General features: G+C 33.8%; 3 protein-coding genes and 1 long non-coding RNA gene across 5 annotated transcripts; 3 read left to right on the forward strand and 1 right to left on the reverse strand.

Moving 5' to 3' along the window:
• The first annotated feature begins 2,847 nt into the window (after positions 1-2,847).
• Positions 2,848-5,001, forward strand: LOC124436672 (streptavidin-V2-like). Its single transcript, XM_046986642.1, has 2 exons — positions 2,848-2,967; positions 4,389-5,001. The coding sequence occupies exons 1-2, from the start codon at positions 2,931-2,933 to the stop codon at positions 4,820-4,822; spliced, it is 471 nt and encodes a 156-aa protein (XP_046842598.1). The 5' UTR covers positions 2,848-2,930; the 3' UTR covers positions 4,823-5,001.
• A 6,287-nt stretch (positions 5,002-11,288) lies between these two features.
• On the reverse strand, positions 11,289-12,258 carry LOC124436724. The gene is made up of 2 exons (XR_006945457.1): positions 11,923-12,258; positions 11,289-11,463 (listed from the first exon to the last, which is right to left on the reverse strand). It is a non-coding gene; the product is annotated as an uncharacterized LOC124436724 (long non-coding RNA).
• A 299-nt stretch (positions 12,259-12,557) lies between these two features.
• LOC124437299 lies at positions 12,558-21,962 on the forward strand. The gene is made up of 4 exons (XM_046987286.1): positions 12,558-12,719; positions 13,439-13,490; positions 17,617-17,923; positions 18,818-21,962. The coding sequence occupies exons 3-4, from the start codon at positions 17,678-17,680 to the stop codon at positions 21,419-21,421; spliced, it is 2,850 nt and encodes a 949-aa protein (XP_046843242.1). The 5' UTR covers positions 12,558-12,719; positions 13,439-13,490; positions 17,617-17,677; the 3' UTR covers positions 21,422-21,962.
• A 20,637-nt stretch (positions 21,963-42,599) lies between these two features.
• LOC124437000 lies at positions 42,600-52,619 on the forward strand. 2 transcript variants are annotated; one of them, XM_046987005.1, is made up of 5 exons: positions 42,600-42,762; positions 43,631-43,758; positions 44,727-44,778; positions 48,274-48,583; positions 49,477-52,619. In XM_046987005.1, exons 4-5 carry the CDS (start codon positions 48,338-48,340, stop codon positions 52,078-52,080), a joined length of 2,850 nt encoding a protein of 949 aa, XP_046842961.1. In that variant the 5' UTR covers positions 42,600-42,762; positions 43,631-43,758; positions 44,727-44,778; positions 48,274-48,337; the 3' UTR covers positions 52,081-52,619. The 2 variants fall into 2 exon arrangements, with proteins under 2 accessions (XP_046842961.1, XP_046842960.1); XM_046987004.1 differs by lacking the exon at positions 43,631-43,758.
• Positions 52,620-59,457: the final 6,838 nt, after the last annotated feature.

A 59,457-nucleotide genomic window follows, 5' to 3' on the forward strand; every position in this document is an offset into this window, starting at 1 on the left:
TATAATTAACAAATGTGCAGTTTAACAGTATACCAAACGAAAATACATGAACTCACTTCTTTGCCGGGTCCTCACGATCTACATTAATTTCAATACAGGTTAGCCGATATAATAAAGTAATACAATGATGAAGCTTTCGCCCAGGTTAGCATGTGGTAACTGTCAGCTGCACTATAGACTCAAATCCCTTTTATCCCAATGAATATTGCGCGTCAAATTACGCGTCAGTTAAAACATGCATAAATTAAGCTCCAGTGCTAAATAATTATATCCGTGCAGTTTGTCAGCAATCCACTGAATAGTGATACACTTGATATCAAGCTGAGTCGTATCGTCATAATTGGCGGGTTTTTTAACGGGTATTTTGGCATTACTGTTTCCAATGGCATCTGATGAAAGAACTTGTGTCTTTTCCAATCAATGGCAGGAAAGCGATGCTATTTTGCTTATCGAAGGTAAAGTTCTTCACGTTCATCGCTCAATGTTATGTATGCAGTCATGTGTATAAAAGCCATGTTTAAGAGCAACTTTCAAGAGGCACGCGAGGAAAAGATTGAACTGAAAGACGATAAATACAGCGGTATGATTGAGTTTTTAAAGCTTTTGTATCCACCGAACATGTTGGAAGAAAGCAATGTTGTGCTTAACTCAATAAGTATTGTTCAAGTTATCACATTAGCAGATAAATACAATGCACTAAACGTGATGAAACCATGTCTGAAAGAGGTTAAAAAAATCGAGCCTATGGTGTCAATGCGTCCGTTGTCGTTTGCTGTGAGAAATAATTTACTATATGATGAAATTGCTGACCTGATTACCAAGCATGTCTTAGTGCATAACCTAGAAAACTTCTCACAAGATTTGGATGGGGATGTTTTTGCCAAGACATTGATAACCAAATGCACATATTTGTAAAATGTGGTTGACCAAACCAAGATGTTTGTGAAGGAATGGGTTGAATGCATATTGCAAGAAAGAAAGAGAATAAGTGATACAAACCTTAAGTCATGTGAGAGGCATAGACAGCATGGTGGCTATGATGATTTTACCACTGTTGTTAGCCGAAGATGTGCTACATGTACTTCGACACACCAGGCAAATGTTTCAACCATCCTTAAGAATCATTCATTTCAATATAAAGATAAGTGCATCAAATGGGTAAAATTTTACAAAGAACTGAAAGATATTGTATGTACTGACAGTGCAGTGGGCACATGAATATAAGGTGAATAGAGTTATAAGTACAATGAAATACCATATTTTCTCTATTTACCTCACATGTCAAATGGCTTTAAACTCTAAAAAGCCAACAATTTCATGAGCAGGAATTTTAAAGCTTCTCTTTCTAGAGTGTTTAGCCTTGACCTCTCAATCAAGCCTTTTTATATTTAGTCTCCCTCCAACCCATATCAAGCCCTCTCTTTATCAAGCTCTCCTTTACTAAATTAAATTCTAAATTATTTATTTTTACTGTATTATATTTTCATTTTTTGGCTAAATGAGCATCTTATTGCTTACGTTGAGTAAATTACCTTACATTTGATAAAAGTATTTGAAAACTTAACACAGCATAAAAAAGCCCACACATCTCCATGAAAGAAGTGCCCCTCTTTGATAAACTCTCTCTTGAATGATATGAAAATAATAGACCCGTTTTGGTGCTTAATATAGAGATTATGATATTTATATGTTACTTTGTCTATTTCTTTTACATTGGAGAGAAAAAAAAGGAAATATGTTTTTGTCAATTTTCTCGAAATAATTGATGAAGTACATTCTGTATCAGAATTTTATGTCAGAATTGTTTGGTTTAATTGGAACAATTGTCAATGGTTCCTTTTTACAAAATTCTAGTTTTTAAAATTGAACTTGAGTAAATTACCTGAAACAGGTTGGTTTTTATGTGTGCTACAGATGATGACAATGCCTTATTGGTCATGATTTTTAGATTTCAAGTTATTGTTTTCAGGTTGAGATTATTTTCATTGGTTGTGAAACTGTTGTGTTTATGTTGTTTCTAACTTGTTCATGGTCCATTTTATTTGACATGTAAAATAGTTTCATGTAAATTTTAAAAGCAGGAATTGCATATGTTGAGCTATCCGAAATAAATTACGAGATTAGGGGCAAAAGTGAGATATAAAGTAAATGATTCGAGCCCGGAAGTATAGCTGCATACAGCACAAAAACACGAAGTAAACAGCTCTTCTCAGGACTGTATTAACTTGGACAAAAAAATTTGCAAACTTATGTATGATATTTAGTAATTGGAGGGTGTTTCATTCATATATTTAGTTGTGCTCGACTGATTTCTTTTGAAAGCAATTTACTGAAGGAATTAAGCAATTTACGTTCAATAAAATTCAGGGGTTTTTACATGATCCCGGCTAACCGAGATTGAGTGAGGCGTGATATGATTTTGTGGTATTGAAAGTAGTCAAAATTCCAAGCGTAATAAAAATTACAACTTTTATTACGCGCCACAAGTCATTCCTGTTGTAATTCCCAAATTAGGCCAAATTGGTTGTTGTAATTTGAAATGTTTTGTGCAGTCATCAATCCAGAATATTGTGAAATTGCCATAGAAGATTTATTTGATGATGAGTATTAAATCGTTTCCATTTCCCAAGATAATTTATAGCTTGCAAGTTTTTAAGTATGCAAAAATTTTCGCTTGATTTCTGCCATTTAAAGCCGGCAATTTCGCAACCATGTGCGCAATAAGCAGCAAAGGATTTGGTTCTGTGTTTTCAAATTTCAAGACAATAAGTGTTGATTTTGTGAAACCGGACGCAGTTTGCATAATGCAATATGAAACCTTCTTGACGTCATTGCCTTCATGATTAGACATAAGACAGTCCACGGTTCTAATTTGCTGCAAGTGTTTGTTGTTGACTTCGAAGCTTCTTCAAAGTCTTGTTAAATTCAGTATGGCAAAGTCTGTGAAAGCTGGAATCAATATGGCTGGTACGTTGAATAATAGCGTCTTTCGATTCTGTAAATTTGGTTTAGAAGAAGCATAATACGCTTCTCTGCCTCTCTATAAATATATAATTGTCCTACTATTTTTTATGTGGGTAACTTGGCTGCTTGTGGTCTCGTCCGTGATATTTCGAAGTTATTTTCTTAGTGTAAGGGAATTTGAAAAGTATGTTAAACAGTACGATTATCTATGACAAAATACTGTTTAAATGTTTGTCTTGCATCCTGAATACTGCAAGTATTTGTTTGCCTTCCGTAGTTAAATTCATTTAATCAATATGGCTTGCTTCATCGTCTTCAAAGCAGCAATCTGCAACCACCGTATGACGTGGATTTCTCGTTTTTACAAAGCTTAATTATTCTAATATCTTGTTTGAACGGCGCGCTTCAGCGAGTCAGTTAGCAGTAGACGACAATACTAAAGTACTTTGACATTGTGTTCCAAAAAGCCTTGACCCGACGAGACTTAATTAGTATTATTTATATAAATTAATAGTAGCTACTCGATTTGTACAGAACACACATCGCTCTTTGAAGTTTATTTTTGCAGTGTCCAATATGGACGTGGTGAAATAGTTAAATGCAATAATTTTGTTGTAAAGTCATGCTTAAAACTTTAAGCGTATGGGATATGCGATACATCATCTATAAAGTGACATGTAGGACCATTGAATGAGCGTATAGATCGAACGCTGCCTGATAATCAAATCAGACAAAAAGTGTAAAAGTTAATGAAAACTTTAAGTTTTCTTCAGTAATACTTTCAGTTGGTGAAACACAAATACTTTTGTTCGAGACACAAATGCAAATGCGAACACATTTTCTCAAAAAACACTTATACTTGTTTATATTATACATATATCGACTTATGATAATTTATGATTCACCTTGAACTATATGCAAATGTTCGCAACGTTTCTCTTGTTCTCACTTCGTAATGTTGCTCTCGTGCCGTTATAAGTGTCTCCAGAACCAGAATGTTATGTATATTTATTTAGTTTACTGCTGGTATTTCCAAATTCTTCTGATATTGTTTTTAATTATTAAACACGTGATTTCTCTAATCGAATTAATGATTTCTTTGTTGACATCGGAAGCACACCGACCTTGCAAAGCTTGATACTCCTCACATTAAGATTTTATTGCTAAGCTTGTGGAAACTCTGCAGATGCTGCAGATCATTGAACAGCAGTTGTGAAGTCAAGTAAAAGTGTATACTAAACAACTAGTGATAACTGGGTATTGAGAAAGGCAAATTGTGGGAATTTTTCGGTTTGTCTTTCATGTGGCGAAAAAGGCATTCTGAAACAACCGCCTCGTTATTATATTTGATTCTTATTTTGTCACTAGCAAAAACAAAAGTCAAACGCCATTTTAACTTTCGTTTTCATTTTACCATCACAAAGGTTTTATGAAAAAGTGGTTCACGCCTTCCACTGTATGGTATAATCAATTGGGATCAAAACTGACCCTCTTGAGTGTTGATGAAGATAAGGGAAGCTTCATTGGAAAATATTATTCAGCCGTTGGTAATGCAGAGAACGAGTATGATCTTTCTGGTCGTTATGATACGGATGGGAGAACACTAGGATGGGTTGTATCGTACAAAAATTCCTGTCACAACGCTCATTCTACGTGTGCCTGGTCCGGACAAATTGAATTCGCGGAAGACACGATGGAAAATCCGATTATACTAACAACATGGCTTTTGACGCGTCAGACAACTCCCGATAAAGACTGGGACTCAACCGAGGTTGGCTTTGATAATTTTTCTACTTTTCAGCCAAGCGAAGACGACATCCGTCTGGCAAAACTGCGGAAGCAGAGGAGTCATCCGTGATTCTGCATAGTGATTCTGCATAGGGTCAGTGCGTGAAAATTCAACAAGCAGCGAGGTTAGCTATGTTGGTGAAATTCACTTTAGACTTAGGAGTTATCTTATGATTTAAGCTACTCTCGAATTATGTACAAACATTGAAATTTTCATGAAAATGGATGAATAAATTGATATTTAAAACAGAAGACGTAAAATTTAATTCAACGCGAAAAGGCATAGGTTCTAGTAAAGATTTCCTAAACTTATCTCTCATTTATTTGCTATATTGCAAATTTATGTATACTTCCTGTGACCTTGCTCTTTCATTTTTGTCCATCTCATACCATTTCACAACTGCTGCACAGCTGAAGGGTTTCTCGTTTTTCGGCCAATCTTGCATGCTTCCATCTCTTCAGAGAAGCCTCTCGCAGTCTCTCTTCATTTCAGTCGATGCTTAGTACAATCACACATAAGCTTTTTTCTCGCCAACTGCACCAGAGCCCTATATTTATAAGAGTTGAGACACGTATTGATCGACGAATTTCGAAATATGACAATGGTGATTGGGTAAATATGGTCAGATGGGTATCTAGCCGAAATTTTTGTTCCAATGATGAATAAGAAAATATAACAGAAAACTTGCCTTTCCCCATTTAATGCTGTACATTGGCTGGCTTTTGGAGCAAAATTGGATGACACTAGACAAATTTACTTCTGGTGCCCCAACTCTTTCGTATTTAGGTCTCTGAATTGCACACTCTTCATTGTTTTACAGCTTTCCATCTTTTTCCAACGTACATTACGCACGGTAGTGTTGTTAGTAATAATATAATGATAATTTAATCATATTTCAACAAATCAACTTGTATCAACATGTAATAATACTGCTAGCATAATCAAAGACCTGCGTTTATATTTTCCACTAGTAATTTTGATTAAGATCTACAAACCAATAAAACTATTTTATGGACCTAAAAGGTAAGGCTATTAAAAAACTATAACGAAGATAACGCTACAATGACCAATAGATAGCTAATTGAAAGCTTTGGTCCATAAAATGCAAATATTTGTCCTCCGAAGGTGTCACTGCAATAAAGACAAGAGTTTGCTCCAATTTTCTCGTGAAATCATTTACATTTTATGCAGTGTTTCTTTCTAACGACAAACAAAGTATGCTTAATGTCATTCATTGCCATGCATCTTGTCAATCATGGTAATTACGCACGTATCTATTTTTAATTGTTCGCAATTGTTCGGAGTTTTTAATTTAGCTACAATTCAAATAACTAAAATATTTTCGTCGCCATACATAGCGAAAACTGCATTCGACTATATCATTGCCTGCATTTGACTACATTCGACTCCATATTCTCCAATGAACTGCTAACTTTTCTAATGTCTTAAGTAGTGTCACGACTTTTCAATGTTACCTTTACACTTTTCGACATTTTGTAATTCTCATGCCCAGAGAAACTAGGAAAAAAACTATGTGCTTTTGTAAAAGCTTTCGCAATGAGTGTGTAGTGTGTATGTTAATTAAGAATATTTTAGTTAGATAAATTTAGACCTACCTTGTTCAACGTTGTGATCAATTATTCCAGGAGGTATATTGCATTTGTCATGTGGTAAATCACGTGGCTACTTAAAAAACTAACATTTATAACACACTAAACCAACATTTACTAAACGCTTTAACAGCTAAAAGAATTTGTATTTGGAAATTTCACACTCACTTTTCACCATTTTATTCACAGTTTGAATGACAAACTTTTGAGATAATGTTCGAAATGGCGATTGTTTTCGAAATGTGAACTTCTATCAAATGACAACTTTTTCAAATGTCGTCTCCTATGAAATAAGAGCAATTCCAAAAGAATGAGCGAATTTTTGATTACATATGATTACATTCGACTACTAGCTACATTCGATTACATTGACTTCATTGATTACATTCGGTTGTGAAATAACTAGTTTTAAAAATTTTATTTCATATGAAATGATGACGTTAATAAATGTCGCAAAATGTTTGTTTGGATAAACTGAGAAAAATTGCGGAGTAAAAGAGTGAGATACAGCAATGTAATATGGTGTGAGGCAATGATAAAATGAATAAATTGCACAGAATGCCATTGTTCGACATGTAGATTGAACAGCAAATCATTTCCTTTATAGCTCCTGGCTTAACCTGCTTTGTCTGATATCCAATGCACGATATCTTTGGTTCGTCTCGTTGTCAGTGTTGTTATGGGTTATAGTTTTAGGTTTGAGAGCAAGGTTAAAGGTTAGGAGAGAGTTTAAAGCCTCATTTCCACCTCTCGCACGAATCTACTCGCAGCTCGCTGCGAGAACTCGCAAACTCGCAACAATTTGTTTTTATGACCTTGCAGATAGTTCACATTTTTCAACTATTTTTTTCTCGCAGCTATTTCAAATAAAATTTCACCATTGAAAGAAAGGCTACTGATCACGTGGCATTGTCTTTTAGCATTATGTTATTTTCCCATTTTTTTCAAAAAACAAACAACAAAATGTCGGACAGACAAGAACGAAACGACAGATGGAGCGATAAACAGATCCAACTTTTAATCGAAACAGTAAGAAAATTTCACGCTTTGTACTTGGTAAAAAGCCGTGGATACAGAGACAAAACACAAAAAGAAAATGCATGGCAATGTGTGGCAAACGAAGTTGAACTACCCCAGGTCAGTCCAAAAACACTAAAAAATGCTATAGAATTGCTAAAGAACAGTATAATTTTTAATTATTTTTCTATTTTGTCTTCAAAGTTTCATTATGACTTTAAGCCTTGTGCATTCTTCACAGAGGCTCTCCATGAGCCCAATAAAATTTTTCCATTTCTAAAATAAGGGGATAAAAATAATAATTCTCTTGCAAATGAAATCTCGTCTCAAATTTGTCTAAGAAGTCAAGAATATTTCACATCAGTTTGAGTTCATCAAAATTGATTCTTTAAAATTTTTGAAATATGGTATTCTTGAAAAAAATTAAGGAATCTAATCATACCTGTCCTCACTGTCCACAAAACAATGGGGTAAATACTGTCTAGAACATGCTGGTTGTTTTGCCTCCGACTTTATCAGGAAATTATGAAGTGCAACTACAGCCATGGTAATCCTCTCAACTTTCATAGGTTTGGCAAAAATTTCCCTTCTCAATATTCGAAATCTTGAGGAAGCAATGCCAAATGCATTTTCAACAAATCTTCTGGCCCTGGAAAGGCGATAGTTGAAAATTTGGTCATGTTGTGAAAGAAATTTGCCAGGGAAGGGACGCATCAGATTTTTCATCAATGGAAATGCTTCATCACCAACAAAGACAAAGGGAAAAGTACTCATTCTATTACTTATGCAGCATGGTTCAGGAAGTTGAAGAGAATTTGACAGCAACCCAATACCTAATTTAGAATTCTGAAACACACCTCCATCACTATGACGACCATTATCGCCAATGTCAAGTAATATGAATGAATAGTCTGCTGCATCAATAGCCATGAGAACAATGCTATGCCAGTGTTTATAATTATAGCACAAACTCCCTGATCCTGCTGGTGCTTGTATTTTTATGTGCTTGCCATCAATGGCCCCACAACAATTAGGGAAGTTCCAGATTCTTTTTAATTCATCAGCTATTTTTAACCACTCATACGGTGGACTGGGAGCTTTTAAAAATCCTTTTGACAAAAGAGCATTCCAAATTGCCAAACAGGTATTCGAAATAATTCTATGTGCAGTTGTCACTCCTATTCTACAACTGAAAGACAAACTTCGTGTACTCCTGATGCTAAATAGCGAAGTGTCAACGCTAATCGTTCTTCTGAACTAATGACATCACGACTTTTATCGCTCTTTTGAATAAAGGAGCTTACAAGGCCATGTAAATAATCGAATTGATCAGGTGACATCCTAAAATAGTGGAAATAACCTTCGTGGTCTCCATCTCGTAATTCCTTCAATAAAGTGAAAAATTTGCTATGTTGAGATCTCTTTTGGAATATCGGCCTGATCCAAAAACGTTTGCGGTATTTTTCACGCTGTCTTCTTCGACTTCGCTAATAGAGTAAAAGAATTATTTGCTTTCTAGTCAAAGGACTCATTCTTCACTCCTTAAGCGTCCGCCATTTTTTTCTTAGCTCGCTGAAAAACAGTTATCAAACAACAAGTACTCGAAACAGACACGAACAATTGCGAGTTCTCGCAGCGAGCTGCGAGTTGATTCGTGCGATAGGTGGAAATGAGGCTTAAGGGCGTTTTGTTTGCCCTGAGGTTCTTGGCTAAAGAAGGAGTCCCTTCTGGGAGTCATAGAAAAAATGAAGCAAAAGACTTAGTTTTTTAGGGCAAATTTTTCATACTAAGTGTCGCTTTCTATTCCCGATTGTTCAGCAAGAGAAATGCTTTTTGCACACTTTTTTACAGCAGTATCGACCTCATAGCCGCTAACTTCATCATCCTGATGATTACACACTTGTTTAATGCAATTTGAACTCTCGACACACCAAGCCTAACAACAACCGACCCTTAAAAGTTTAGAACCTGACACCTCTATCTGAATATCCTGCATCTATTCACTAGACCAGTTAGAGCGTTGAAGACAACGTGAAAATATATTTTATTTAAGACAGCGTGTTTTTGAATATACCAAGAAAAAAAAATATTGTTTGAAGGTACTATAATAATGAAGAAACTAAACTTTCATAGCATTAATTTATAAAACATTGACATTTTCATTAGAACGTTAGACATAAATCAGAAAGCATCTAGTTGCCAGAAATAATCATTATCGTCAGTTTTGTCACACACAAAAATACATAAATACATTCTGCCTATGAGATCTGTTTTTATGCATGACATCAAAGCAAATGTATCTGTAGGATAGAGATCTATCATCATGCAGTAAAATATGATGTTAAGGCAGATAAATATTTTTTGAAAGGAATTAGGAGCGAGGCTAGCTGAATGAAAATAGGATCTCCACGTCAATTTCATTAGTTCGGTTGGTTGGTTTTGTATACGCTGTTGGACCATAATATATTAGGTGCTGTACGGTTTCTTTGTCGTTTAGATGTTATGCTGCACAGGGTAGAAATGCTGTATAGATTTCTTAAATCATACCAAATTAAAAATCAACAAGAGTTAAATGCGTCAATACATCATTTTTTCCTCTTGGATGGTTTGTTTCGTTGATGTCATCGATATTTAGTTAATTTTATCGCTGTGTACATCGCTATATCAAAATTCACCTCTAAATTTTCTCTGGAATAAATTAGCTCATATAAGATGCCACTTTATTAAGTCATAACGTTGGGACTCCATGCGATAACTTCAGCAAAGCTTTCAATGATTAGAAGCAGATTTTTTCGAGAATTGCTTCAAAATTGTTTAGTATTTTCGTTGGCGTTGTTTAGCTGTCATCAACCATGTTTCTTATAAATATTGGTAATTGTTTAGTCTTTCTGTTGGATGGTTTTTATCAAGAGCACAGAATAGATATCGTAACAGAAGGTTCACTCGTGTCGGAACTTTTACTGCTTGGCAATTAACATTTGTAGTGATGACTAATTAAATACAAATTGTCTAAATTCACGATTTTTTACTTCCAACCAAATACGTCAAAAATCAGCCAAAATTATTACATATCGATAAGCATATAACAAATTAAAAAAAGAAGAGCCAACTAAGAATTTTAACGAAAATATGTGAATTCGATCAATTTATAAACGAATAAAGTTCACTTAAATATCAAAATCGGAAAAACAGTCTTTGTACATTGAATCGCATACTCGGACAAGTCTTTATAGATAGTCATGAAGCTTTTGACTATAAAAAACTAACAATTCTTTATCTTAAGGAGTACAAGCACTTGAGTTGAGATGCGTCATTCTTGTATTGTCATAGCATAAATTTTCAGAGAGCTAAAGTTTTGATTCCGTGAAGTTTTGTTTTCGGATTGCTTTTCAGAGTCAGTATCTTTACGAAGACTTAATAACTTGTTCGGTTAATTTGTGTAAGTGAAATTTCGAGAGGTATATTTTTCATAGTATGTAAATATTATAATTAGGATATCAAATTAAATTGTAGCTTTACAAAACGTCAGTGTTCAAGCACTAAAAATTTTTTTTTTTATTTTAAAGCTGTAGAACTTTATAATACTCATATTACTTGACACATGTATTCATAAAACTGACGTACTTGTGAAAAAATGCTTTAAACATTTTAAAAATTTATGTTCCATCAGTGTAGTTTTACAAATTGCTGTCGTAGAGACAATGAGCATACTCTCGATAATAATGTTCAACATAAATAAACAAGAATTATCTAGTCATATGATCTCCTTCGCAATTTATTCAGAGAAGTGTGTGGCTATAGTTCATGTCATAAATTCTTTAAGTCAGATGTATTTTTTTGTAATCGAAAGATGTCACTGACCAGAGTATGTTGATTTTGGAAGAGAAGAAAGCAAATGACATTAAAGCTAAGGGATCAATTCACACTGTATTTAATTTTTTAAAAAAATGTTTTCCTAAACAATTTCTACTTCAATTAATGTTGAATTCACTCAACAGTTATTATAGATTGTCATTGCGTCTGTTCCTTGGTGATGTGTATCTTGTTTGATCATAAGGAAGCTGCTAAATGGTTCTGAAATTGCTGAAATGATTTGTAAAGGTGTTTACAAAACTTTGAAACATCTGTCCTATTCTGTCCACTGAAAATGTTGAATTTACTGCAAGAATATTGACCGTTGTTTGTTAAGGGGAAAACAGTGGCGTAGCTAGCCTTCAAGTTTCAGCCGTGCTATGCAAAACGAGTGACCTCAATATCATTTTAATTTCTTAAGACATCTATTGCTTTTGTAGTGAATGTAAACAGAGAAAAATTACCATAGCAGGACTAAGTAAGAGCACTGGCTACGCCAATGATAACAAATGCAAAGTAAAAGTATTCCTAGAGTTTCATACTGATTAGAAAATTCTGTTAAATGAATAAAAAGCCTGATTATGACGATTAGTTTGTTTGGAAAGATTTTGACCTCTTAATTATGCTGCAATGAAATGCTGTCATATTTTTGGACGTTTAGAAGCAGGTCAATAAAATAGCAATGCTTACCAATCACATGCATGCTGTGAAGATCCTGATGAAAAAACAACAACAGAATTTGAGAAACCTCCAAGGAAAACACTTCGGTTACAAGTCGTCTATATAGCGTGTTGCCAAACCAGCACCGAGTCACTATTTCATATTTTAATATATTCAACAAAGTTCCCGTTTAATTTTCTATAAAAGTGTTAACAACCAAATCGATGAGTGCTTTTTAGTGCGCATTTATTGTTGATGACGTTCATGTTATTCCGTCAGTAAAATATCCGACGTCACAGCAACTAGCTTCGTATATTGAATCGCTGAGAAATAGGGTCAACCTAAGTTCACCTGCGCGTCAAACGTCGATGACATCAATGGCATTTTGTAATTTGAACATTTTATTTGAGCGTTTACAGTTTTTATATCTCACACTAACGCAGATTCCTCCATCAACACTAACAAGAGAATTGGATCCACCGAATCCATATGAATTTACAAACGCTGTCAAAAAAATCCGTACGTGTGTTGACAGTGGCATCCAGGAAAAATAAAAAGGATGACGTCAATTGTAGAAAATGTTTAACAGCAGCTTCTAATATAAAAATCAAAAATCAAAAGAAGCATGGCATGGCTCAACGAAATTTACTTAATCGTTGATTGCTTGTTTGGGTTTGTCACTTTTCAATCATTGATAGGTCTCAGATATAAGAACATGATTCTCATGTCTTACAGTTTGACTGTAGGCTATGTAAATTAGTAAAATTATGTCAAGCTGAAAGTTTTTGAGTTCTTACTTGTCGCGCTGTTAACCAAATATCAGCAAGGTAATTAATCTGAGTTTCAAAGATAATACATGATAGTGTTTCTATTTGTATTTCATGAAAGCCAACATCAGTAGTTTATGCAAGAACTTGGTACGTGAGTCACACGATGCGTAGGTATTCGCGTACATGTAAGAATCTTTGTACCTACTCAGTAGGTAAATATTACTATATCCTTTGCGGAAACTGTCATAGTGCTCTATTCGCGTGATTTCGGCCTTTTGCAAGTCAAGGTGTTCCTGTTACGTGATCCCAAATTTATCAAGCGCTTGTTAAATATACGTATATAAATATAATTAGGTTGTGCAAAAAATCTTATGGAAAAAACACAGAATTTCAAACGTCATAAAAAACACAAAATATAAAAAAGCAAAAAACAAGATGAAAATCATGCACAAATTCGCTTGAACATTTGTATAATATATATGAATCAAATACAGCAATTAACATGAAAGACGATCATTTAAAAGCTTAACATATGTTCTTTTGGTTAACACTTTAAAAAGTCTACGAAGAAAGTATTTAACGGACATTCGTCATTCATGGGCTTCACGCTGATACGTGGTTCTTGTAAAAGGAAGAAAAATTTTTTTTGGAGGCGTGTTCTTATAACGTCAATTTTTCGCAGCACTGAAAATTTTTTTGGCAATCAATTGCTGTTGATTGGCGTCATATACAACATTATAAAAACTACTGTCGTTGAAGAAAATTTATCATTACAGCGTCAATGACAAGGGACTTTTCCTATTGAAAACGGAGATCATTGAATAAACGGTAAGAGATATTTTTATGAAAATAGCCGTTGTAATTGTCTGCATTTTCTTATGTTTTACAGACAATAAATATTATTCAACATAGATCAACATATTTTTTCCTTTCATTTTTCGGGGAGGAGTTAGGGAGGTGTGAGAGACATTATTTCCCGTTGCTGATCACATAAAGATTTTATAAACGACAACAATATAATTTCTTACGTACACCACAAAAGAGCAAATGTGAAATTTATAATAAAATCCGCTTCCCACAGTCGAACTATACGTGCCACAGTTAAGAATAACATAAGAAGTTGAGCATGTTTGAAGACATTTTCACTTTAGTGTACCGTGTACAAACGTCGTTTCTTATTTCTATTTTCCTATCAATACTATGCCGAGGACTTAAGTGATATGCATAACTGTTTTTTAGAGGTTTAAGTTTTCTTTCCTACAATCAAGTGACATAGCCCACAGTTTGGTCGTACCATGTCTATATTTCATTCTTCTCTCATAAAACAATAAATCACTATAAAAATGAATCTGAAATAAACGCCGCGCTATCAAAATTTTTGGAGGCTCTCGCCATGACTGGTATAGACCCATTTCCTGTATACGACAGTAACTAATTCCACAAATAATCAAGACGTAAGGCAATACTCACACGAACAGACCAAGACACTGAAGTTCTTGTTACATGGCTTTTATCAATGCAGTGTTCATCTCTTCATTTTTCTCGACAATTATTTGCTACTTAATATTTGGCGTTTATAACTATAGTGCCTTGAAATCTTGAAATGTTGCGGTTGTGACATTTGTTTCTGAAAAATTTTCTTCGTAGCCAAATTTGGCTTTATAGCCCTATATCGCGTTATTCTTTTGAAATTTTCATGTTTTCATTAGCTGGAAACATTTATTTTTTAAGAAGCAATCGATAATACAACTGACAAAATTAGAAGTCCACATGTTTTGGTCTTGCGATGTAAACTTCACTGGTTTATCACTGTTTGTTTCGGTAGAAATTTATAATTTTTGCAGGACAGAACTTACGGACTTGCTGCGCTATTGATAATTAGACAAGTCGGCAATCATAAGATTATGTTAAAGAGACCAAACAAACAACTTTTTATAAGAGAAAGGTCACGTAGACTTCAGAAAGACGCTTGTGAATGCAATGATAAAACTTGCGACTATCCAGAGCTTTACACTGTTCAACGATCATGATAAATGCGGGATTTTGTTTTGGTAGCCATAGTTTTGTGATCCCATTTTTTATTGGCTACTTTCAAGTAATAAATATTATCGAGTCAGTATATATATTGCCAAGTGTACAGGATTATGATCCATTTCCAAAGCTTATTAATAAAAATATGTTGGATTTTAAAACGACCTCGACATAATTGTCCCGCTTGGACATTGGCATAGACGACCTATACATATGTCATAAAGGATTTACTACTCAAACTGAGAGCAATATCTGTAGCAATTTTCTCCTTTGCGCTTTAGCACAAAGCAGTTTTGCGTCTGCCGATTCGTTTTTGAGACTGTTTACTATCCTACGGTACGCGCATTCAACACACAATTCTCAATTTCACTTAATATAACTATTTCAATTTAAGTATTCCGCATCACAGATAATCTTAAACATTTCAAGCTTTTACATTCACAACCAGCGACAGAAGAACCCCGACTTTCAACGTGTCACAAGTAATTAACACAAGTTCCTATGTCCGTTCTTCCATATGCTCCTTGTATCAATTAATAATTATCTATTAAATATTTACAAATTTTCCGACAATATCCAAATATGTACTTAGTTACCGCTAGACGTGCATGTTAAGAAACTTGACAAAACTGATGTATGTTGTTGCAGCTGTTAATGGCATAAAATACAGCTCCAAGCATTTCATGCATTTCATACAAAGGTGCGAGGAAACTGAAGAATGTTTAAATTTTTGTTCGTGAGTCATTATAAAAATTTAAGGTATCTGATTGGGTAAACTGGAATATCTCTTTGATGCCTCTAGAATAAAAAGAGTCGAGTACAAACTGTTTTAGAGTAAATAATGTTTTTTTAAAAATTTTTTTTGATGAAATTACAACTTTTATGTACAAGGGTGGATCTAGGATTTTTGTCTACAGGCTTAGAATAGGCTTTTCTGGAGGTGATAATTATACAAATGCAACATTTATAACCTCGAGAACAAATACAAAATTCAATCCTTTGCCCCCCTACTCGGTGCTATAAATAATTAACGTGATGTAAACAAAGTACAAAAAATAGATCGATGCAATCGATGACTCGAAAGATGGTTAACTCAAATGACCCGCTCACTAACTTGAAGCCACCTTTCTAACTCTTAATGTCATTTTTAACTTTTCTGATAGTTTCTCAAAAGCTTCATCTCAAACATTTTATGCTACACTTAATGGTTTGAGAAAACGGGTATATGCTATTCAATATTACAACTACCTTTCTCATTGATGACGTTGAACGCCCTCGACCGTAATCACGGCCATAGGTTTGTGACCGGTTTATAACTGGTAAACTATTGCGCTATAGCAAATCAAGAAAAAATTTGACCGGTATACATTTCCGTACAACAGCACTGAGCAGTTTACGGAAAATGTCAGGCAACTATTAAACAATATACATTATATAACAAATATCATCTAATGCAATACTGTGCGGTTATGTTCAGTACACACGCACGATAGCATGTGGAACAGATATACATAATACTTTTTGTTGAAAGTTGGAGGCTTGTACATTAGCAAAGTGGTTTTCACCAAGAAAATTTTAATTAAATATTTATATAAATATATTATAAAATATAGTACCTACAAAAAGCATTTTCACTTTGTTTTGTGTAATCATTGACGAATAAATGCTATTTGTTTTGTCTGCTATTATAAATGATATTTTTTTGCTGAATCATCAAAAGACTTACAACTGTGAAAGATTTGATTGTTTTTTCTATTGACTTTTACAATTAAGTCAGATTGAATGATCTACGTAGTACTTATAAATTATCAAAGACTTCTAAGCGACGACTCTTGCCTGTAAAAATTTTTGATAATAGATTTTGCATGCAGTAACGTCAATAGTGTACACAGTACACTACCCATAGTTATACTGTAAATTATGAAGAATATTGTCTCATGACGTTGGCTTCTCATACAATAAAAGCTAATTATACATAAATTTGATGGCGGAACATGAACAAGTTTTTGCAATTTTCCATTTAACTGTACACAACCAGAGAATTTAGAAAGTCTTTTCACGAGGAACACACTCTTCTTATTTATAGTTCTAAATATTCTCTTTTGAAGGAAAGAATAAACGATCATTAACATCGGGGGCCGGTTGCACGAAGCCTGGATAGCGTTGTCCATTGAATAGAAAGAATCTCCAAACTTGTGAAAAAGGTGTTTATATTTTTCTTACGACAACGAAATTTCGTATCTTTGAAACAAAATTTCTTTCAGTGATTGTACAGTTTGAATCATATACTTTTTGCTTTTTAAAAGGTTTTATAAAAGTTTAAAAAAATTTGCATCCAATAAATAACGCTATACAGGCTTCGTGCAACCGGCGACAGAAATATAAGAAGACAAAACTCTGCTGCTTATAGAACAAGTTTGTGCAAGATAAGATTTGATAGGATAAATTTCCTTTTTTCGTAAACTAAGAAAAGCTGCATCGTGCAGCTGTCTTCGTGAAAGATTTGTAGACCAGAGGATAAAAAGTCCATTTACATCTTTTGTCGTATCTTCAACTTTAGTCGTGTATGTAGAGATAATTCAATCTATTTCAGTTTTTCTCAAAATTTAACATTATTGTAATAAGCGGAAAAAATCATATGATTCAGACATCATATAGTATCAAAAATCCAAGGGGTCCTCAGATAATTATTTTTCTGCTTTCCTTTTCAGACTCGGTGATCTAATTTCATCATTATAAATACACGGATATATTTTTCAAACAAGACAGAGATGTTTTCCCTTTTCTAGATTTGTACAAAATTGGTGTTTAAGCAGATTTTTTCGTTAAATGAACTTTAAAAGAAGACCTGTACTAAATGAAATCTTATTCCACCAAGGAAACAAACCATCGTTAGTCTAATTTAAAAATGTCTTTTTCGCAGGTCGTAATTCTTCGTTAACGAGCCACTTTGAGGGCAAATTGCTAAATCAAAGAACGTGAAGATGGAAGCATTAAGTATTATGCTAAAATACATGAAAGGAGACAACAATCTTTATCAGAATCATGAAAAAAATGATAAAAAAAGTCATGGCATGGAATCTCATAAAAGAAGACTTGCTACAAGTTTTGAAGTCCTTGAAGATCTTGGTGAAAAATTATTTGGTGTCACCGAAGCGTGGGTGAAAATGCTAATAGAAAAAATGCTATATATATATTGTCTCTCAACGTTCACACCTTACAAATTTGAGGTAATAATAACAACTGATACGGATTTTTAGTCTCATCCAAAATAAGAAAAAGTTTGTGTTTGCAGAGGATACTTGCAAAGAAAATTCAAATACTATGATTCTTTGACAACACTTTGACAATTTTAACCAATTTTCTTTGTGTAAAGCGCACAAAATTTTCGAACAGTATGACTGTGGCGTGGTCTGATATGCAAAATTATGTTACTTTTAGAAACTAACTTAGTTTGTCACGAACTTCTCATAAATACTCCTGGCACTGCGGCCTCAACCATTAGAAGAGACCTAGGTTTATATTTCTCGGTAATGGTATATGCAGTTTTACTGTTAGTTCTAGAAAGTTCTTTGATATTTTTGTGTACCGCCAAAAATTCTTCTAAGCCAATCAAAATGTGCTATTTCATCTTAAGTGTCCTTCACCAATTAATACGACAGATTAAAGAGTTTGGCGTATCATGTCCATTTGATCACGTGAATCAGAACAATTGGCAGTTTTTCTAATTACCACAAAAGTTCAATTTCTACCTGAAATACCATTATTGGGCAATTTTGGTGGCTATGCCATTGTTTTTGTTTCGTACAAGCAGATCCTTAAAATAGTTGCAAACTTTGAAATACAATCTCAAATTTTCAATATTAGGAGATTTGCATCAAGACATTAGATAAAAAAATGTACATTGCTATAAGTCTCCCAATTCTGCCAATCCAGACTTGATATTTTTGCTGTATTGATGCCTCATACATCACAAATAACCGAAGCTGTACTCTTGCTTTTTGTAAGGGAATGAATTGCTAAATAAAAAAGCTATGATTTTTATAATTCCAAAGTGCTCGCCTCATACTCATTTCTGACAAACCAAGCAAGAATTTAAATTAGGTCAACAATTTTTTATTTAGATAAAACTTTGCGTCTCATCAACTGATGTGAAACAAAGAATTATTCCGAAAGTGTCCGAAAATATTTTCTTCGTTGCACTGAATACAAAACGACTAGGTACATTTGATCGTAAAACAGATCAATCCTTGGAAAACATTGACATTATACCTTCTGGGAACAACCAACCAAATGAATTCTCAAACCATAGGAACGATTTAAAATGTTATTTGGATGGACAAGAAAAGCTGCAGAGTATAAACGGAATATGCTTGACACCAGACAACATAAAAAAGACGAGAGAAAAATGGCACCACTTGTTGCAATCACACAAACTGGATACGAGCAAACATGAAAACTACCATTTGCGTCAATTTACCCACAACTGTTTCACAAACATGCCTTGTTATGATCATACAAGCCAAAACACAGTGATTAAAACATCCACTGAGTTCAAAAGATTTCTTAACGACATCCAACACCAGTTTCAATCCCAGTGCTCAGGTTCGATGGACGATGCAACCCTTGGCACTAGGCTACTGTTCAATTTTTTGAAAGAAACCAACCGGACTTATGCAGGTTTACGTTTAAATAAATCGGGCACATCAGTGAAGATCATTCACTATGGTATAGATGAATATCCTGAACTAAGAACAACCGAAGAAAAGCTAATAGAACCAGCGATATCGGGGTCGTTTTTGAATTTCAGTACAAAGGAAAAAGTTGAATTTTTCCGTTTAGCTTCTTTTCTAAAAACACTGGAGAAAATTGGCATCCATTCTCATACATCAGCTGAAGACGTTGAAAGAAAATTACAGAATTACACAAATACTGGAACCCATTTCCAATATGGTGGAGAAATGATGAAAATGAAAACCATTCTTGAAGAAAAAGAGAACAAACTTTTACACGATGAAAAAATCCTTGTCACATACAAAGGAATTTCTCTTGCTTTCGATACTAAAATAGAACTCAAAATAGACGAAGAAGCTGCATTTCTAACTGAAAAATACAACATAAATAACTTTGATGAACATGAAAACAAAAAGTCTTCAACAAAAGAAAACAGAAAAGAGGTGCAGCTATTTTTTGAAAGAATACTACAGAGCAAAGGACAAATTCTCATGACAGGGTATGCTATCGCTGGATTTGGTGATCTTGTAAATTTTCAAATGTTGTATAAAACAATTATTAGAAAACACCCAGAGCTCAAACAACGAATCAATGCGTACGCACATTTTTACCGCTATTCAATCGCCAACACAACATTAAACAAGTTACTCGACAAGGACATCAAAGTCGTCACACACAATAATGCAAATCGTCAATGGGATCCTAACTATAGCTATGAATTAGTGTCAGAAATAGCTAAGACTCACCATCCAGAGTTTGAAATTCAGTATAATGTTGGCTCAGTATATAAGACTGTTGCAGAAGAAAGAAACGTTCTTAGAGTTGGCGAGATCGGAGGAATGGCCGGGGTAAGCTTAGTTGATGATGCATACTTCACTGGTTTATCACGTGGAGGAATAGGATTTGGCATTCCTACAGCTAGTGTGGATGTCAACCAATCAGAGATCAAAGAAATTATATCAGGTATTCTTTATAATGTCCTTGGTCAAAAACCTTCATGTAATACGTCTTTCGCAGAAATAATCAAAGAAAGATTTGCTCTTATGATGGCACGTGAAAATTCCCATGTGATCAATCAGCGAAAATTTTACGATAGTTGTGACGTTAAAGATGGGCAAAATTTGAGTGTGGGCAAGCGGCTACTTGCCAAAATTCTCAAGGCAATGACAGAGCAATCAGACGTCGATAACCCAATAATTCTTGCAACCAGTAACATAGAAGCTCTGTCAAAACAAGCAAGTGAAGTGGGTGTCAAACTGACTTCAAAACATGCTTTTATTTTGAATGGCAGCGAATACAAACAGTTCCTTATAAGAACAAAGTCAGGTAGGGAGGCATTTGTTGTTCAGGGTTTTTTTAAAAACATTCTTGTGAATGCTATCATGAAACATGCGTCTATCCCAGTGGTTTACTCTGGTGAAGGATCGATGAACGAAGGCTTGTCATTTGGTGGCAAAGGTTTTATGATTCCATTTTATGACTTCCAAGTTAGCACTCTTATTGAGTCTGGAGGTATCGCCAGTAAACAGAGTTTTGATCCATTTCTAATGTTCATCGATGGAAATGATGATGGATTTCAAAACGACCCTGACAAAGTCGTCCGTCTGAAACTTTGCATCAACAAGCTATATATCAACTGTGAACAATATGACTTACTTAAGCTTAGAGTTGGTGAGCAATATCCTCAGATGTACCTAGTTACCGTTAAGACAGACAGAGAAGTGCATATTAAGAAACTTGACAAAACAGATGTAGACTTTCAAGTTGAAAACAGCAGCATGCATGACTTGAATGGAAAAAAAACATTTTTATCTACTCAGGCTACCCTTTACAAACTTGACGACTGGGCAAAAGAATGGATGAAACTTATTTACGATCGCAACGCAATAGATTTGGATCTCAGCAAGCTTGGTCAACAAACGCTAGCTATGCTTCAAGAAGAAAAAGCACAATTGTCCAATTGGTTTGATCTACTCGACGTTGAAAGAAAATGAAAATTTGGGCTTGCTCGCGGAATCATTCGACTTTTCAATAAAAAGAAGGCTTTTTATAAATTACAGCATTTTTACAACGACGTCCACGAAAAAGCCCTATTGTATAGATTACATGTGATCCAATCAATCTATTTCATTCTTACTTTAAGAAATTGACCATGAATGCCGTAAAAATTAGCGATTCAATACAATACAAACTGATTTTATTTTTTCACAATATAAAATGTGTAAGCAATATTTTTTATTTACAATATGAACTGTTTAAAATATTCTATTTATTATAATTTATTTAGGGTACAAGCAATACTACTCAATAATTACAACCTGCTCATCACGGGCTATACATTTGTAATATAGTTTTATTCATTTATTATATTGGATATCTAACAATGCATGTATTCACCATTATAATTTCATATATTCTTGTAAGGACCTTACTGCCTCATTTTGTATTATAGTATTATCATACCAATACACAAATGATACTTGTTCTAATCAGCAAAAGGAAATTGTTAATTGATTATATAATTCTATGATCTTATTTAGGCATTTGTAAATTAATTGCTTGTCTGATAATCATGCGGTAGGATTACAGTACAAATTGTTCAGTAATATGTGTTCCACTCAACACAAACATGGGTAAATGGTCTACAAAATCAGGTGTGACGTTACATCAAATTTATTTCACTACCTTAATGATTTCTCAAAAATGGTAATGATCGACACAGGATCCTTGAATGGTGTTTGTCACATGAATGCTAGTGAAACACAACAATTGAAGTAAAAAGTTGTTCGTATTGCTTTATATAAATAAAGCAATTTAAACTCTCGACACACCAAGCCTAACAACAACCGACCCTTGAAAGCTTAGAACCTGAAACCTCTATCTGAATATCCTGCATCTATTCAATAGACCAGATAGAGCGTTAAAGACAACGCGAAAATATATTTTATTTAAGACAGCGTGTTTTTGAATATACCAAAAAAAAAATATTGTTTGAAGGCACTATAATAATGAACAAACTAAACTTTCAGAGCATTAATTTATAAAACGGGGACAAGTAGCAAGGCTTCACGTGCCGTCCCTAATTTCGACTGATTGCTACAACTCGCGCAACACTTCCAAACTTCTAGCCCGAGTTTGGATCGCCCCTTGGCGCGACAAGATATAATGATGATGATGATTTATAAAACATTAACGTTTTCATTAGAACGTTAGACATAAATTAGAAAGCATCTAGTTGCCAGAAACAATCGTTATCATCAGTTTTGTCACACACAAAAATACATAAATACATTCTGCGCATGAGATTGATTTTCATGCATGATATCAAAACAAATGTATCTGTAGGATAGAGATCTATCATCATGCAGTAAATATGATGTTAAGGCAGATAAATAGTTTTTGAAAGGTATTAGGAGCGAGGCTAGCTGAATGAATATAGGATCTCCACGTCAATTTCATTAGTTCGGTCGATTGCTTTTGTATACGCTGTTGGACCATAACATATTAGGTGCTGTATGGTTCTTTGTCGTTTAGAGGTTATGCTGTACATGGTAGAAATGCTGTATAGATTTCTTAAACCATACCAAATTAAAAATCAACAAGAGTTAAATGCGTCAATACATCATTTTTTCCTCTTTGATGGTTTGTTTCATTGATGTCATCGATATTTAGTTAATTTTATCGCTGTGTACATAGTTATATCAGAACACACCTCTAAATTTTGTCTGGAATAAATTAGCTCATATAAGAGGCTACTGTGTTAAGTCATAACGTTGGGACTCCTTGCGATAACTTCAGCAGAGCTTTCCATGATTAAAAGCAGATTTTTTCAAGAATTGCTTCAAAATTGTTTAGTATTTTCGTTGGCGTTGTTTGGCTGTCATCAACCATGATTTCTTATAAATATTGGTATTTGTTTAGTCTTTCTGTTGGATGGTTTTTATCAAGAGCACAGAATAGATATCTTGACAGAAGGTTCACTCGTGTCGGAACTTTTACTGCTTGGCAATTAACATTTGTAGTGATGACTAATTAAATACAACGAATTCACGAATTTTTACTTCCAACCAAACACCGTCAAAAATCAGCTAAGATTATTACATATCGATAAACATATAACAAATAAAAAAAAAGAGCCAACTAAGAATTTTAACGAAAATATGTGAATTGAATCAATTTTTAAACGAATAAAGCTCACTTAAATATCACAATCGGAAGAACAGTCTTTGTACATTGAATCGCATACCCGGACAAGTCTTTATAGATAGTCATGAAGCTTTTGACTATAAAAAACTAACAATTCTTTATTCTAAGGAGTACAAGCACTTGAGTTGAGATGCAATTAAGATATCAAATTGCATTGTAGCTTTACAAAGCGTCAGTGTTCCAGCACTAAATTTTTTTTTTAAATTTTAAAACTGTAGAACTTTATAATACTCATATTTTTTGACACATGTATTTATGCTCTATCAGTGTAGTTTTACAAACTGCTGTCATAGAGACAATGAGCATACTCTCGATAATAATGTTCAACATAAATAAACGAGAATTATCTAGTCATATGATCTCCTTCGTAATTTATTCAGAGAAGTGTGTGGCTATAGTTTATGTCATAAATTCTTTAAGTCAGATGTATTTTTTTGTAATCGAAAGATATCACTGACCAGAGTGTGTTGATTTTGGAAGAGAAGAAAGCAAACGGCTTTATAGCTAAGGGATCAATTCACACTGTATTTAATTTATAAAAAAAATGTTTTCCTAAACAATGTCTACTTCAATTAATGTTGAATTCACTCAACAGTTATTATATATTGTCATTGCGTCTGTTCCTTGGTGATGTGTATGCTGTTTGATCATAAGGAAACCGCTAAATGGTTCTGAAATTGCTGAAATGATTTGTAAAGGTGCTTACAAAACTTTGAAACATCTCTCCTATTCTGTCCACTGAAAATGTTGAATTTACTGCAAGAATATTGACCGTTGTTTGTTAAGGGGAAAACAGTAGCGTAGCTAGCCCTCAAGTTTCAGCCGTGCTATGCAAAACGAGTGACCTCAATATCATTTTAATTTCTTAAGAATCTATTGCTTTTGCAGTGAATGTAAACAGAGAAAAATTACCATAGCAGGACTAAGTAAGAGCACTGGCTACGCCAATGATAACAAATGCAAAGTAAAAGTATTCCATAGGGTCTCATACTGATTAGAAAACTCTGTTAAATGAATAAAAAGCTTGATTATGACGATTAGTTTGTTTGGAAAGATTTTGACCTATTATTTATATTGAGATCAAATGCTGTCATATTTTTGGACGTTTAGAAACACGTCAATAAAATAGCAATGCTTACTAATCATATGCATGCTGCGAAGATCCTAATGAAAAAACAACAACAGAATTTGAGAAACCTCCAAGGAAAACACTTCGGTTACAAGTCGTCAATATGGCGTGTTGCGAACACTATTTGAAAAGTTTTAAAACTCCGAAATCGGTTTTAGCTAATATATTTAACAATGTTCCCGTTTCATTTTCTATAAAAGTGTTAACAACCGCATCGATGAGCACTTTTTAGTAGCGCATTTATTGTTGATGACGTTCATGTTTTTCCGTCAGTAAAATATCCGACGTCACAGCAAATAGATTCGTATATTGAATCGCTGAGAAATAAGGTCATCCTAAGTTCACCTGCGCGTCAAACGTCGATGACATCAATGGCATTTTGTAGTTTAAAGATTTATTTGAGTGTTTACAGTTTTTATATCTCACACTAACGCAGATTCCTCCATCAACACTAACAAGAGAAATGGATCCACCGAATCCATTTGAGTTTACAAACGCTGTCAAAAAAAATCCGTACGTGTGTTGACAGTGGCATCCAGGAAAAATAAAAAGGATGACGTCAATTGTAGAAAATGTTTAACAGCAGCTTCTAATATAAAAATCAAAAATCAAAAGAAGCACATGGCATGGCTCAACGAAATTTACTTAATCTTTGATAGCTTGTTTGGATTTGTCACTTTTCAATCATTGATAGGTCTCACATGTAAGAACGTGATTCTCATATCTTACAGTTTGACTGCAGGCTATGTAAGCTAGTAAAATTATGTCAAGCTGAAAGTTTTTGAGTTCTTACTTGTCGCGCAGTTAACCAAATATCAGCAATGTAATTTATCCGAGTTTGAAAGATAATACATGATAGTGTTTCTATTTGTATTTCATGAAAGCCAACATCAGTAGTTTATGCAAGAACTTGGTACGTGAGTCACACGATGCGTAGGTATTCGTGTACATGTCAGAATCTTTGTACCTACTGAGTAGGTAAATATTATTATATCCTATGCGGAAACTGTCATAGTGCTCTATTTAACTTCGCGTGACTTCGGCCTTTTGCAAGTCAAGGTGTTCCTATTACGTGATCCCAAATTTATTAAGCGTTTGCTAAATATACGTATGATTATATGAACAAAGTCTTTCATTGACTGAAATAATCAATGGTTATAAAAGTAGTGTAATACTGCGTAATTGTAATTTACTGCGATGTAAACTTCACTGGTTTATCACTGTTTGTTTCGGTAGAAATTTATAATTTTTGCAGGACAAAACTTACGGACTTGCTACGCTATTGATAATTAGACAAATCGACATTCATCAGATTATGTTAAAGAGACTGAACAGGCAATTTTTTATAAGAATGAGGTCACGTAGACTTCAGAAAGACGCTTGTGAATGCAATCATAAAACTTGCGACTATCCAGAGCTTTACACTGATCAACGATCATGAAAAATTCGAGATTTTGTTTTGGCGGCCATAGTTTTGCGATCCCAATTTATTTTGCTACTTTCAAGTAATAAATATTATGGAGTGAGTATACATATTGCCAAGTATACAGGATTATGATGCACTTCCACGCTTATTAATAAAAATATGTTGGATTTTAAAACGATCACGATATAATTGTGATGCTTGGACATTGGCATAGCGACCTGTACATATGTCATAAATGATTTACTACTCAAGCTGATTTACTATACTACTGTAAGCGCAGTCGACACACAATTCTCAATTTTACTCAATATAACTATTTCAATTGAACTATTCCACATCACGGATAATATTAAACATTTCAATCTTTTACATTCACAGCCAGCGATGGAAGAATCCCGACTTTCAGGGTGTCACAACTAATTAACACAAGCTCCTATTTCCGTTCTTCCATATGCTCCTTGTATCAATTAATAATTATCTATTAAATATTTACAAATTTTCCGACAATATCCAAATATGTACTTAGTTACCGCTAGACGTGCATGTTAAGAAACTTGACAAAACTGATGTATGTTGTTGCAGCTGTTAATGGCATAAAACAGCTCCAAGCATTTCATGCATTTCATACAAAGGTGCGAGGAAACTGAAGAATGTTTAAATTTTTGTTCGTGAGTCATTGTAAATATTAAGGTATCTGATTGTGTAAACTGGAATATCTCTTTGATGCCTCTAGAGTAAAAAGAGTCGAGTACAAACAGTTTTAGAGTAAAAAATAGTTTTTTAAAAATTTTTTTGATGAAATTACAACTTTTATGTACAAGGGTGGATCTAGGATTTTTGTCTACAGGCTTAGAATAGTCTTTTCTGGAGGTGATTATTATACAAATGCAACATTTATAACCTCGAGAAGGAATACAAAATTCAATCCTTTGCCCCCCTACTCTGTGCAATAAATAATTAACGTGATATAAAGAAAGTACATAGATCGATGTAATCGATGTCTCGAAAGATGGTTAACTCAAATGACCTGCTCACTAACTTGAAGCAACCTTTCCTACTCTTCAAGTCATTTTTAACTTTTGTGATAGTTTCTCAATAGCTTCATCTTAAACATTTTATGCTACGCTTAATGGTTTGAGGAAATGGGTACATGCTATTCAATATTAAAGGTTATCTTTGTCATTGATGACATTGAATGCCCTCGAACCTAATCACGGCAATAAGTTTTTGACCGGTTTATAACTGGTAAACTGTTGTGCTGTAGCAAATCAAGAAAAATTTTGACCAGTTTACATTTCCGTACAACAGCACTGACCAGTTTACTGAGAATGGCAGCCGACTATTAAGACAATATACATTATATAACCAATATCATCCAATGCAACACTGTGCGGTTATGATCAGCACACACGCACGATAGCATGCCGAACACACATACATATTACTTTTTGATGAAAATTGGAAGCTCGTGTATTAGCAAAGTGGAGTGCACTAAAACAATTTTAATTAAATATTTAAATAAGTATACTATAAAATATGGTCCATATAAAGAGCATTTCTACTCTATTTTGTTTAAAACTTGACGAATAAATGCTATTTGTTTTGTCTGCTATTAAGAATGCTTTTTTTGCTGAATCATCAAAAGACTCTTAACTGTGAAAGATTTAATTGACTTTTATCTTGACTTTTACAATTCAGTCAGATTGAATGACCTACGTAGTACTAAACAGTTCTAAACGCCGAGTCTTGTCGTGTAAAGATTTTTGATAAGAACTCTAGATCTTGCATGCGATAACGTCCATAGTGTTTGCAGTACACTACCTATAGTTATATTGTAAATTGTGAACGATATGCTCTAATGACGTTGGCTTCTCAAACAATAAAAGCTAATTATACAGAAATTTGATAACAGAGCATGAACAAGTTGTTGCAGCTTTCCATTTTACTGCACACAACCTAAGAATTTATAAAGTCTTTTCACGCGGAACATACTCTTCTTATGTATAATTCTAGATATTCTCTTTTGAACGAAACAATAACATCATTAACCCCAAGGGCCGATTGCACGAAGCCTGGATAGCGCTATCCATTGGATAGCAAAAATCTCCAAACTAGTAGAAAAGGTTTTTATATTTCTCTTACGACAACGAAGTTTCTTAATCTTCGAAACAATATTTTCTTTCAGTGATTGCACAGTTTGAATCTTATACTTTTTGCTTTTTAAAAGGTTTTATAAAAGCTTAAAAAAACTTGCTATCCAATGAATAACGCTATAAAAGCTTCGTGCAACCGGCCACAGAAATATAAGAAGACAAAACTCTGCTGCTTATAGAACAAATTTGTGCAAGATAAGATTTGATTGGATGAATTTCCTTTTTTTCGTAAACTAAGAAGAGCTGCACCGTGCAGCTGTCTTCGTGAAAGATTTGTAGACAAGAGGGATGAAAAGTCCATTTACATCTTTTGTCGTATCTACAATTTTAGTCATATGTATGTAGAGATAGTTCTATCAATTTAAGACAGAATATAGTGTCAAAAATCCAAGGGGCCCTTACATAATTATTTTTCTGTTTTCTTTTTTCAGACTCGGTGATCAAATTTTATCATTATAAATGCACGGATATTTTTTTCAAACAAAACAGACATGTTTTCCCTTTTCTAGATTTGTACAAGATTGGTAGTAGATTTACGTTAAATGAACTTTAAAAGAAGAGCTGTCCTAACTAAAATCTTATTCCCCAAATGAAACAAACCATCGTTAGTCTAATTTAAAAATGTCTTTTCAGCAGGTTGTAATTCTTCGTTAACGAGCTATTTTGAGGGCAAATTCTTAAATCAAAGAACATGAAGATGGAAGCATTCAGCTTTGTGATAAATTACTTGAAAGGAGACAACAAACTTCATCAGAACCATTGAAAAGATGATAATGAAAGTCATGGCATGAAATCTCATAGAAGGAGACTTGCTACAAGTTTTGGAGTCCCTGAAGATCTTTGTGAAAAATTATTTGGTGTCATCGAAGCATGGGTGAAAATGCTAATAGAAAAAATGCTATATATACATTCTCTCTCAACGTTCCCACCTTACAAACTTGAGGTAATAATAACAATTGATACGGATTTTTAGTCTCATCCAAAACAAGAAAAGGTTTGTGTTTGCAGAGGATACTTGCAAGGAAAATTCAAATACTATCATTCTTTGACAACACTTTGACAATTTTAACCAATTTTTTGTGAGTAGAGCGCACAAAATTTTCGAAGAGTATGACTGTGGCGTAGTCTGATATGCAAAATTATGTTTTAAAACTAACTTAATTTGTAACGAACTTCTTATAAATATTTCTGACACCCGCTCTAGACCATTTGAAGAGACCTAGGTTTATATTTGTCGGTAAAGGTATATGCAGTTTTACTGTTAGTTCTAGAAAGTTCTTTGATATTTTTTTGTGTACCGCTGAAAATGTTTCTAAGCCAATCAAAGTGCGCTACTTCATCTAAAGTGTCCTTCACCAATTAATACGACAGATTAAATTGACTGGGCATATCATGTTCATTTAATCACGTGAATCAAAACAATTGGCAGTTTTTCTAATTACCACAAAAGTTCAATTTCTACGTAAGATACCATTATTGGGCAATTTTGGTGGCTATGCCATTGTTTTTGTTTCGTACAGGCAGATCCCTAAAATAATTGCAAACTTTGAAATATGATCTCTAATTTTCAATATTAGGAGATTTGCAGTAAGACATTGCATAAAAAAGTGTACATTGCTACATATTTTAAGTCTCCCAATGCTGCCATTGCAGACCTGATAATTTTGCTGTATTGAAGCCTCATACATGACAAATAACCGAGGCTGCAGACTTCCTTTTTGCAAGCGAATGAATTGTTAAATAAAAAAGTTATGATTTTTATATTGCCCAAGAGCTCGCCTCATACTCATTTCTGACAAATCAAGCAAGAATTTAAACTAGGTTAACAATTTTTTATTTAGATGAAACTTTGCGTCTTATTAACCGATGGGAAACAAAGAATTATCCTGAAAGTGACCGAAAATATTTTCTTTGTTGCACTGAATACAGAACGACTCTGTACATTTGATCATAAAACAGATAAATCATTGAAACACATTGACATTATACCTTCTGTGAACAACCAACGGATTGAATTCTTAAACCATAGGAACGATTTAATAAGTTATTTGGATGGACAAGAAAAGCTGCAGAGTATAAACGGAATATGCTTGACACCAGACAACATAAAAAAGACGAGAGAAAAATGGCACCACTTGTTGCAATCACACAAACTGGATACGAGCAAACATGAAAACTACCATCTGCGTCAGTTTACTCATAGCTGTTTCACAAACATGCCTTGTTATGATCATACAAGCCAAAACACAGTGATTAAAACATCCACTGAGTTCAAAAGATTTATTAACGACATCCAACACCAGTTTCAATCCCAGTGCTCAGGTTCGATGGACGATGCAACCCTTGGCACTAGGCTACTTTTCAATTTTTTGAAAGAAACCAAACGGACATATGCAGGTTTACGTTTAAATAAATCGGGTACATCAGTGAAGATCATTCACTATGGTATAGATGAGTATCCTGAACTAAGAACAACCGAAGAAAAGCTAATAGAACCAGCGATATCGGGGTCGTTTTTGAATTTTAGTACAAAGGAAAAAGTTGAATTTTTCCGTTTAGCTTCTTTTGTAAAAACACTGGAGAAAATTGGCATCCATTCTCATACATCAGATGAAGACGTTGAAAGAAAATTACAGAATTACACAAATACTGGAACTCATTTCCAATATGGTGGAGAAATAATGAACATAAAAACCATTCTTGAAGAAAACGAGAACAGACTTCTACACGATGAAAAAATCCTTGTCACATACAAAGGACTTTCTCTTGCTTTCGATACTAAAACAGAACTCAAAATAGACGAAGAAGCTGCATTTCTAAGTGAAAAATACAACATAAATAACTTTGATGAACATGACAATAAAAAATCTTCAATAAAAGAAAACAGAAAAGAGGTGCAGCTATTTTTTGAAAGAATACTACACAGCAAAGGAAAAATTCTCATGACAGGGTATGCTATCGCTGGATTTGGTGATCTTGTAAATTTTCAAATGTTGTATAAAACAATTATTACAAAACACCCAGAACTCAAACAACGAATCAATGCGTACGCACATTTTTACCGCTATTCAATCGCAAACAGTACATTAAACAAGTTGCTCGACAAGGACATCAAAGTCATGACACACAATAACGCCAATCGTCAATGGGATCCTAACTATAGCTATAAATTGGTGTCAGAAATAGCTAAAACTCACCGGCCAGAGTTTGAAATTCAGTATAATGTTGGCTCATTATTTAAGACTGTTGCAGAAGAAAGAAACCTTCTTAGAGTTGGCGAGATTGGAGGAATGGCAGGGGTAAGCTTAGTTGATGATGCATACTTCACTGGTTTATCACGTGGAGGAATAGGATTTGGCATTCCTACAGCTAGTGTGGATGTCAACCAATCAGAGATCAAAGAAATTATATCAGGTATTCTTTATAATGTCCTTGGTCAAAAACCTTCATGTAGTACGTCATTCGCAGAAATAGTCAAAGAAAGATTTGCTCTTATGATGGCACGTGAAAATTCCCAAGTGATAAATCAGCGAAAATTCAACGATAATTGTGACGTTAAAGATGGGCAGAACTTTAATGCGGGCAAGCGGCTACTTGCCAAAATTCTCAAGGCAATGACAGAACAATCAGACGTCGATAAACCAATAATTCTTGCAACCAGTAACATAGAAGCTCTGTCAAAACAAGCAAGTGAAGTGGGCGTCAAACTGACTTCAAAGCAAGCTTTTATTTTGAATGGCAGCGAGTACAAACAGTTCCTCATAAGAACGACTTCACGTAGAGAGGCATTTGTTGTTCAGGGTTTTTTTGAAAACACGCTCGTGAATGCTATCATGAAACATGCGACTATCCCAGTGGTTTACTCTGGTGAAGGATCGATGAACGAGGGCTTATCATTTGGTGGCAAAGGATTTATGATTCCATTTTATGACTTCCAAGTTAGCACTCTTATCGAGTCCGGAGGAATCGCCAGTAAACAGAGTTTTGATCCATTTCTAATGTTCATCGATGGAAATGATGATGGATTTCAAAACGACCCTGACAAAGTCGTCCGTCTGAAACTTTGCATCAACAAGCTATATATCAACTGTGAACAATATGACTTACTTAAGCTTAGAGTTGGTGAGCAATATCCTCAGATGTACCTAGTTACCGTTAAGACAGACAGAGAAATGCATATTAAAAAACTTGACAAAACAGATGTAGACTTTCAAGTTGAAAACAGCAGCATGCATGACATGAATCGAAAAAAAACATTTTTATCTACTCAGGCTACCCTTTACAAACTTGACGACTGGGCAAAAGAATGGATGAAACTTATTTACGATCGCAACGCAATAGATTTGGACCTCAGCAAGCTTGGTCAACAAACGCTAGCTATGCTTCGAAAAGAAAATGCACAATTGTCCAATTGGTTTGATCTACTCGACGTTGAAAGAAAATAAAACTTTTGGGCTTTCTCGCGGAATCATTCGACCTTTCAAAAAAGAAGGCTTTTTATAAATTATAGCAACTTTAAAACGACGTACAAGAAAAAGCCGTATTGTATAGATTACATGTGATCCAATCAAACTATTTTAGTCTTATTTTGAGTAATTGACCATAAATGCCATCAAAAATAGCAATTCAATACAATACAAACTGAATTTATTTTTTCACAATATAAAATAAGTAAACAATAGTTTTTATTTAAAATATGAACTGTTTAAAATTTTCTATTTATTATCATTTATTCAGAGTATAAGCAATACTACTCATTAATTATAACCTGCTCATCATTGGCAATACATCTGTAACATATTTTGATCCGTTTATTATATTTTATTTAATATCCAACAATGCATGTATTCACCAATATCATTTCAAATTTTCTTGTAATGACCCTATTGCCTCATATAGTATTATCATACAAAATGATACTTGTTCCAATCAACAAAAAGAAATTGTTAATTGATTATATAATTCTATGATCTTATTTAGGCATTTGTAAATTAATTGCTTCTCTGATAATCATGCCGTAGGATTACATTACAAATTGTTAGCAACAAAGGTTCCACTCAACACAAACATGGGTAAATGGTCTACAAAATCTAGTGTAACGTTACATCGAATTTATTTCACTAATTTATTGATTTCTCATAAATGATAATAATCGACACATGCTCCTTGAATGGTGTTTCTTACATGAATGCTAGTGAAACACAACAATTGAAGTAAAATTTTGTTCGTCATGCTTTATATAGATATCTACATCATTTCAAGGGTGTCGGTTGATTTTGAAAATAGACAATGTAACTTATCACGAGAAGTTAATAAAATTGAGCTCTGACAAAGCAATTTTCACATATAGTGTTGTTTGAAGCTTTACTTTCACTCTGATGCTTAAAAAATATTATCATAACGAGATTTTTTCATGGAGAAAATCGCCTTTATTATCAAATTTTCAAAACGTTAATGGGATTTTAAAGTCTGATTACTAAGCTTGGAAAAGCCATTGTGGAAAGGCAATGGGCTCCTAATGGGAAATAAAAATGAGTCACTTATTACACACACTCATTTCATATGAAATGGGACTAAAATTTAAAAATTGTTTATTTCCCGTTTATGTAAAATGCAGCACTTAGTAAGAAAACACACAAACAAGTTTAAAGCAGGTTAAATAAGCATAAAAAATTATTTAGACACAATAGAAGGCTGAGAAATGAGATCAGTAAAGGACGAAATTATTACGTTTCATTTAAAAATTAGTTACTTTTTTTACGTCTTCTGTCTGAAGTCAGAACAAGTGGTGACGGATTATTGATAATTGGGGTTTGGGGGGGGTGGGTGCTTTATTCATGTATTCATATGTTGTATTCCGTAAACACAATTGATTGCGAGATTTTAAGATTTCAATGTTATAGGCAACGAAAAACGCCACACTAACGAAAGAGACACATCCAACGCAGAATAAAGTATGCCAGAAAAAATGTTCAAAATGGTACCATGGATTAAAGAGACAAAATTGTAACTTATTTGTTATAGAGATGTTGTTTACGTTTGGAGAAATACGGCCGAATCACATAATCCAACAACGCTATCCCCACAGTGAAGAATGATGGTTGTAGTAATACGCTATGAGAAATCTTCAGTGATTTTAGTAATGGAAAACTTGTCAAGGTTGAAGTAACGATAAAGAAGGAAGTTTACGAGACATTTTGATTGAAAATCTGAAGCAGTCAGGCTTGAAAGTAGGTGAGTGGCAACGCTTTGTTATTGTCTTACGGGTATGAAGATCAAATTAATCTTTACTCCCTATAAAGTCAAGAACATTTTAGTATGAAAGACACAATCGCAGGATGTTTTGTCCTGCTACATAGGTGAAAACACCAGGCATCCTGTCACAAGGGTCAATGAACACACCATCCTTGACAAAATATCAGACATTTATAAACTCATACGGTTCCTCTTGTTCCAATCCTTGACTAGCCCTTTATATAAGAAAACTTAAGCCTATCCTCAACAAACAAGTCCAACACTTTAACACAATTTTTAAATCATAAATTCTTTCTGTTCTCATACACCCATACTACACACATCCCATATTCTGCTAGTAATCTATAACAATTTGCAAATAATTATTTCATTCTCTAAGTCTTACCGCGTTTTTATCAAATTTATACCTTATACATTCCACACTGTAACTGATGTACCATTTGCACTGAAGATGGCTTATAGTTAAGTCGAAACATATTTGTAAATAAGAGTTTTTAAAAAATAATGCTAATTTGCAACTTTGACACTTTCAAATTGCGACCAAATTGTTGTGGGATGAAATGCGTTTTTCGGCAAAACAGTTTAGACGCTCGTGGTAATCTTAAGTGTCGAAATGAAACAATGTATAGTTAACAGAAAATGCCCTAACATACAACAGAATGTTTGAAGGAACGTATATTGTTTATTTGGTGAAAAAAATACTATGTGTTGAAATTTGGATAGAGTTGCACTTTAACGAAAAATATTTGTGCATCCTTCAACCTATAAAATATGGTGACCAATCTAAAATGAAAAAGAGAATGAAACGTCTTTTCTTACCGTAAAATTATTTTAGATAAAATCGTCAAACCAATTTTGGGAACTTGTTCAATAAGCTGTAGAAATCAGTACAATTGACATCATTTGACTTTGCACTATCGGTATATTTTAATTTTTAACACTACAGTTTAAATTATCAACAAGTAAAGGTATGAAGTATGTAGCAAAAAAATGAAAAGTCTTTTTAATAGCAGCAGTAAAAAAAACTCAGCTAATTTCTACTGGAGTTTCATGAACATCGTAGCACACCACAAGCTACAATTATCAGATTCAAAAGGACTTGAAAAATCACACCGCAGCTGATCCACGCGAGAATACGTACGAGGCGGTGCTGTAAACGTGACCTTTGTAGTCTGACTTCAATCTTTTTCCTCGCTGTGAGACAAAGACTGTGTTATCTCCTCGATGAACTCGGTCTTTATTCCTGCACTAAAGAACTCGTCAATCGAAATTGAGAAATCTACAAATACTTTCAAACCTGTAGTGGTTGAGATCGACAAAGACAATGTAAGCTTGAGACCAGTCGTCACAGAAATTTTGCGTACGATATATTTTGTTCCTTGTAATTTGTCAACGCTACAAATTGTCACAAAGTTAGCATTTAGTTTGAACCTAGGCACCAGTTTCCATGATCGGTCTTCATAAATGGGTCCGTCATAAGAACCCCAGTCTTTATTTGCTTTTCCTCATTTGCAAATCTTGATTTACTGTACTTAAAATTGTATATTCGGTAGAAAGAACGTGTTATGAAATAATTTTTGGTATCTTACCACAAACAAAGAGATTTCAAAATCTTATTATTCTTATAATAATAACATAAAATAAAAAATACAAACACCAGGATGTTTTTTAAGCGTACATACCACCAGCATATTCAAATTTCCACAACTGAACGTCATAATCTGGCCATTGTACGAACCAGCTTCTTTAGTTCCTGGTTCCTGGTAATACCCTTGATGGATTTGACTTTCTTCCAGTTGCCAAAACTGATCTATATGCACTTTCTGTTCGTAAGTACACATTTCTCTGCTCTTTGTCCCCACATCGTCAGTTTTGCATGGTCATACTTCTTATTAATGATAGGGAAAGCACCGTTAAACTCATCTTGTTTTATCTAGAAAATGATGACAGAGGATGAACACAGTTAACAAAGGAAATTCCGGATCTCTTCCTTACTTATATTTAACATAATTTACGGTCTTTGTCATATTTTTGGACAAGAATACTTTTGTTACATGAACTATAATGGATGGCTGTAAGTTACAGTATTTACAGTTTTTGTGGGCAGCCGATGCGCATGCGAGGCTAACCACGATGCTACACTGAAAAACTGTCCGTCCATCTGTCTGTCTGTCTGTCTGTCTGTCTGTCTATTTGTCGTTATCCACGGTGATAGTTGGATATACGAACGATGGCAAACTATGCCATTTAGTGCGCTTGTCGCTTTGTCGAAGAATTGTCGTGAGTTGTTTTGTATCAATTTTTCATTTCATTTCTTATTCAGACAATGACAATGAATCCGCATATTGACATAGACATAGTGTGAATGTAATAATACATTTGCTATGCGTGAACTGTGAAGCGTCTGTCCGCTTCGGAACAAAAGTGTGGCGATAACTTACAATGCGCAAAGCGTTTACCTTTAAACATTGTTTGCAAATAAACAAAATCATCGGAAATATCGACTTTTCAAGATACGATTATTAAAAAGTAACAATAAACAGCACGGCCCGTTGGCTGCAAACACTAGTATCTATATAATTATGTTAGGATAAATACAAGGGTATGTATATTTAATCTAACACATGTCATAAGTGTGTTTTTGATTTATCGTTTATGGGAACGACATCCCCGAAACGTCTGAAAACTTTTTTTGAAACACAATTATAGCAGGACTGCTTTTCGATGAAGAACCTTTGAAAGTGGTGAGAAATTTAAATGACGTCACTTTCTTGATGCGAGGTTCAAAAGTTAAAGTTTTTTACAATGTTGTAAATATTTAATGTCAATTTTAGTACATTTTTATTTTGGTACATTTTAGCAGAAGTATTGCTTCTTTAATCACTCAGTTGGTAGAGCGTATAACTATAGATATCGTAAATGGTCATCCCGTGATCCTTGGCTCATATCGGACTCAAAGGATGAAGATTTGTTAGTTTTTTTGGAAAAAATTTACTGTGATTTAGTGAAACAATTCCAGTGAGACAACTCGTGATTTAGTGAAACAACTCCTATGGTAAAGCGTAGAACTGTGGATTTTGAAGTGATCCTTTGTTGCTAGTTCAACTCCAACTCGAAAGTTAAAGTTTTTTAGATTTCTCTAAATATTTCATATTAATTATAGTAACTTCTTCAACAGTAGTATTGCTCCTTCCATAATTCAGTTGGTAGATCATGGGATTGTAGATATCTTGAATTGTCAACCCATAGTCGTTGGCTCAACTCCGACTCAAAGAATTTGTTTATATCTTGAAAAACATTTACTGTCATCTATTGAAACAATTCTTCGATAGCTCATACGGTAAAGCGTGGAACAGTAAATGTTGAAATTCATCCCTCGTTCATAGGTTCAACTGTTATTCCAAGGATTAGGTTTTTATATATTTGTAAATATTTCATGTAAATTCTAGTAAATTTTTAAGCAGAAGTACTGCTTTTTCAGTACCTCTGTGCATGGGACTGTAGTTATCTCAAGTGGTTCTCTTTTGGTCATTGGTTAAACTCTGACTTAAAGGCAAAGTTTTTACATATTTGTAAATAGTTTATGTTAATTCTAGTAACTTACCATGCATAGGTATTACCCTTTGATAGCTCATTTGGTAGAGCAAGCGACTGTAGATAACCCAAATGGTCATACCCTGAACGTCGGGTCAACCCCGACTCAAAGGATGAGGAAAATGTTAATATTTTGGAAACGTTTACTGCCATCCCATGAACTTATACCTACAGATGACGTGTTCTCTCAATAGCTCAGATACTAAGGCATGGGACTGTGGATTTTGTAGTGATCCTTTGGTTGTTGGTATGATGCCAACTCGAAGAATAAAGTTTTTTTTACTAATTTGTAAATATTTAATGTTAATTCTAGTAATTTTTAAGACAAATGTATTTTTCGTTCGATAGCTCATTTGGTAGAGCATGGGACTGTTGATATCGTAAATGGCCATCCCGTGGTCGATGGCTCAAATCTGACTCGAATAAGGATGAATTTGTTTATATTTTGAAAAACTTTTACTGTGACCTAATGAAGTAATTCCTACATGATAAGTGTGCCTTTGATAGCTCTTATTGTAGAATCTGAGACTGTAATTATTCAAAGTGATCTCTTGTTCATTGGTTCAACTGACAATAATGACAAAATATGTGTTCTCACAATAGCTCAGATGCTAAAATATGGGACTGTGAATTTTGAAATGATCATTTGGTCGTTGCTTCAACTCTGGCTCAAATGATAACGTTTTTTAGATGTTTGTAAAGATTTTGTGTTAATTCTAGTAACTTTCCAGGAAGATTCGCTACTCCTTCGAAAGCTCAGTTAGTAGAGCATGAGGCTGTAGATAACGGACATGGTCATCTCGTGGTCGTTGATACAACTCCTACTCGAAGGATGAAGAGGTTGTTCATATTTTGGAAATATTTAATGTCACCCCAACTGCACCAGAGCACTGTATTTATAAGAGTTGAGACACGTATTGTTCTATGAATTTCACATTATGACCATGGTGATTGGGTAAATATGGTCAGATGGGTATCTAGCCGCAATTTTTGTTTTAATGATGAATAAGAAAATATAACAGAAAACTTGTCTTTCCCCCATTTAATGCTGTACATTGGCTGGCTTTTGGAGCAAAATTGGATGACACTAGACAAATTTACTTCTGGTGCACCGACTCTTTCGTATTTAGGTCTCTGAACTGCACACCTCTTCATTGTTTTAAAGCTTTCCATCTTTTTCGAACGTACACAGCGCACGGTAGTGTGGTTAGTAATAATATAATAATAATTTAATCATATTTCAACAGATCAACTTGCATCAGCATGTAATAATACTGTGAGCATAATCAAAGACCTGCGTTTATATTTTCCACTAGTAATTCTAATTAATATCTACAAACCAATAAAACTATTTTATAGACCTAAAAGGTAAGGCTATTTAAAACTATAACGAAGATAACGCTACAATGACCAATAGATAGCTAATTGAAAGCTTTGGCCCATAAAATGCAAATATTTGTCCTCCGACAGTGTTACTGCAATAAAGACAAGAGTTTGCTCCAATTTTCTCGTGAAATCATTTACATTTTATGCAGTGTTTCTTTCTAACGACAAACAAAATATGCTTAATGTCATTCATTGCCATGCATCTTGTCAATCATGGTAATTACGCACGTATCTATTTTTAATTGTTCGCAATTGTTCGGAGTTTTTAATTTAGCTACAATTCAAATAACTAAAATATTTTCGTCGCCATACATAGTGAAAACTACATTCGACTATACCATTCACTACATTTGACTACATTCGACTCCATATTCTCCAATGAACTGATAACTTTTCTAATGTCTTTTGTAGTATCAGGACTTTTCAATGTTACCTTTACACTTTTCGACATTTTTTCATTCTCCTGCCCAGAGAAACTAGGAAAAAAACTATGTGCTTTTGTAAAAGCTTTCGCAATGAGTGTTTAGCGTGTATGTTCATTAAGAATATTTTAGTTAAATAAATTTAGACCTACCTTGTTCAACGTTGTGATCAATTTTCCCAGGAGGTATATTGCATTTGTCATGTGGTAAATCACGTGGCTACTTAAAAAACTAACATTTATAACATACTAAACCAACATTTACTAAACGCTTTAACAGCTAAAAAAATTTGTATTTGGAAATTTTCCAATCATTTTTCACCATTTTATTCACAGTTTGAATGACAAACTTTTGAAATAATGTTCGAAATGGCGATTGTTTTCGAAATGTCAACTTCTATCAAATGAAAACTTTTTCAAATGTCGTCTCCTATGAAATAAGAGCAATTCCAAAGGAATGAGCGAATTTTTGATTACATATGATTACATTCGACTACTATCTACATTCGATTAGATTGACTTCATTGATTACATTCGGTTGTAACATAACTAGTTTTAAAAATTTTATCTCATATGAAATGACGTTATTAAATGTCGCGAAATGTTTGTTTGGATAAACTAAGAAAAATCGTGGAGTAGTAAAGTGAGATTCAGCAATGTAATATGGTGTGAGGCAATGATAAAATGAATAAATTGCACAGAATGCCATTGTTCGACATGTAGATTGAACAGCAAATCATTTCCTTTATAGCTCCTGGCTTAACCTGCTTTGTCTGACCTTCAATGCACGATATCTTTGGTTCGTCTCGTTGTCAGTGTTTGTATGGGTTATAGTTTTAGGTTTGAGGGCAAGGTTTAAGGTTAGGATGGAGTTTAAGGGCGTTTTTTTGCCCTGAGGTTCTTGACTAAAAAAATGAGTCCCTTCGGGGAGTCAAAGAAAAAATTAAGCAAAAGACTTAGTTTTTTAGGTCAAATTTTTTATACTAAGTGTCGCTTTCCATTCCCGATTGTTCAGCAAGAGAAATGCTATTTGCACACTCTTTTTACAGCAGTATCGACCTCATAGCCGCTTACTTCATCATCCTAATCATTACACACTTGTTTAATGTAATTTAAACTCTCGACACACCAAGCCTAACAACAACCGACCCTTGAAAATTAGAACCTGACACCTCTATCTGAATATCCTGCATCTATTCACTAGACCAGTTAGAGCGTTAAAGACAATATATTTTATTTAAGACAGCGTGTTTTTGAGTATACGAAGAAAAAATAAACATTGTTTGAAGGCACTATAATATTGAACAAACTAAGCTTTCATAGCATTAATTTATAAAACATTAACATTTTCACTAGAACGTAAGACATAAATCAGAAAGCATCTAGTTGCCAGAAATAATCGTTACTATCAGTTTTGTCACACACAAAAATACATAAATACATTCTGCGCATGAGATCTATTTTCATGCATGATATCAAAACAAATGTATCTGTAGGATAGAGATCTATCATCATGCAGTAAAATATGATGTTAAGGCGGATAAATAGGAATTAGGAGCGAGGCTAGCTGAATGAAAATAGGATCTCCACGTCAATTTCATTAGTTCGGTAGGTTGCTTTTGTATACGTTGTTGGACCATAACTTTGTTTAATTAACGATTTTTTACTTCCAACCAAACACCGTCAAAAATCAGCCAAAATTATTACATATGGTAATCATATAACAAATTATAAAAAAGAAGAGCCAACTAAGAATTTTAAAGAAAATATGTGAATTCAATCAACTTATAAACGAATAAAGCTCACTTAAATATCACAATCGGAAGAACAGTCTTTGTACATTGAATTGCATACCCGGACAAGTCTTTATATATAGTCATGAAGCTTTTGACTATAAAAAACTAACAATTCTTTATCTTAAGGAGTAGAAGCACTTGATTCGAAATGCGTCATTCTTGAATTCTTATTGCATAAATTTTTAGAGAGCTAAAGTTTTGATTCCGTGAAGTTTTGTTTTCGGATTGCTTTGCAGAGTCAGTCACTTTACGATGTCTTAATAACGTGTTCGGTTAATTTGTGTAAGTGAAATTTCGAGAGGTATATTTTTCATAGTATGTAAATATCATCATTAGGATATCAAATTGCATTGTAGCTTTACAAAACGTCAGTGTTCCAGCACTAAATTTTTTTTTTAAATTTTAAAACTGTAGAACTTTATAATACTCATATTACTTCACACATGTATTCATAAAACTGACGTACTTGTGAAAAAATGCTTTAAACATTTTAAAAATTTATGCTCTATCAGTGTAGTTTTACAAATTGCTGTCATAGAGACAATGAGCATACTCTCGATAATAATGTTCAACATAAATAAACAAGAATTATCAAGTCATATGATCTCCTTCAAAATTTATTCAGAGAAGTGTGTGGCTATAGTTCATGTCATAAATTCTTTAAGTCAGATGTATTTTTTTGTGATCGAAAGATATCACTGACTAGAGTGTGTTGATTTTGGAAGAGAAGAAAGCAAACGACATTAAAGCTAAGGGATCAATTCACACTGTATTTAATTTTTAAAAAAAATGTTTTCGTAAACAATGTCTACTTCATGTTTTCGTAAACAATGTCTACTTCAATTCATGTTGAATTCACTCAACAGTTATTATATATTGTCATTGCGTCTGTTCCTTGAAGATGTGTATGCTGTTTGATCATAAGGAAGCCACTAAATTGTTCTGAAATTGCTGAAATGATTTGTAAAGGTATTTACAAAACTTTGAAACATCTGTCCTATTCTGTCCACTGAAAATGTTGAATTTACTGCAAGAATATTGACCGTTGTTTGTTAAGGGGAAAACAGTGGCGTAGCTAGCCCTCAAGTTTCAGCCGTGCTATGCAAAACGAGTGACCTCAATATCATTTTAATTTCTTAAGGAATCTATTGCTTTTGCAGTGAATGTAAACAGAGAAAAATTACCATAGCAGGACTAAGTAAGAGCACTGGCTACGCCAATGATAACAAATGCAAAGTAAAAGTATTCCATAGAGTTTCATACTGATTAGAAAATTCTGTTAAATGAATAAAAAGCCTGATTATGACGATTAATTTCTTTGGAAAGATTTTGACCTCTTAATTATGCTGAGATCAAATGCTGTCATATTTTTGGACGTTTAGAAACATGTCAATAAAATAGCAATGCCTACCAATCACTTGCATGCTGCGAAGATCGTAATGAAAAAACAACAACAGAATTTGAGAAGCCTCCAAGGAAAACACTTCGGTTACAAGTCGTCAATATGGCGTGTTGCGAACACTATTTGAAAAGTTTTAAAACTCCGAAATCGGTTTTAGCTAATATATTTAACAATGTTCCCGTTTCATTTTCTATAATAGTGTTAACAACCGCATCGATGAGCACTTTTTAGTAGCGCATTTATTGTTGATGACGTTCATGTTATTCCGTCAGTAAAATATCCGACGTCACAGCAACTAGCTTCGTATATTGAATCGCTGAGGAATAGGGTCATCCTAAGTTCACCTGCGCGTCAAACGTCGATGACATCAATGGCATTTTGTAGTTTAAAGATTTATTTGAGTGTTTACAGTTTTTATATCTCACACTAACGCAGATTCCTTCATCAACACTAACCAGAGAGTTGGATCCACCGAATCCATTTGAGTTTACAAACGCTGTCAAAAAAAATCCGTACGTGTGTTGAAGTGGCATCCAGGAAAAATAAAAAGGATGACGTCAATTGTAAAAAATGTTTAATAGCAGTTTGTAATATAAAAATCAAAAATCAAAAGAAGCATGGCATGGCTCAACGAAATTTACTTAATCTTTGATTGCTTGTTTTTGGATTTGTCACTTTTCAGTCATTGATAGGTCTCAGATATAAGAACATGATTCTCATGTCTTACAGTTTGACTGCAGGCTATGTAAATTAGTAAAATTATGTCAAGCTGAAAATTTTTGAGTTCTTACTTGTCGCGCTGTTAACCAAATATCAACAATATAATTTATCCGAGTTTGAAAGATAATACATGATAGTGTTTCTATTTGTATTTCATGAAAGCCAACATCAGTAGTTTAAGCAAGAACTTGGTATGTGAGTCACACGATGCGTAGGTATTCGCGTACATGTAAGAATCTTTGTACTTACTCATTAGGTAAATATTACTATATCCTTTGCTGAAACTGTCGTAGTGCTCTATTCGCGTGACTTCGGCCTTTTGCAAGTCAAGGTGTTCCTGTTACGTGATCCCAAATTTATTAAGCGCTTGTTAAATATACGTATATAAATATAATTAGGTTGTGTAAAAAATCTTACGGAAAAAACACAGAATTTCAAACGTCATAAAAAATACAAAATAAAAAAGGCAAAAAAAAAGATGAAAATTATGCACAAATTCGCATGAACATTTGTATAATATAGTCGAATGAAATACAGCAATTTACATGAAAGACGATCATTTAAAAGCTTAACATATGTTCTTTTGGTTAACAATTTAAAAAGTCTACGAAGAAAATATTTAACGGACATTCGTCATTCATGGGCTGATACGTGCTTCTTGTAAAAGGAAGAAAATTTTTTTTGGAGGCGTGTTCTTATAACGTCAATTTTTCGCAGCACTGAAAATTTTTTTGGCAATAAATTGCTGTTGATTTGCGTCATATACAACATCATAAAAACTACTGTCGTTGAAGAAAATTTATCATTACAGCGTCAATGGCAAGGGACTGTTCCTATTGAAAACCTTGATCATTGAATGAACGGTAAGAGATATTTTTATGAATATAGCCGTTGTAATTGTCTGTACTTTCTTATGTTTTACAGACAATAAATATTATTAAACATAGATCAACACATTTTTTCCTTTCATTTTTTTGGGGAGGAGGGAGGGAGGTGTGAGAGACATTATTTTCCGTTGCTGATCACATAAAGATTTTATAAACGACAACAATATATTATCTCACGAGCACCACAAAAGAACAAATGTGAAAATTTGATAAAATCCGCTTCCCACAGTCGAACTATACGTGCCACAGTTAAGAATAACATAAAAAGTTGAGCATGTATGAAGAAATTTTCACTTTAGTGTACCGTGTACAAACGTCGTTTCTGATTTCTATTTTCCTATCAATACTATGCCGAGGACTTAAGTGATATGCCTGACTGTTTTTTAGAGGTTTAAGTTTTCTTTCCTACAACCAAGTGACATAGCCCACAGTTTGGTCGTACCATGTCTATATTTCATTCTTCTCTCATAAAACAATAAATCACTATAAAAATGAATCTGAAATATTAATCTGAAATAAACGCCGCGCTATCAAAGTTTTTGGAGGCTCTCGCCATGGCTGGTATAGACCAATTTCCTGTATTGGACAGTAGCTAATTCCACAAATAATCAAGACGTAAGGCAATACTCACACGAACAGACCAAGACACTGAAGTTTTTGTTACATGGCTTTTTTCAATGCAGTGTTCATCTCTTCATTTTTCTCAACAATTATTTGCTACTTAATGTTTGGCGTTTATAGCTAAAGTGCCTTGAAATCTTGAAATGTAGCATTTGTGTCATTTGTTTCTGAAAAATTTTCTTCGTAGCCAAATTTGGCTTTATAGTCCTATATCGCGTTATTCTGTTGAAATTTGAGATGCAATCGATAATATAACTGATATAATTAGAAGTCCACATGTTTTGGTCTTGCGATGTAAACTTCACTGGTTTATCACTGTTTGTTTCGGTAGAAATTTATAATTTTTGCAGGACAAAACTTACGCAGTTGCTACGCTATTGATAATTAGACAAGTCGGCAATCATAAGATTATGTTAAAGATACTAAACAGACAACCTTTTATAAGAAAAAGGTCACGTAGACTTCAGAAAGACGCTTGTGAATGCAATGATAAAACTTGCGACTATCCAGAGCTTTACAGTGATCAACGATCATGATAAATTCGGGATTTTATTTTGGTGGCCATAGTTTTGTGATCTCAATTTATTGGCTACTTTCAAGTAATAAATATTATCGAGTCAGTATACGTAAGGTGGAGTATACAGGATTATGATGCATTTCCACGCTTATTAATAAAAATATGTTGGATTTTAAAACGACCGAAACATAATTGTCCTGCATGGGCATTGGAATAGACGACCTGTACATAAGTCATAAATGATTTACTACTCAAGCTGAGAGCAATATCTGTACCAATTTTCTCTTTTGCGCTTAGTACAAAGTAGTTTTGCGTCTGCCGATTCGTTTTTGGGACTGTTTATTATCCTACTGTACGCGCAGTCAACACACAGTTCTTAATTTTACTCAATATAACTACTTCAATATAATTATTCCACATCACGGATAATCTTAAACATTTCAAGCTTTTACATTCTCAGCCAGCTACAGAAGAACCCCGACTTTCAACGTGTCACAACTAATTAACCCAAGTTCATATTTCCGTTATTCCACAAGCTCCTAGTATCAAATAACAATTATCTATTACTTATTTACATAAGTTCCGACAATATCCAGATATGTAATTAATTACCGCTAAGACGTGCATGTTAAGAAACTTGACAAAACTGATATATGTTATTGCAACTGTCAATACCATAAACTACAGTTCCAAGCATTTCATGCATTTCATACAAAGTTGCCAGAAAACTGAAGATTGTTTGAGTTTTTGTTGGTGAGACATTACAAAAATTAAGGTGTCTGATTGTGTAAACTGAACTCTTTGATGCCTCCAGAATAAAAAGAGTCGTGTACAAACTGTTTTAGAGTAAAAAATGGTTTTAAAAATTTTTTGATGAAATTACCACTTTTATGTACAAGGGTGGATCTAGGGTTTTTGTTGACAGGCTTAGAATAGTCTATTCTGAAGGTGATGATTGTACAAATGCAACATTTACAACCTCGAGAACAAATACAAAATTCAATCCTTTCCCCGCCTACTCTGTGCTATAAATAATTAGCGTGATGTAAAAAAAAGTACAAAAAAGATCGATGCAATCGATGTCTCGAAAGATGGTTAACTCAAATGACCCGCTCACTAACTTGAAGCTACGTTTCTTACTCTTCATGTCATTTTTAACTTTAGTGATAGTTTCTCAATAGCTTCATCTCAAACATCGCATGCTACACTTAATGGTTTGAGAATACGGTTATAAGAAAACGGGTGTAAAAATTTTTGATAAGGACTCTAGATCTTGCATTCAATAACGTCCATAGTTTACACAGTACACTACCTATAGTTATACTGTAAATTATGAAGGATATTCTCTCATGACGTTGGCTTCTCATACAATAAAAGCTAATTATACAGAAATTTGATGACGGAACAAGAACAAGTTTTTGCAGCTTTCCATTTAACTGTACACAACCAGAGAATTTAAAAAGTCTTTTCACGAGGAACATACTCTACTTATGCATAGTTCTAAATATTGTCTTTTGAACGAAACAATAAACGATCATTAACCCCAGGGGCCGGTTGCACGAAGCCTGGATAGCGTTGTCAATTGATAGCAAAAATCTCCAAACTTGTAAAAAAGGTGTTTATATTTTTCTTACGACAACGAAGTTTCGTATCTTCGAAACAAAATTTTCTTTCAGTGATTGTACAGTTATAACCTTATGCTTTTTGCTTTTTAAAAGGTTTTATAAAAGTTTAAAAAAATTTGCTATCCAATGAATAACGCTATACAGGCTTCGTGTAACCGGCCACAGAAATACAAGGAGACAAAACTCTGCTGCTTATACAACAAGTTTGTGTAAGATAAGATTTGATTGGATAAATTTCCTTATTTCGTAAACTAAGAACAGCTGCATCGTGCAGCTGTATTCGTGAAAGATTTGTAGACCAGAGGATAAAAAGTCCATTTACATCTTTTGTCGTATCTGCAACTTTAGTCGTGTATGTAGAGATAATTCAATCTATTTCATTTTTTCTCAAAATTTAACATTATTGTAATAAGCGGAAAAATTCATATGTTTCAGACATCATATAGTGTCAAAAATCCAAGAGGTCCTCAGATAATTATTTATCTGTTTTCCTTTTTCAGACTCGATGATCTAATTTCATCATTATAAATGAACGGATATTCTTTTCAAGCAAAACAGCGATGTTTTCCCTTTTCTAGATTTGTTCAAAATTGGTGTTTAAGTAGATTTTACGTTAAATGAACTTTAAAAGAAGACCTGTACTAAGTAAAATCTTATTCTACCAATGAAACAAACCATCTTCAGTCTAATTTAAAAATGTCTTTTTAGCAGGTTGTAATGCTTCGTTAACGAGCTACTTTGAGGGCAAATTGCTAAAACAAAGAACGTGAAGATGGAAGCATTAAGTTTTGTGCTAAAGTACATGAAAGGAGACAACAATCTTTATGAGAATGATGAAAAAAATAATAAAGAAAGTCATGGCTTGGAATCTCATAAAAGGAGACTTGCTACAAGTTTTGAAGTCCTTGAAGATCTTGGTGGAAAATTATTTGGTGTCACTGAAGCATGGGTGAAAATGCTAATAGAGAAAATGCTGTATATACATTCTCTCTCAACGTTCACACCTTACAAATTTGAGGTAATTATAACAACTGATACGGATTTTTAATCTCATCAAAAACAAGAAAAGGTTTGTGTTTGTAGAGGATAGTTGCAAGGAAAAATTCAAATACTATCATTCTTTGACAACACTTTGACAATTTTAACCAATTTTCTGTGAGTATAGCGTACAAGATTTTTGTACAGTATGACGGTGGCGTAGTCTAATATGCAAAATTATGTTACTTTTTGAGTTTGTTACGAAATTCTTATAAATACTCCTGGCACTGAGGCCTCAACCATTAGAAGATACCTAGGTTTATATTTCTCGGTAAAGGTATATGCAGTTTTGCTGTTAGCTCTAGAAAGTTCTTTGATATATTTTTGTGCACCGCCGAAAATGTTTCTAAGCCAATCAAAGTGTGCTATTACATCTAAAGTGTCCTTCACCAACAAATACGACAGATTAAACAGACTGGGCGTATCATGTCCATTTGATCACGTGAATCAGAACAATTGGCAGTTTTTCTAATTACCACAAAAGTTCAATTTCTACGTAAGATACCATTATTGGGCAATTTTGGTGGCTATGCCATTGTTTTTGTTTCGTACAGGCAGATTCCTAAAGTAATTGCAAACTTTGAAATATGATCTCTAATTTTCAAAATTAGGAGATTTGCAGCAAGACATTGCATAAAAAAGTGTACATTGCTACATATTTTAAGCCTCCCAATGCTGCCATTGCAGACTTGATAATTTTGCTGTATTGAAGCCTCATACATGACAAATAACCGAGGCTGTAGTCTTGCTTTTGCAAGCGAATGAATTGTTAAATAAAAAGTTATGATTTTTATATTGCCCAGGTGCTCGCCTCATACTCATTTCTGACAAATCAAGCAAGAATTTAAACTAGGTTAACAATGTTTTATTTAGATGAAACTTTGCGTCTCATTAACTGATGTGAAACGAAGAATTATCCCGAAAGTGACCGAAAATATTTTCTTTGTTGCACTGAATACAGAACGACTATGTACATTTGATCATAAAACAGATCAATCATTGAAACACATTGAAATTATACCTTCTGTGAACAACCAACGGAATGAATTCTTAAACCATAGGAACGGTTTAATAAGTTATTTGGATGGACAAGAAAAGCTGCAGAGTATAAACGGAATATGCTTGACACCAGACAACATAAAAAAGACGAGAGAAAAATGGCACCACTTGTTGCAATCACACAAACTGGATACGAGCAAACATGAAAACTACCATCTGCGTCAGTTTACTCATAGCTGTTTCACAAACATGCCTTGTTATGATCATACAAGCCAAAACACAGTGATTAAAACATCCACTGAGTTCAAAAGATTTCTTAACGACATCCAACACCAGTTTCAATCCCAGTGCTCAGGTTCGATGGACGATGCAACCCTTGGCACTAGGCTACTGTTCAATTTTTTGAAAGAAACCAACCGGACATATGCAGGTTTACGTTTAAATAAATCGGGCACATCAGTGAAGATCGTTCACTATGGTATAGATGAATATCCTGAACTAAGAACAACGGAAGAAAAGCTAATAGAACCAGCGATATCGGGGTCGTTTTTGAATTTCAGTACAAAGGAAAAAGTTGAATTTTTCCGTTTAGCTTCTTTTCTAAAAACACTGGAGAAAATTGGCATCCATTCTCATACATCAGATGAAGACGTTGAAAGAAAATTAGAGAATTACACAAATACTGGAACTCATTTCCAATATGGTGGAGAAATAATGAACATAAAAACCATTCTTGCAGAAAAAGAGAACAGACTTCTACACGATGAAAAAATCCTTGTCACATACAAAGGAATTTCTCTTGCTTTCGATACTAAAATAGAACTCAAAATAGACGAAGAAGCTGCATTTCTAACTGAAAAATACAACATAAATAACTTTGATGAACATGAAAACAAAAAGTCTTCAACAAAAGAAAACAGAAAAGAGGTGCAGCTATTTTTTGAAAGAATACTACAGAGCAAAGGACAAATTCTCATGACAGGGTATGCTATCGCTGGATTTGGTGATCTTGTAAATTTTCAAATGTTGTATAAAACAATTATTACAAAACACCCAGAACTCAAACAACGAATCAATGCGTACGCACATTTTTACCGCTATTCAATCGCCAACACAACATTAAACAAGTTACTCGACAAGGACATCAAAGTCATAGCACACAATAATGCCAATCGTCAATGGGATCCTAACTATAGCTATAAATTGGTGTCAGAAATAGCTAAAACTCACCAGCCAGAGTTTGAAATTCAGTATAATGTTGGCTCAGTATTTAAGACTGTTGCAGAAGAAAGAAACGTTCTTAGAGTTGGCGAGATCGGAGGAATGGCCGGGGTAAGCTTAGTTGATGATGCATACTTCACTGGTTTATCACGTGGAGGAATAGGATTTGGCATTCCTACAGCTAGTGTGGATGTCAACCAATCAGAGATCAAAGAAATTATATCAGGTATTCTTTATAATGTCCTTGGTCAAAAACCTTCATGTAATACGTCATTCGCAGAAATAATCAAAGAAAGATTTGCTCTTATGATGGCACGTGAAAATTCCCATGTGATCAATCAGCGAAAATTCAACGATAATTGTGACGTTAAAGATGGGCAAAACTTTAGTGCGGGCAAGCGGCTACTTGCCAAAATTCTCAAGGCAATGACAGAACAATCAGACGTCGATAAACCAATAATTCTTGCAACCAGTAACATAGAAGCTCTGTCAAAACAAGCAAGTGAAGTGGGCGTCAAACTGACTTCAAAACAAGCTTTTATTTTGAATGGCAGCGAGTACAAACAGTTCCTCATAAGAACAAAGTCAGGTAGGGAGGCATTTGTTGTTCAGGGTTTTTTTGAAAACACGCTCGTGAATGCTATCATGAAACATGCGACTATCCCAGTGGTTTACTCTGGTGAAGGATCGATGAACGAAGGCTTGTCATTTGGTGGCAAAGGTTTTATGATTCCATTTTATGACTTCCAAGTTAGCACTCTTATTGAGTCTGGAGGTATCGCCAGTAAACAGAGTTTTGATCCATTTCTAATGTTCATCGATGGAAATGATGATGGATTTCAAAACGACCCTGACAAAGTCGTCCGTCTGAAACTTTGCATCAACAAGCTATATATCAACTGTGAACAATATGACTTACTTAAGCTTAGAGTTGGTGAGCAATATCCTCAGATGTACCTAGTAACCGTTAAGACAGACAGAGAAATGCATATTAAAAAACTTGACAATACAGAAGTAGACTTTCAAGTTGAAAACAGCAGCATGCATGACTGGAATCGAAAAAAAACATTTTTGTCTACTCAGGCTACCCTTTACAAACTTGACGACTGGGCAAAAGAATGGATGAAACTTATTTACGATCGCAACGCAATAGATTTGGACCTCAGCAAGCTAGGTCAACAAACGCTAGCTATGCTTCGAAAAGAAAATGCACAATTGTCCAATTGGTTTGATCTACTCGACGTTGAAAGAAAGTAAAACTTTTGGGCTTGCTCGCGTAATCATTCGACTTTCAAAAAGAAGGCTTTTTATAAATTACAGCAACTTTAAAACGACGTACAAGAAAAAGCCGTATTGTATAGATTACATGTGATCCAATCAATCTTATTTATTTTTATTTTAAGTAATTGACCACGAATGCCGTCAAAATTAGCGATTCAATACAATACAAACTTATTTTATTTTTTCACAATATAAAATAAGTAAACAATAATTTTTATTTACAATATGAACTATTTAAACTATTCTATTTATTATCATTTATTCAGAGTATAAGCAATACTACTCATTAATTATAACCTGTTCATCACTGGCAATACATCTGTAACATATTTTGATCCATTTTTTATATATTATTTGATATCTAACAATGCATGTATTCACCAATATTATTTCATATATTCTTGTAAGGACCTTACTGCCTTATTTTTATTATAGTATTATCTACTTGTTATTATAGTACTGGTTCCAATCTACAAAAAGAAATTGTTAATTGATTATATAATTCTATGATCTTATTTAGGCATTTGTAAATTAATTGCTTCTCTGATAATCATGCCGTAGGATTACATTACAAATTGTCCAGCAACAAAGGTTCCACTCAACACAAACATGGGTAAATGGTCCACAAAATCTAGTATGACGTTACATCAAATTTATTTCACTAACTTAATGATTTCTCAAAAATGGTAATTATCGACACAGGCTCCTTGAATGGTGTTGCTCTCATGAATGCTAGTGAAACACAACAATTGAAGTAAAATTTTGTTCATCATGCTTTATATAGATATCTACATCATTTCAAGGGCGTCGGTCGATTTTGAAAATTAAAACAATGTAACTTATTGCGAGTAGTTAATAGAATTGAGCTCTGACAAAGCAATTTTCACATATAGTGTTGTTTGAAAGCTTTACCTTCACTCTGACCCTTGAAAAAATATTATCATAACGAGATTTGTTCATGGAGAAAATCGCCTTTATCATCAAATTTTTAAAACGTTTTTGGGATGCTAAAGTCTCTTTGCTAAGCTTGAAAAAGCCTTTGTGGAATGGCAATGGGCCCCTAAAGGGATATAAAAATGGTTCACTTATAACACACACTCATCTAACATAAAATGGGACTAACATTAAAAATCTGTTTAATTCCCGTATATGTAAAATGTAGCACTTAGTAAGAAAACAGCCAAAGAAATTTAAAGCAGGTTAACTAAGCATAAAAGAATTATTTAGACACAATAGAAGGCTCAGGAATGTGTTCAGTAGTGGACTAAATTATTACGTTTCATTGAAAAATTAGTTACTTTTTTTACGACTTCTGTCTGAAGTCAGAACAAGTGGTGATGGAACATTGATAATAGAGAGTTTACGTTTTTCGCGACGGCGACGTCTTGTGTTTCCCAACAACCTTTTTTTCTCGTCTTCATAAACTGTAATGTTAATGATCATTCAACGTTCATCAATATGCAATTTTGTTTTCCTTTCACATTAGCACAAAGTCTCGAATGCTCAACACTTTCGTCTGTTTGGATCTTAAAATCTTGAAGTACATTTAATTTATAATTTTCCACAACTTTTCAGGTTGATTCTCGCACCATTTTCTTTCTAAAGATATTTGTTATTTGCACTATTGCTCCCAATGTAATGCAATAGCAATTCTACCATGTCTCCAAACCTTATACAGTTATAATGTTGTTGCACCAGTTGTGGGCATTTTGACAGAAGCTACTATCTCATCTCGATCTTAACCATATATCCTACATTTTTATCAGTTTCTTCGTTATCTAACATATTTCTGATATACTTTGTTCTTATTGCCTGTTTCTAAGCTGTCATTATCATACTCTCTGTCTCCTAAAGCCATTCTTACTTAACCAGTCCTAAGATTTCATTCCCCTCTTCTTCCCGAGAAAAGTCAGCTAATACAGAACAGCGAGGTTTCTTAGCCCAAGATGCAATATTATGTAGATACAAGCCACAGTGGTAAGCATCCACATAGTAGCTAACACTAACTATTAATAATAATGCTTTTACCACAGTCTGGCATACGCAACTCCGTAGGTAGGGCATGATCAAGAGCTGGTATGTATCATATAAGTTGTTCGATAACTATTGCATTTCCTCTTAGACTATCATAAGGGTCTGTTCCTCAAATACAGCCTTTTAAGATGAGCTATGCACCAAGTCCAACAGCCATGTTAAGTTAATGTGGTATATTTTTTGATCTTAGACTAGGAAATTTCTTCGAAAATATACAAAAATCCAGGAATGATTTAACCAGTTATTGCAGAAGACACCAAGGAAGTCAGGAAGGCTTTACTAGTCCTCGAGATTACTGAAAAAGTTTATTGCCAACCTCACAGAAATGTTGATGATCAATAATGGTCATCTAAAGAAAACATCTTCTGAAGATGAACACTTCTTTGGAAATCCCCAAGAGGAGTTCCACAACCTGTACTTTAAGTGTTACGAAATTTCTTATCTCACAATTCTCCAGGTACAAATGAAACTACAAAACAGCATGTATATTCATACAAGTTTCTTCAAAGATTATCATAAACATGCCATGATCGACAGTGTTAACAGCTTATTACTTATAGCTTACGATAAAGAAAGATGGGCTTCATCAGTCGCACAGCCATTATAAGGGCTATAAAAAGCAACGTCCGTTAAGTGTGCACGGGAAACAACTGTGAATAATTTTGCACTAAAAACATTTTTAGATTTAAAAATGTTATGTGCTCTGTCAATTAATCGTAAAGCTGCTCAGGAGGTACTTGTTCTATAATCTCGTTTGTTCTAAACCGATTGATTTAGTTTTTCACTTTTCTAAATTGCAAGACCATATCTATTCCGGAGTGATCGAACATTACAAATTGTCAATTACAGTTGCAGTGGTTTAAAGTAACTCTTATCCCATTGCATTTGGTCATTTTAGTTCTTTCAATGCACACTCATCAGATAAAAATAAAAGTGCAAAATTGGATAAATATAGAGTTGAATATTATGATATTAAAATACTTATGGGTTTAGCTCCTGCGATAACATAATATACAACGCAATATTACGTTGAAATGTCTCTCGACTACTTTTAGCTAATTGCAGCATTTTAGTTTATCTGTAATTTTATATTTCCTGATTGGCCGAAAAACAGTCAAAATTTTTGCAGCAGGCTTTAAAAGTCATTCGTTTACATTTATCTGTCTGCAGTCAAAACTATACTATCTTATACTAACATGCTGTAGTATTATTCTCGATTTTTAGTTAACTTTTCAAATGGCGGTTGCCAAGTTACTTTCTAATGTTGCCTATTACATTTCCAAATATGGAATATTCGATATGAACTTGTCAATTTAATTCAAAAGTTGTGTACTTGAGTACTGAAGTTGTGAACTAAAGTTGCGAAGTATTAGCAAATGCGAAAGGTCTTTGTACACTGTACACATTTGGCAATGAATCCGTTCAGTAAGCAAGGAAAAGCTTTAGCAATTCCATTCCATTTGACGGCCCTCTAAGAGTGTTATATTGGGACACGCCCTTTACATTATGTAATAAATTTACTGCAAATGTGGCACTAGAAGAGTATCGTTAGATTTTAAATGCAGGAGTACTCTGCATACTGTGCCCTCGACATCTTTTGCCAATACTAACAGCGACAGACGACTCATCAAGGAAATGCATTCGACTGCAATCAATCAAAAAAAAAATTTGCTACATAAGCTTCTAACTTCTCCATAACATCCGGCCTTTCTGTCTCACGAGGAGTTTGACTTATTATCTCGTAAGTGCAACCAAGATCTTTATTCAAAATACTACTAATGGATGACCTGCTAGGTTTGTTTGCTTGAAGGCAAACTTTGTAATTTTCTAGGTGCTGCTGAATCTCTTTTTCGTAAATAGATGGTATATTAATTTTTAGATACTCAGTGTATGCAATAATGTCATCTGTACGCGTGGTTCGAACATCACGTTCGCTCTGGCGAGGTGCAATAGAACCAGTGTTTACTCATTGATCTATTATATTTGATATAGTCTTATATGGTAAGTTTTGGTGATTTGACATGATTGTAAAACGCTTGTTATTTAACCACATTTCAAGTATTTCATTTCTTACTTCTATTGGTAAAGCTTTTCCTTGATTGCTGAACGGATTCATTTCCAAATGTCTACGGGGTAGAAAGACCTTTCGCGTTTGCAACATGCAAACTTGGCAACCGCCATTTGAACAGTTAGCTCAAATCGACAATAAACTTAATGGTTGAAAGCATTCTATACCACAATTACCCAAAGCAAATTCAGAAAATTCTTTTAGTTATTAGGTCAAGGATAGGTTTGAACAGTTCCTATCGATTCAATAGGCCGACGCCAAACAACAGAAATCTTTTGGATTTGCTGGAAAGTCTGCGTATAATTTGGCTTTGTTTTAGATTGTAATCACATCTTCACTTTTGACAGTACTTGTAATTCCACCTTTTTAATGGATAATGTTTTATTTCCACAAGTAATCAGTTCAGGTTTTGGAATGGCACATCCAACATACATCGACAAGCAAGAAAATTGTTTCTTGGAATTACTCTAAAGCTGTTGTGTTTAGCATGAGTGAATGAATGAATGAAAATTGCACGAAAGTCAGCAAAATAACTGGGAAGTATAGAATTCAAACATATCCTCATTTGCGCGTTGCTGAAAAACTTATTTGACTTCTGAAGTTTTTGCTCAAACCACTTTAATATTTGTACTTATTCATGCATGTTTATAATAATGAATAGATTGCTTAGACGATACGTACATTATAATGTAACAATTGCCAATCGGATGAAAAATATTGCTTTATAAATAATTATAGTGTTTCTCAAAAAATCAGCCTTCCATTCTTATATACTTTGCATTCTGATTCACAAAGAAATACTGATAATTTAGGCAAATCGGACAACTATTGTGCAACAGTTGTAGATGAATCAATGTTGAATCAAAGCAAAAGTGGTACAACAATGTTACGATTTTAGTGCATCTTTGCATATCCATTCTCGAAAAAAAACAGTAAAAAATAAGCAGTCAGCATTTAAATCATGCCGTTAATAGTACAAAATATTCCGATATCCGGAATGGAATAGATATCGCTAACTTACCTCGCTCAATCACCAAATATTCTTATAAAAGGATTGTCACTCCGCTGTGTACTGTGACGACTGTTCTGTATCGATTGCAACAGACGTTTTTATGTTGTATTTAATTGGTGCTAATGAAATGCCAAAATAAATGACAAAGATGACTTTCTTTATTGTTGGCGAGATTTAAAAGCGTCAACTTTTTCTTTCTTTTGCGACAATATTATGTTTCTAAAGAAAACTATACAAAGAGCAAAACATTCGAGATCACACTTTTCGATATCCTCTTAACTGGCAGTCACAACATAGCTTTGGTTGTTTTTCATCAAAAGTGTTATTGATAAAAATTAAAGCTTTTAGGTGGGTGTTGTAAATCATCCATGCTTGATTGTTTGTGTATTTTCCATAAATTAAGTGGCATATCATCCCGAAAACCTCCTAAGCCATGTTTTTTACGATAATACAGGTTCTTCTAAATTAGAAAGTAAAAATAAGCAATGACAATCATGTCAAAGATAATCATAACTTGCGGACATCTTTTTCGTATACCATCGGTAATTCTTTGATGCGTAAAGGCATCAGAGTACGATTGACACTTTCATAAGCAAGCATAGGTGTAAAATGGTCAACCAATGTAGGCTTATGCATCAAACTTGCAGTTGCCCTTAGGCATAGATCAGCAATGAAATTACGTTGAAATCCAATGAATATCACGAATTAAACTTTTATGCCAGGAAATGCATAAATTTGTCAAACTGAACCACTTAACATTTATGTTGCAATGAAATTTACGCTTTACAAAGATTTTAGCATATTCAAGCTTCATTTAGCTTCATAGATAAATTTAAACACATTTTTTGCAAATAAATCAGTTCATCGTTAAATTCTCATTAATTTTCTGCTTATTGCTTTATATGATATTGACAAAATATGAATGTTAGCTACTTCAATTTTAAAAGAAGTTTTATTCAGTTATAAAAAGAGACATTAGGTCAATTTTCTTTCAAATGAAGTTTCGCCGTCACAACACACTTGAGATAATAGTTTGGATATTTGTGCTATTTTCTTTCACAATTTCCATTAGAATAACTTTAGAAAGGTTAAATAGTTGGAATGTTATTAAATAAAAAGAATGATAGCACAGCGCTATAACCAACAACTAGAAACAATAACGACCTTATCTAACAACATTTGAGAAATTAACCTTCCACTCCTCTTCCTTGTAAACGAGACAAGTCTACTCAAACGCAGAGAGCCTTATACGCTACAAGTCCCGGGCTTGTGACCGGTATAGCAGAGTTAAAAGGTGAAAGGTTTATCATAGATTAATCAACTGAATATTCCTGCTCATTTTTGTTTGGAAGCATGTTGAACAGTTCATATGGACAAAGTTCGAATTCCATATTAAATATCATTAACATAATCCGGTGTTAATGTTAGACAATACATCATTGCCCTTCAGTGAAAGCATCCCGCTTTCCACTGGAAAAGAATCTAATATCGATGTTAAACATAGATTGTTACAAGCATCCCGCTTGCCAATATGTATAAGTATAATCACAAGGTTAAATAGTTGGAATGTTATTAAACAAAAAGAATGATAGCACAACGCTATAACCAATAAGGTTGTAGTTGTTGGTTATAGCGCTGTGCTATCATTCTTTTTGTTTAACTTTAGAAAGCCTAAGATTGTGATAATATTATTAACAAATACTTTTGAAAATTGAAAGAATATCCCTAAAGTGTTGAAACTGATCCTCATTGCAAAAAGTAAAATAATCACAACTTGCTAACATTCTTTTTGTCTACAAATAGTACTTCTATCATGAGAAAAGGCAAGTGGGCGATAGATTTAAATTTACATACAAGTCTATAATGTAAATATGTAAAACCTACGCTGGGTAGGCTTTTGCTTATATATTAATTGCGGTTTCTCAAATAACCTCAGTTTCGCATTGAAATTACACTGAAATCTACAAATCCATGCTTCACACAGATGTTATCTAATAGAATGTTTACAATACATGCGTGATACTTCAATTTTGAAGGAAGTTTTATTCATTTATAAATAACAAAATCATGATATGAATATGTCCTATAATTCGTTCAATTATCTTTGGAATGAAAGTTTAGCCGTCACAACACACTTCAGATAATAGTTTGGATATTTTTGCTATTTTCTTTCACAATTTCCATTAGAATAACTTTAGAAAGCCTAAGATTGTGATAATTTTATCAACAAATGCTTTTG

The sequence above is a fragment of the Xenia sp. Carnegie-2017 genome, unplaced genomic scaffold (assembly GCF_021976095.1).
Source record: "Xenia sp. Carnegie-2017 unplaced genomic scaffold, XeniaSp_v1 HiC_scaffold_16, whole genome shotgun sequence".
Taxonomy (NCBI): Eukaryota; Metazoa; Cnidaria; class Anthozoa; order Malacalcyonacea; family Xeniidae; genus Xenia; species Xenia sp. Carnegie-2017.

Excerpts from the sequence above, each read along its gene's own strand:
- LOC124436672 (XM_046986642.1), top strand. The coding sequence starts at position 2,931 with ATGGCAAAGTCTGTGAAAGCTGGAATCAATATGGCTG. Across the intron at positions 2,968-4,388 it reads AGCTGGAATCAATATGGCTG|GTTTTATGAAAAAGTGGTTC; the intron begins GTACGTTGAATA and ends ACCATCACAAAG.
- LOC124437299 (XM_046987286.1), top strand. The coding sequence starts at position 17,678 with ATGGAAGCATTAAGTATTATGCTAAAATACATGAAAGGAGACAACAAT. Across the intron at positions 17,924-18,817 it reads TCACACCTTACAAATTTGAG|ATAAAACTTTGCGTCTCATC; the intron begins GTAATAATAACA and ends TTTTTTATTTAG.
- LOC124437000 (XM_046987005.1), top strand. The coding sequence starts at position 48,338 with ATGGAAGCATTAAGTTTTGTGCTAAAGTACATGAAAGGAGACAACAAT. Across the intron at positions 48,584-49,476 it reads TCACACCTTACAAATTTGAG|ATGAAACTTTGCGTCTCATT; the intron begins GTAATTATAACA and ends TGTTTTATTTAG.